Genomic DNA, 72,089 nt, shown 5'->3' with positions numbered 1-72,089 from the left:
GCTTTCGGTAATACTAAGAAAACACACGAGTACTTTCAAATTTCTTCAGTACTGTACAGACTGAAAGGTTATGACTGAGACTCTTCTGAAACCTACCTGTCCCCCCACAAAAAAACTAAGCTGCAAGGATGCAATGTAGATGATGGAATGGGGACATCATATCTGTGTCAACTTACTGATTACATCATCATTGCTCAATGGCCTATGATGTCTACTACTTCTATATATCTTGTCTGCTTAGATGGGGTCTGAAGAAAACAACTTGGATATAGATAATGAAAGACAAAATAAAGAGGCAACCTTGAATATTGGAGGAAGGGGAGGTGGAAGAAGACTGCTTGAAGATGATCAAGACAAGTCTTTTCCAACTCTGTGCACTTTAAAATATGTGGAAATGCACATATCTTAAAAAACTTAAATCTATATCAGGTTGAGAAATACCAATACAGACAATACAACTGGCTCAGGATGCAGCAGTGTTGATGGTATTATTATAAAGTTAACATGGGTGTTCATAGTTGATTAAAAAGTTAAGATGGTGGCCATAATCATGTGATAAAACTCCACATACAGTATATATAAAAAAGGAAGTAGGGTTTTAATTGCTTGCTTGTGGCCACCTTCTTTATTTTTTTATCCCTTCCAGGTAGATACCCTGAAAATCCCACAGATCTGTTTATTGAAAAAATCACACACACAAACTGTTGCTATTTAGACACAATCCAATGTGTTCATTATAGTGTATAAAACATATGTACCATATAGCTTTCAGCTCATATGACTATCTATTCTGAAAGCTTCCATGCTATGCAAAGATCTTCAAGTGGGCAATTTTTGCCATTCGTAACATAAATATATCTAAGATTGATGGGTCTCTTTTTTCATGACACAACCTATGCTATATAAACAGTACTGGCACTGATTGTTGTAAATAGTAATAGAAATAAAAATTCCTATTTTGGAATAGATGATTCTATCCAGGTAACTACTGTGACTATGCAATATTGAAAATTGTAGTATCTAAAAATGTTGTAATGGGATGTACACACTTATTCATATTACACTATTCCATTCTTCCTTCCATCTGATTTTTTTGGCCCCTTCTATAATCAGCAACCAATTATAACTAAGTTGTCTTCTAAAAATATTGTATTTATTTTATTTTTTTGCAAAACTTGGAACTTCCCTGAGTTTGCTAATAGCTTCCTCTTTCATGCATATTCAGATTTTTGAGGAACTGCAGGTAGAAAATTGATTAATAGAAAATATCCCCATGAATGTTCCTAATCTTATTATAAAACATCTAGAGCCATCAGTATACATTTCATTAGGTGCCATTGAATTCTGCAAACTAGTTATCATAATTGGAATAATAATTTCATTTTGTTCTTCATCAGTCACTAACTTTGAGTTCTAATAAGTATAAGAATTAAAATAACTAAAGTCTGAACTAATGATTCCCCGGCAGAAATAGCTATTATATAAACATAAAACCACCACTCAGATTCAAGATTGTCTCATCTAGTATCTGTTAATTCTGAAGATGGGAAAAATAACTCTTAGGTTAAAACTCTTGGGAATGTTTACATTAAAGTAGACAATTAATGGCTTCTTGGAGAGATTTGGCATACTGAAAATGGTTCTGTGAAACTGAAGGCAATTGCCATGGCAAAGATCAAGAAACTGGTGAACAGATCTATTCCTTGAAATCCGAGAGAAGATCACCCACATGTGCTCCTGACAACTGCTTCTTGCAAGCAGACTGCAGGGTAGTGGTTTTCCATGTATTTAAGTGCTGAAAAATGATTGTTCATAACTGTGTTGGAGATGTTTAAAGGACACTAAGTTCTCAAACTTTACTTTCTAATCCCTTGCTGCAATTGCTCATTAATTAGTTCCAAGCCATGGATGTCAAACTCGCGGCCTGCGGAGCAGATGCATCACATGCTGGCCCTGGCTCTGCCTGGTTTAGCAAAAGGGGAAAAAGTCTGATATGTCACGTGATGCCGCCATGACGACACGAGTTTGACATCCCTGTTGTAAGCTATTCAATATCTTTGGAATGACAAGTTTGAAAATGCTGGGTGAGTATACCTTTAATCCTGAATGAAAAAAAAAAATCATAAAGAATTTAAAGAATCTGAAATAAAGAGCAAAAAACCTTATTTATTTTTGCTCTTAGAAACCTATAAATGGACTAAGGGCACAGATAAAAGTGCAATATTGAAACTTCTACAATAAGATTTTGGAATCAATTATAAAGAACAAATAGCTTCTCATGGGAAATACATCCTGTTTTGTTTTTTCCAAGACATAACAAAAATAAGATGATTTCAAAAACTAGACACTAGACTAAAGATTTTAGACAGAAGAAAGATATACAGGCCTGTAAAATGATGCAAACCATTTTGACAACAAAAATACTGAAGGAGATTTTGAAGAATGGAATCAGAAAACAGTAGCTACAATATCAAGAATTTCAGTAAAGATGACTGCTTTTATGAATAGATTATATCCAAAAGATAACATTGAAGAAATGACAGATATAGAATGTATTTTATCTGACAGTATGTTACTACTTCTGACAACTTTTTATGTACTTTTAGCTGACACTAGGTCTAAAAAGAAGACATTGTATGGATTAGTTTATAGATAAGAAATGGGATACGGAATGAAGAGATAATTGTTTGTAATTTTAAAAATGATGAATCACTAAATTTTATTTATATTTTATTTATATCTGACAAAGGTTGAAAGTCAGTTCTTCCTCTCCCCCCCCCTTTATTATTCTTGCTTTTCTTGATTTCTCTTTTTCCTTCTGTCTCTTTTCTTTTCTTCTGTTTGGTTTGTATTCAATTTTGGAATTAAAATATTTTGTAAATACAAATATTAAATAATGAATAAGTCTAATGCAGTATCTAACTGCATTAACTAACTGCAGGTCTAATGTGGTGGCTCAGTGACTAAGATGCTGAGCTTGTTGATCAGAAAGAATGGCAGTTCAGCGGTTCGAATCCCTAGAAATGCATAACGGAGTGAGCTCCCATTATTTTATCAAGCTTCTGCCAACCTAGCAGTTTGAAAGCAGGTAAAAATGCAAGTAGAAAAATAGAGACCACTTTGGTGGGAAGGTAACAGCATTCCGTGCATCTTTAGTCATGCCGGCCACATGACTATGGAGACGTCTTCGGACAGTGCTGGGTCTTGTAATGGAGATGAGCACTGTGCCCTAGAGCCGGAAACAACTAGCACATATGTGCGAGGGGAACCTTTACCTTTACCTAAGTCTCATATAAATTGAATTAGGAAACCTAATGCAAATCGAGACATCATTATTGGATGCAAATTATTTTACAAGCATCCCAGCTACCTTTTTTCTCCACACTAAAGGCTAACTGGAAGAAGTTTCTTGGATGAGAAGCAAAACGTCTTCAAGGAAAAACAAAGACAGTCCAATTGCCTTTTGAGAAAACACCTTTGGGACCCCTTGCATAAGTTTCTTCACACAAAATATACAGTACACAAGCACATAGTCCAGTTTGCTGTGTGAATCTAAAGGGGGCTTATATGTCAAAATTAAAGAAAGGTATTTTGATTTTTTTCAGCATTTTCAGTGCTATCTCTAGTTTCTGACTTTTCAAAGAAAGTCTCATTATACTGTGTCATTCCTGCCTAAGAGCATTTAAGTGAGCTCCATTGCTCCATTGTTCATAGTACCCAATTATTATTTTATTTTTAAACAACTCTATCCATATCTTCTGTGCTGTTTTCTATCCATTTGACTTGGGTTGCTTGAAACTCCTATGCAAATGTGACTGAAAACGGGGAAGGTACGTGTGTACATATAGTGGGGACTGAGATAAACATTTAGATGTTTATTATTCAAGCTAAGAAAAAAAAGGACCCTTATAACAGAGAGGATTTCCCACTCCTATTAAAATACATATTACATGAACAACAATTTCTGTTTCTGAATTGTAAATAGCTTTTCAGATTCTTAATTTGGACTCAGAGTAATCCAGGCAGCTAAGCCTGTACAGGATATACTAGTAAGAATGGGATGTTAAAAAACAACAAGAAGCTAAGTATTTCATTTTAAAAGTTACCACAAATCACATTTAAGATGCCCTGATGCCTTTAAAAAAACATGGGCATTAAGTTATGGCATGTCAAGAAAAGAAGCTCTTTTTAACATTTGAATTTCTATATAAATTATTCTGCTCTTGCATACTATTTTTCTAAATGATTTCGCTTCCCAAATTTGCATATGCTGCTTTAAGCAAACATCTTCCTTTTCCTCCCCCAAACAGATGCAGTTTAATGAAATCTGTGGGTGCCTGTTAGTTTATTTTTCATTTTGGAACCTACTGGCAAAAGCATTTCAATTATCCCCCTGTTTAAGTTTGGGAAAAGAAATCAAAGAGAACAATCCTTACACAATCCCAACCAATTGTCTTGTCTTGTCTTGTCTTGTCTTGTCTTGTCTTGTCATGTCTTGTCATGTCTTGTCATGTCTTGTCATGTCTTGTCGTGTCATGTCTTGTCTTGTCTTGTCTTGTGTCGTGTCGTGTCTTGTCTTGTCATGTCTTGTCTTATCATGTCTTGTCTTGTCTTGTCATGTTGTGTCATGTCTTGTTGTGTCTTGTCTTGTCTTGTCGTGTCTTGTCTTGTCATGTCTTGTCTTATCATGTCTTGCCTTGTCATGTCGTGTCTTGTCTTGTCTTGTCTTGTCGTGTCTTGTCTTGTCATGTCATGTCTTGTTGTGTCTTGTCGTGTCTTGTCATGTCTTGTCATGTCTTGTCTTGTCTTGTCTTGTTGTGTCGTGTCTTGTCATGTTGTGTCTTGTTTTGTCATGTTTTGTGTTGTTGTGTCTTGTCTTGTTGTGTCTTTTCTTTTCTTGTCTTGTCTTGTTCTTCTCAGGTTTAACCAATGTTGTAGATCTGGATTAGATGTTGGTAAGTCACACAGTGACAGCAAAAAAAAGTGTACACTAGGGAAAGATTCATTTTTATTAAAAAGCAATGGGAAGAACCACAAGACAATATAAAGTGAATATTGCAGAAAATAACTGGACATATTTGGCCACATAGTTTATCCTGAAATAAACTTGTAATGAACACCATTGTACCCTTTTGTTCTGAGCTTCTTGTTTAAATTCTTTAAAAAGGGCTATTAGTTTTTAAATTCTTATCTGTGCCCTCAGAAGGAGGTTCCAGTAGTGGAAGCCAGAGAGATGATAGATCCACCCCAACAGACCGTGAACCCAGAGACGACTGAGCTGTGCAGATCACTAGGCAGTCCCAGATTGGTGGGTTCTGAACCAGTGGATTTGTATACTAACCTATGATTGGCTCAACCGCAGAAGCGGGAAAATGGCTGTTAATGGCTGAAGCTGCAGACAGCTCCCTTTAAAAGGAGCTGCTGCGGCTAGAGTTCTTCAGGTCTATATGGAAGCAAAATAAACAGTATTACTGATCCAAGCATGTTGCGTCTTCACTCTGCCTATGATCTAACAACAGTTACAAAGGTAGAGATACTTCGGTAGAGGAAGAAACCTTGGGAAGCAAGATGGTGGCACAAAACTGGAGAGACTATTTGAACAGTGGCAGATGACAAACAGGCACATGAGAAATAGGAACTCACACTCACACACCTTTAACACTCAATGGTAAGAGAATAGCACCTCCAAACCATTCAAATTTATTCCAGATTCTGTTTCCCTCTGAAAAAAAATTCCAGAAGCAAATTGTCTTTCATCAACCTCAATAAGCACTAAGTAGCCTTTCTCTGCTTGGAATAAAAGAATTAACAAAATGCAATTCTAAGTGAGAACAAGAGCTGAAGTAGAGAATATGCAAATTGCTGGCATCCTGCTCCAGTTTCTAATTTTACTTATTTACTTATTTAACTTTCAGAACATAATGGCCTGATGTGTATTAATACTATGATGCAAAACTAGTGTAAAACTCCCACCGTTGCCTTCCTTTCAACCTATGTTAGTGTTATTTTTTTTATATACTCAATTTGTGCCAGTAGTTCAAACACATATAGACACACAATTTTGGGAAAGATGATTTTAAAACAACGATTAAAGAAAATGGTTAGTTGTGTTCATTGTGACCCTAATTTTGTTCCCGAAAGCAACTTTGTGGGTCTCAGCATTTTGTAGACAACAAATAATAGGCTAAACAACTAGTTAACATACCACAGGAAACTTAAATTCTCTCAAGGGGAAATCCATAAAAGCAAGAGAACAGTAGATGGCAGAGGGACATAATTGTCAATGGGCTTTCTATTTACAGTTATGGTATCAAATGTAGACTAATTCTAAAGTGGAACTGTGTACAAGAGATGAACATATGACAGCTGAAATGTATAAATGTTTATTGAAATTTGAAACAGAAGAAGAAAAAGTGAAAGTACCTACAATAAAGTGGGCTAAAATTTTGGTTATAATATACAGATGGAACAATGGGAAAATATGTGATTGAAACAATTAAAGTTTACCCTACATTATAATTTCAAAAAGAATTTTTATAAAAGTATACATTTTTGATATATGACAGCAGAAATATATCAAGGTACTTCACATCTATTTTGGAAATGTGAACAACAAGAAGAGATTATTTCACCAAACTTAATGGATTTGCAAAAAAAATTTAGATTTAAAAAGCTAATATATAACTGAAATCAGAACTTTTCCTCTTGGCACTGATGGATAAACTGATGGAAAACAGCCAGGTAACTGTTTTTATACGTAGTGAGATTATTGAATGCACAAAGATGGAAAAATTTGCAAAACTATAATAGGGGAATGGTTGGTGAACTTGTTGAGATGGCCTATTTGATGACAGCAAATATAATATCTACTTTTATGCTGATTTAGAATCCTCTATGGACATTTTGGTAAAAATGGGAAAAATAATTTAGATCTATGGTTTTGACAATTAGGATCGATTATAGAAAAAAGAGATTCCAATGTCACTTTAGAAAGGTAATTCTATCATTGTGCCTATAACTGCTGTAAAGATGACAAGCCGCTTTATTTTATTTTCTATTTTTCTTCTACCTTTATTTGTTTTTCACTTTAGCTTTCTCTTTTACTTCTTCATTTCTCTTTTTATCTTAGTTTGCATGAATTTTAATTTTTGTTTTTTAAATGTTTAGCAAAAGTGTATTTTAAAAAAATGTGTGTACCATATATAATAACCAGGTAAAACCTCAAATGGGTAAGGTAAAGGTAAAGGTTCCCCTTGCACATATGTGCTAGTCGTTTCTGGCTCTGGGGGCAGTGCTCATCTCTGTTACAAAGCCAAAGAGCCAGTGCTGTCTGAAGATGACTCCATGGTCATGTGGCCAGCATGACTAAACGCCAAAGGTGCAAGGAACGCTGTTATCTTCTCATCAAAGTGGTTCCTATTTTTCTACTTACATTTTTTTACATGCTTTTGAACTGCTAGGTTGGCAGAAACTGGATTTAATTGGGGTAACTGCCGGAATCCTGACACTGGGACAAGTAACGGGAGCTCACTCCATTACATGATGCTAGGGATTCGAACCACCGAACTGCCGACCTTTCTGATCGACAAGCTCAGCATCTTAGCCACTGAGCCACTGCATCCCATATAATAACTGGTAAAACCTCAAAAGGGTAGAGAATAGCAAAAATGCAGTGAAAAATCCAAAAATCCACATCCCTACTGATGCACGAGTTCAGTGTTTCTCAACCCCTGGCAACTTTTAAGATGTGCGGACTTCAGTTCTCAGAATTCTCTAACCAGAATGCAAGCTGGCTGGGGAATTCTGGAAATTCTGGGAATCTTAAAGTTGCAACATTGAGAAACACTGAATTAGTGGAATGACTACAGTACTAAAAGCCTAACAGCTGCTTTTTCTAACCGGACGGATGGAGAAAGCACTGTGGTCATATGTCTGTGCCTAAAATTTATTGTAACCTTAATTGAGAGAAAATGTTTGTGATTGTAAGAATCTCCACTACTGAGTTTGAAGGTTTGGCCTTGAACAACAGATACCAAATATTTTTTTCTTTTGAAACAAGTAATCAGGATTGTTTGTTATAGCAAAGAATGAGAGTTCTTTAATATTGGGAGCCCTTTTAAATTAGCTTTTTTAAAAACAATTGGCTTTAAATTAATACAATAAACTCTGTTTATTTTGAAAACAGTTGAAATATTTGCCATCTGTTCAGCAGGGTGTCAGGTAACAGGTTTTTTTTAAAAAAATGTTAATATATAAGACCCAGAATTAAAAATAGAAGGAAATTATCAAACAAATTATTATTTGTATGTGCCTGTGTTTAGAAGTTGAAATGGAAGCAGATGTTTCTTGGAACCACATACTTAAATTTACATGGGTGTTTATTTGCTGTTATTGTTCTGACCAAGGCTTATTGAAACACTAACAAACACGCTAGTCCCAAAATCCTTTTTTCTTTATCTCAACGGCTGTGAATTTTAGTCATTCACAGCCCGTAATGAGGGTGTGTCCCATGGAAGTCTGCCAAAGTCCTTCAGGATAAATCTGATAAGCATGCACCTTTATCTTCCTTAAAATGCTGCCAATTACTAAATTTCCAATTAGTTATACAAGGCTGACAGAGCACAAATTCAACCCAGAGCTTCAGGTTTCAAACCGACCACTACGAACAAAGTTGCTTCCTGCAAAGGTTCGTGTCCCTTTGCTCCTCCTTTATGTCTTATGGGAGGGCCAATCACCTCCAAGCCTTACTCACAAGTCACCCCTTTTGGCTTAACTGTTCTTGCCTACTGGCAGCTCTGCGTATGTGTGCACTGGGAACAGGCTCCCCTTGTTCCTCTGCCTCGCTGCTGTCAGATTCTGGAGGCTCCGGAGTCAGCACATAACTCCCAGATGGCCCTGGCCCCATCTCTGTATTGGACGCAGGTCCATCATCCAAGTTCTCCCCAGACTCCCAGACTGTCCCATGTTCCTCCCCACTGTCCGACTCTGCTGCCAGCTCCGCAGGCTGCCGGCAGACTACAACAGTTATGTGGTATGTTGGTTGATGAACCATACTTAAATATGTAAATTAAACAAAAATGTCAACATTCTGAATTATTGTAGCTGAATCAGTTTATTTGTTTATTTTAAGGAAAAAATGTTATTGGAGACCTGCTACAACTCGTAAGTCACTTCATTGCCATTAGGATAGTCTACCATATAGAAGTATTGTATGTTGTTATATGCTTTTCACTCTGTACATTTCCTGAGTTTGCAGTTAGATAATGGTAGACTATAGATTGAGTGGAAGCCATGCCTGCAATTAGGAATAGCAATAGCACTTAGACTTATATACCCCTCTCTAAATGGTTTACAGAGTCAGCCTCTTACCCACAACAGTCTGGGCCCTCATTTTACCCACCTTGAAAGGATGGAAGGCTGAGTCAACCTTGAGCTGGTCAGAATTGAACTCCTGGCCTGGGAATGCAGAGTTAGCCTGAAATACTGCATTCTAATCACTGCACCACCACAGCTGTTATTCAAGGGAAGGGGCCTTATAGAAACTGACTATAACTGCAACATTTATGTGGACTTAATTTTCCCTTGGACTTTGAGAGAGGGTTATTTTAAGATTATCCCATATCTCAATCTCCTGCCTTAAAATGTAAAATTCTTTCCTTACTTCCTCCCTCCTTCTCTCCTTATTTTCTTTCTTTCTTTCTTTCTTTCTTTCTTTCTTTCTTTCTTTCTTTCTTTCTTTCTTTCTTTCTTTCTTTCTTTCTTTCTTTCTTTCTTTCTTTCTTTCTTTCTTTCTTTCTTCTCTCAGACCCTTGTTTAGATGCAAATATGCTACCCAGTTGGACTTCTTATATAGCTTATGGTACCTCTCCCCTTCAAATTGTCTTTATTGTCAAAATCAAAAGTTCCTGCCTGTGTTTATATTTCACATTATCTTCTTTCTGAATTCCCCCATGGTCCTGTCTATTTTGATTTTGGGCCTCCTAAATGTATGGTCATGGTCCTATTATTATTTTTAAAAAAATTATAGCCACCCAGCCAAAAAGACTCCCTGAAGGAAATGGGAACTTAGGAAATATGAAATATAAATAAATAAATAAACAAACAAACATCAAACATACAATTAAAAACAATTAAAAACTAACAAGGCATAGCAGCCTGGCTCCACTGAAGCTTTAATCCTAGGTTGGGAAGAGAGCCAAATCTTAAGTGCTTTCCGGAATCCTAGAAGAATGGGTGCCATATGTATTGCAAGGGGCACACCTTCCAAAGAGACACATTTCCCACATCCCATAACAATGCCTGAGAAGACTTGGAATATACCCACTAATTGTGGACCTCTATTAGGGCTCTAACTTAGCTGTCAGAGGAATTTAGCATATTAAGCAACGTTGTTCTAGGACAGTAGTTCTTTCTTTAAATATTTGGTTCAATTATTCCTTTTCCTGGTTTTGAATAAGCTCATTTACTCCTCTGCCCCAATACAAAATAGACCATGTTGTTTTACACATTTTTTCACAAGCTTTTCAGTACTGGATGTTCAGTTCAAAAGTAAGTAATTACAGATTGTTCTGGGGATAGTCCATTTAGGGGTAATAAACATTAGTTTAAGAACTTCTGCTCTAGTATGGCTGTTCACTGGATATTATGCTTACAGTATGAAGAAAATACCTATATTTAGTTGTTGTGGTTCCAGGCTTGGATTCTGCTTCTGTGGAAGATCGGAGTTCTAGTGAGGAGGACATGGCAGAACTATATGAGCCGGCATTGCTCAGTGAAGGGAATAGTAACCAGGATGAGGAGATGGATGTGACAAAGGATGACAGACCTGACGTATTGGAATTGTCAGGACCTTTGACCTCCTCTGGTTCCTTATCTGATCATCAGCCGGGAATGGCTGACAGGGAAGTTTTGAGGGAGTCTTCCAGTGGAGATTAGAACTTGGAAGACTTATGGTTAAACGTCAGGAACAGACGACGTATGAGGAGGCAAATCCAGCTGGAACGAAGGAGGAGGGCGAGCCAGTAATTAAGGAAATTAGCTCGTTACCTCAATGACTATAAAAGGACACAGCTGAACTGGTACAATTTGCCAGGAACAAAGTGACTGATTGCGTGGAGAAGTTACAGCCGACGCTCTGAGGCTTGAGAATTTTTGCCAGGACTGGTTTGCCGAACAGAGCAAAGCTTGTTGCTGTGGACTGTGATTTATGGCAGCCGTTATCTTGTGAGACTCCTTTTTGTTTGATTTACTTTTGAAACGGCTGCTTTCTGTGTTGCTCGCTTGAATTTTGAAGGGGAGTCATAACATTTAGTTACTGATGATTATATCAAAACTTGCAGATGAACCAAAGGCCTTAACTGTTCTGTGGTTAAAACTTACTGTGTGATCCTTGACTCTTGCCATCTGTCTATTAATTTATAGGTGGGATTATGACACAGAAAATCAATAAAGTTTATCTGAGTACTTGCAGTTTTACTGACATTTCTGAAGAGCCATCCTAGCATGCAGTGGTGGGATTCAAAATTTTTATTACTGGTTCTGTGGGCATGGCTTGGTGGGCGTGACATGGCTGTGGGCATGGCAAGGAAGAATACTGTAAAATCTCCATTCCCTCCCCACTCCAGGGGAAGGATGATGCAAAATTCCCATTCCGTCCTCATCCCACTAACTGCTTTCCAGCTCTGTCCTCCTGGGCAGTGCAACAAAAGAAGACCGAGCCAATCAGCTGGGACTCAGGAGGCAGAGAATAGATGGGGGTGGGGCCAGTCAGAGGTGGTATTTGCTGGTTCTCTGAACTACTCAAAATTTCCACTACCAGTTCTTCAGAACTGGTCAGAACCTGCTGAATACCACCTCTGCTAGCATGTCATTTGCTATGTATTATACAAACAATTGATAGGAGTACCATTCATGTTTAGCGTTCATTTGTGGGGAGGAGTTAAACCAATATCCAATAGTAGTCATAGAAAAAAGACCATGCAAATCATGATGGAAGCATATTGAAAGTGAAGTAATCTAAGAAAGTAATAATAAGGCCTGCAGATGAATAAAAAGAATATGGTGGGTGTTTTGCCAGTACAGACATACATATTTCCAGAAATGTGAGGAAAAATAGGCAGTCTTCATTCTCTCTTACAGAGACACCCATCCCTAATTTTGATTCAGATCTAGCCAGCTTGATCTATTCAGGATTCACCATTGGTTTGGAAGAGGGGTAAACAAGGTCATTTATGTTAATATTGAGCAGCCCTCTCTCAACTGGAGGGAGGGATAATACACTACCTATCTCCTGTCTACAACAGAATCCTTTCAGTAGTTCGACGAAGATTCCATCCCCATTTGCACTCTGATACAGGTGATCCTGAGGGCACAGATAAACCCCCAAATAACCTCAGGAGTTCTCAGGAAGAGTGCTAATGATCAGATGGCTGCAAAGAAATATGATCCTTCCACCCACCCATCCCCATCCTGTCAGAACTAATTCTTCCATTGCTGCTCCCATCCTGCCAGAAGCGATGAAGCTTCTTGGATGAGAAGCGAAATATCTTCCTCAAGGAAAAAACAGTTCAGTTGCCTTTTGAAAAAACATCTTTGAGATAATGATGACCTAGATGACTGAGAATCTCAACATTTAGCCAACTTGAGGTAGCTGTCATGCCCCAGCATATAACTTTTATATACTGTTGTTGCGCTCTAGCCCTATCTAGTGGCTGGAGAGACAAAATACCAAATATATTGTTTGCAGCTGACCCATTGTTCGTATTTATTGTTATGTTCAGCAGTAACTTAATGCTGTCTATCTTTGATTTGGTTCTCATTGTATATATCCCTATTTTCCCCAGTTTCACCATATCCTGTTCTTTCAATAAATCATTCCAATCTACTCACATGGTCTATTTTATTGGAGGTGAGTTTAGGCTGCATGTCGAGTTGCACACAGACTAACGTGTAGTGGGGACAGAACAGTAGCATTTCCAGCAGAGGATAGGGATTCAGTCTGAGAAATAAGATTTGTCATGTGGGTTCTGGGTTACTTATAAATGAAGTTCTATGAATAAGAATGCTGAAAGAATTCCAGCTGTGGGGTCCAGAAGAAGAGCTTTCTCGGTCATTGTGCTTGCCTTCTGGAACATCCCCCGATTGAGATTGGCTCAACCCTACTTACTTTCCATAAGAACTTAAAGACCTGGCTTTGCCAGGGGCTTGGGCTACAACAGAAGGGTTTCACATTGGAGGTAGTAGATAGATGAACAACAGATCCCACCCTCTCCTTTTCTCATCATACTCCCTATCCCCATCTTTTTAGCTAGGCAGGTTGATTTTCCAGTAGTGATTTTATAGTGTATTTATATTAGTATAAAGAGTATTATCTGAATCTCTTTGATCCCATCTAGTAGATTTTTGCAATCCCGATATGGTGTGTCTATTACACATTAAAGAAAATATGTTAATTACTGCTGCATCTATATCCTCATTTTATTTCTTCTGAAACAGAAACATTGGAATGATTACATTCTTCAATCAAATATTTTTCCAAGTATAATAGATTTTAAATGTAAGCATTGAATTGAAGCACTGTGATCTCATATAACAGAAGAAGCACATTTTAATAGGGTAAACAAGAATGAGACAGTAATTGAAAAAACTTATTAACTTAGGGTTTTAGCTTAATATTCTTTGGAAATTGCCTTGTTTATATAATCAGATTATTACACAGGGCTTCTAGAATTTGCACACATTACCAATTTTAATTGTAGTTAGAGGCTCACAGTCAAGGAATTTAACTCTTTAGGAATCATAGATTGCACTACATCAGATACCTCTATCTGAATCAGAATATATAGAGGCCAATCATGTGGAGGGTTTTTTTTTAGTTTTTTTTTTAGTTTTGGTGCTTTTGAGTCAATGTTGACCTCCTGGCTACTGCCTGGAGAAGTCCCTGTAGTTGCCTTGGCAAGAATTCAGAAGTGGTTTGCCATTATTTCCTTTCTAGGGCTGATATAGTGTGACTGGCTCATATAGTGTCATCCAATTGACTTTATATCTAAAGGCAGGACTGGATCTCACAGTATCCTTTTTTGCCTTAAACCACTATACCAAAGGGCTCTCAACTATCTGTAACACAAAGTTTTAATTTTATCACTTTATCTGCATAAAGAAATTAATATTCCAAGGGACCGTGCATCTGGGATGCAATATCTGTTGGGGATTGTGAATATTTTATTTTATTTATTTATCTGATTTGTCAGTCACTTACAAGATAATAGGTATAAGAATAAACATGAGTAGGAATACAGGAAATAGGTACGAATAAATGGGGACAATAGGACAGGGACGGTAGGCACGACTGTGCACTTATACATATATATGATTTGGATACTTAAATTATTTATTTCCTCACACCTGGCCACACTTAATGCTTCCACAGAAATATCTTCATCCTCTACCTTTACCTGATATCATAGAATCACACGGCTGGAAGGAACCTTGGATATCTTCTAGTTCAATCCCCTGACCAAGGACAATTCCTTATTCCATCCCAGACAAATGGTTATCCAAATCTTATCTTGAAAACCTTCAGAAATGGAGCTTTCACAACTCTGGGAGGCAAACTGTTCCATTAGCTAATTGTTCTCTCACTGTCAGGAAGTTTCTCCTTAGTTCCAGATTGAATCTCCCTATGACAAGTTTTCACCCATTGTTTTTTGTTCTGCCTTCAGCCACTTCGGAGAATAAATCAACCCCCTGTTCCCTGAGAAAAGCCTTCTATAGATTGGAAGATGGCTATCATGTTCACCCCTATACCTTCTCTTCATTAAAAAAGACGTTGTAAAAAAAGACGTTGTAAAAAAAGATGTTGAGACTCTAGAAAGAGTGTAGAGAAGAGCAACAAAGATGATTAGTGGACTGGAGGCTAAAACATATGAAGAACGATTGCAAGAACTGGATATGTTTAGTCTAATGAAAAGAGGGACCAGGGGAGACATGATAGCAGTGTTCCAATATCTCAGGGGCTGCCACAAAGAAGAGGGAGTCAAGCTATTCTCCAAAGCACCTGAGGGCAGGACAAGAAGCAACGGGTGGAAACTAAACAAGGAGAGAAGCAACCTAGAACTAAGGAGAAAATCCCCAACAGTTAGAACAATTAATCAGTGGAACAAGTTGCCTCCAGAAGTTGTAAATGCTCCAACTCTGGAAGCTTTTAAGAAGAGATTGGATAATCATTTGTCTGAAGTGGTGTAGGATTTCCTACCTAATAGGGGGCTGGACTAGAAGACCTCCAAGGTCCCTTCCAATTCCTATTCTATTAAGCATACCTAGTTCCCTTAGCTATTCATCATACAGTTTAGCCTTATTGTCTTTGTTGCTCTTCTCTGCATTTTTTCTAGGACAGGGGTGTCAAACTCGATTTCATTGAGGGCTGCATCAGGGGGCTGAGGTGGGAGTGGCCAGGGTAGGCATGACCAGCTCAATGTCACTCATGTCGGGGGCACCTGTGGTGGCCCCCAAGCTCTGTTTTCGCTGGCAGAGGCACCATGGGCCAGTCCTTTGCTATTTCCAGAGCGGTCCTGTGGGCCAGATTCAGCCTGTGGGCCTTGAGTTTTACACCCCTGTTCTAGTGTCTCAGCATCTTTTTCGTATCTAGATATACCCAGTAGATATTCAGATATATGTTAGGTTGCAAAGCAAGTTTCTTCATTTGTTTCCCCCCCAAAAAATACAATTCATGACTCTCTTATTGCCACCCCATAATCCCTAATATGGATTCTTATTAGTGCTTGGTTGGATTCACTCTTGGTCTTCCTTCAGCAGCACTTTAGGTATCTCTTTCAAGGCCATCTGGAACTGACACACAGTGAGAAGCTATATAGGAACAATCAGTACCAAAGACCTTGTTGCATTCCATTCCAGGCAGCAACCAAGGCCTCAGTTGAATCACAATTCTGCAGATGTTTTGCCCTGCATTCTAGGAAGGCTTCATCCCAGAATGCTCTTGAATGGAGGATTACACTGCAGTATAGTATTTACATTCTGTATGGAGTTTGAATTCTGTGAGGTTGTTTGGTGATCAGATGCTTCATGTTAATTGGTTTCCAAGAAGCATCCAGTCACTAACCACCCTGACATTCAAATTCTAGAGGGTCTAGAGGTGGTGAAAAATTGCTTGGTTTGCATTTAAATAAGCATCAATCCAATTTGCATGTTTCAAATGCCTGTTAAAAGAAATACAATTATCCTTGAATTTCCATGCTTTTCTGAAATAGGCCATGAAGGTCCTGATCAAAAATGGCTGTGAAAATTAATATATGCATGGAAATTGTGCACAATAATATGTATATTAGGAAAAAACAATGTCAGAGTGGCATATATTAAAGAGCAAGTTTGTGTGTATTGGACTAAAGTATGCATACATTTGTGCATGCAGACTTTCAATATAGGTGACTGAAAGATTTTGTGCAGTAGTTTATGAGCAGGAAAACACTTGGAAAACACTAGGAAAACACAAGGCATGCACGCCCCTAACTACCTCAATTCCAACTACAACTGGCCTTAAAGGCAAGCTACTTAATGCAAGAAGCGTTGTAAATAAAATAGCTGAATTTCTCCTCTTACTAATTACGGCTAAATTTGACATCATCCCTCCCTGACTCCATTACCACAGTAAGAGACTATCATATTTACTGATCAGATCGTGAAATCCATAGAGAAGGTGGTGTTGCTATCTTCTATAAAAAGTCCCTACATCTAAAAAACATCCAAGGAGCTTGCTCTTCCTGAGACCATCGTCTGTGAACTGTCCTTAAATATTACATTTCGATTCTTACTATGTTATAGAGCCCCTGATTATGACATCGAACATGTAAACAAGTTAAATTCACTACTAACATGGGCAACATCGTGCCCATATGCTTTTATCTTTCTTGGTGACTTCAATCTATCTCGTATGAACTGGACCCTAAACGAATGTACAACTGAACCCATACATGCAACCTACTACAACGCTGAAACAAATCTGGGACTGGAACAACTAGTAACCAACAACACTAGACTTAACAACTGCCTCAATCTCATCTTCTGCAACAGTTTGAATTCAATTTACAAATTAATGAACCCTTTTTCAACAGTGACCACAGTATGATTGACTTTTGTCTCAACATACAGCCTCACAAAAATCACCATAACAACAGGATCCCCAATTATAACTTCAAAAAAGGCAACTACAGACATCTACAATGATATAATACATCTTATAGACAGTGATCTCTCATCTCTTGATTGGCAAATTCTATTCACTGGATGCAATATTGTTGAAGACCATTACAACATATTTTTACTTGAAGTCAAAAGAGTCATCAAACTATATGTACCAATAACAACTCCCAAAACTAGGAAAAACAAATTTCCCATAATAATAAGGAAGCTCCAATCCAAAAAGAAATCCCTTTGCCGGAAAAACAAATCTGGTCATGTTGCCAACTTTAAAAGCCGATACAAAAAAATTATGCCACCAGATAAAGACTGAATGCACCAATTATCACATTAAACAATAAGATAACCTTCTATGCACCAATTCCACCCACGCTTTCTACAATTTTGTAAACAACAAACTAAAAGACTTAAGGTCCATCCCACCCCTGAAAGGACCTAATGGTACCATTAAAGCCAACCTCTTTAACACATTCTTTGGCTCAGTATTTGTAAACAGCTATGCATCATGCCCAATATTTCCTAGTTGAACCACAGACATCTACAATGATATAATACATATCGATTTTACAGAAGACAATGTTGAAAAAGCACTACGCAATCTAAAACCATCTCTATCTATTGGACCGGACGGAATATGTGCCTACTTCTTAAAAAAGCTATCCACTGCCATAGCCGAACCTCTAAGCATGATCTTTGAAAAATCTTTCAGGACCAGCTCCTTGCCAAAACTATGGTCACAAGCCATGGTCATCCCCATCTTCAAAAAGGAAGAGCCCAGCCTACTTGAAAATTACAGACCAATCTCTTTATGCTGCGTCACCTGTAAAGTCATGGAAACAATTATTAACCAATCCATCATCCTCCACTTAGAAGCAAACAACCTACTCTCTTATAAACAATTTGGTTTTAGGAAAAAACTATCATGTAATCTGCAACTCTTACACTGCAAAAACATATGGACTACACAACTTGATCAGGGCAAAGCAACTGACACAATTTACATAGACTTCTGTAAAGCCTTTGATTCAGTGATACACGACAAACTACTCCTAAAATTAAAATCTTATGGTATCTCTGGACACCTGCATAACTGGATAGAAGCATTCCTGTCAAACAGGCAACAAATGGTCAAAATTGGGAGCGTCCTATCAAATCCTGTACCTGTTAACAATGGTGTCCCCCAAGGCAGCGTTCTCAGACCAACTCTCTCCAAACTTTACATAAATGACCTCTGTGATCATATTAAGAGCAACTGCATTCTTTTTGCTGATGATGTAAAGCTATTCAACACCACTGACAATGCTGCTACCCTTCAAAAAGACCTCGACTATGTGTCAGAATGGTCAAACAAATGGCAACTTCAAATCTCAACAAATAAATGCTCTGTCTTACATATTGGCAAAAAGAAAAAACAGCAAATAAAATACAAGGTGAATAGTCAAGACCTTGTTGATGACCCAAACTTTGTCAAGGACCTTGGAGTACTCATCTCAAAGTGCTAGAGCCCACTGTAACTACATAGCCAAGAGTTGTAAACCTAATTCTGCATAGCTTTTTCTCCAGTAATATCACTCCACTAACTAGAGCATACAAAACATTTGCTAGACCAATACTTGAATACAGCTCATCAGTCTGGAACCCACATTACATATCTGATATTAATACAATTGAGAAAGTCCAGAAATATTTCACAAGAAGAGTTCTTCACTCCTCTACTCGTAGCAGAATACCTTATGCCACCAGACTTGAAATTTTAGACCTAGACAACCTAGAACTACGCCGCCTTGAGTTCGATCTAAGTATAGTACATAAAATCAAAAGACAACTGGGTGTGATCAATATGCATAGATGCTGATCTGGGCATTTAGTAATAGTTTCTATTAGGTTATTCCTCAGTTAGACATCTATAGGTCCTACAATGCCAACAAACACCTGCCTAGTGCTCCTTTGCTCCCAGTTCCACCTAGGTTCTACCTAGCCCTTTTAGTTTAGAACATTAGATTAGAATAAGGATCTCCAAACTTTGCAACTCTAAGACTTGTAGACTTCAACTCCCAGAATTCCCCAGCCATTCCCTGTAGCTAGCTGAAGAATTCTGGGAGATGAAGTCCACAAATCTAAAGCTGCCAAATTTGAAGACTCCAAGATTAGAAGATAGCATACTTTGACTTACAAGAATGCTTCTACACCTGTCTATGTCCCATTGTCCCAAGGTATAAAATGATAGGTGGCTTTCATGCAGTCCTTTGTTTGGAAGTAAGTCCATTTGTCCAAAAATAATAATAATGCTAAGGGAAACTGGCATAATGCTGGAGAGCAACATCCCCAGTTCCATCAAGACCTTGGATGATTTTGATGTCTACATTTTTCATCAATGCCAAAGTTTAGGGATTCATGTTCTATCACAAGATATATTCCATCTGGAAAATAGATGGCTTGACTAATTTATGTTGACCATATATCTATGTAGTTGTTTTTCTGGTTTTAATTGAGTCTTCATTGTAGATAGTCATTTTTAAAAATCTATATTTAATTTTAACTTAGTTTAAAGTGTTTAGCTCCAAGGAATGCTATCATTTGCTAACAAATGTTTGGGTTTTCTAGCCCACCTTAGAGCTGAATAGGAGGTAAGAATATATTGAATAATAAAACATGCACATACATAGACACAAATTTGTGACTAACTAAAGAAATAAGAATTTTTTTTCTTCTTCTTTCCTAAAGAGAAGTCATACTGAGAAATACTGTGTTGGTTTCATATTGTGTCTGTGATTCCTGTCTTATATAGATGCAATGAACCCATTTTATTTCATTCTGACCTAATCAAATTCCAGCTGAAATCTCCAGGTATTCAAAGCTAATTCTTCCTTTACAGCCTTATAAATTCTTGGTAATAAAAAAACACCCCGCACATAATTTAAGAAAAGGGCATTTTCTTTTACCTGGGTTATTAGGGAAAACAGATTTCAAACAAAGCTCGCTGTGTGATCATAGTTATTCATGTTGCCAAAAGGCAAGTTATAAGAATAAGATATGATTTCCTTCTCCTCGTTCCACACACACACACACACACACAATAAAACAACAGCATCAAACACATCAGGAACAGCAGGAGGATTGAGAAATTTTGAAAGTGCTGGTGTGCGATCATTTATTTTTTTAATTGTTTGATCTTCTAAAGAGGCTGGCTTGTCAATTCAACTGCCTGAGGAAAGCAGCGATGATATTCCATGTATTTTGAGCTCAAAGATATAATATTCTAAGTCTCCACAAAAATTTTTTTGAGATTCTTTAATGTTGCTGTTTTTATTCAATGAAGAGTGATAGATGTTTGTACAGGTAGTCCTCAACTTACGACCACAATTGAACCAACATTTCTATGGCTAAGTGATGGTTTTCCCAATTGCAATGTATGGCTGTGAAAGTTGGACCATAAGGAAGTTTGAGTGTCAAAGAATTGAACTATGGTACTGGAAAAGACTCCTGCGAGTATCTTAGACTGCAAGGAGATCAAACCGAGATCAGCCCTGATTTCTCTTTAGAAGGCGAGATCCTAAAGATGAAATTCAAATACTTCGACTACCTAATGAGAAAGAAGGACTCACTGGAGAAGAGCCGAATGGTGGGAAAGATTGAGGGCAATAGAAGGAGGGGATGACAGGGGTGGCTGGATGGATCCACTGAAGGAGTAGGTGTGAGCTTAAATGGACTCCAGAAGATGGTAGAGAACAGGAAGGTCTAGAGGAACATTATCCATGGGGTCGCGATGGGTTGGACACGACTTTGCAACTAACAACAACTGACAAAATGAGACATTTGTTAAGTGAGTTTTGCTCCATTTTATGACCTTCCTTGCCACAGTTGTTAAGTGAATCATTGTGGTTGTTAAGTTAGTAGCATGGTTGTCAGGTGAATCTGACTTCCCCATTAACATTGCTTGTCAGAAGGTCACAAAAGATGTTTGCATGACCCTGGGACACTGCAACCATCATAAATATGAGTCTCTTACCAAGCACCTGGATTTTGATTCCATGACCATGGGGATGCTTACAGTTATTGTAAGTGTGAAAAACAGTCCTCAGTTACTTTCTTCAGTGGTGTTGTAGCTTTGAACGGTCACTAAATGAATTGTTGTAGGCTGAGAACTACCCAGGGGTGGGATTCAACCAGTGTTACTACCGGTTCGGTGACTACGTTTTGTGTGTGCATGAACACCTGACATGTAAAAAAACCTTAAGCTGTGCCACCCAAACAGCTGAAAAGTGCTGTGCACGGATGCACAACATTTGAAAAATTACTTTTTTCCTGCTTTTTCAACCTCAGTTGTGCCGCGCAAAGCAGCTGAGGTTGAAAAAGCAGGAAATAAAGGACAGGTAAAGAGCCTGGGCAGGTGGGTGGGCCAAACAGCAGCAAACACAGAACTGTTTTGGTGTTTGCTGCTCTTCAGAGCTACCAGTTCTTTAGAACCAGGCAGAATCGGTAGCATTCCACCCCTGGAACTATCTGTATGGAAAAGTACATATGGAAAAATGTCTGGAAAAGGTGAGCATTTCTGAAAAGCTTTGTTTCAAATTGCAATAATGAGTTAGTTGTGCAAAAGTTTCAATGTAATTGTTTTAGTATTATTCAAAGAGATATTATTTAAATAGTCAGATAGTTTCCTCATTATATCTGCTCTAGCAAGTCTGGTGATCCAGAGAAGGACGCTTCTGTCTTTCAATTCTGGAAGGAAGTAATAGAGAAATGCTCAGTAACTTAAGAAATAATAAAACTTTGCCACTGTATTATGCTTTTCTTCTTCTTGTGACCCTCTGCAGTCATTTCTGTTCAGCAGCTGTGTGATATTTACTTCTGACTCAACATTGGCACATGAAGAACCACTCTGATTGAAGATGTTTGTAGCTAGAAGCCCTGCAGCTTTGTAGAGTTTCGAAATAAGGCACAAGCCCCAATGAAAGATAAATGTTGCCTTGTCTCTCCTTGGACTCAGGTTTTATCCCTTACAAAGTCAGATTTTGTAAGGAAAACGTTGGATTAACAACATTGAATTTGCCTCTTAATAATCGAGGCAGGACAATGAGTGAAATTATTTAAGGAAAGTTCACCCTTCTCCATGGGAATATCTGTAAAGATCCTTGGGTTTTATTCTTTTCTTCTCTTTTTCTATGAAGTGAGGGTGAGATTTAGTGGCTTTAAGATAGGGTTCTCCAAACTTGACCCCTTTAAGACTTGTGGACTTCAACTCCCAGAATTCTCCAGCCAGCACATGTAGCTGGGGAATTCTGAGAGTTGAAGTCCACAAATCTTAATGCAGCAAGTTTTGAGACTCTTGCTTTAAGACATGTAAAACTGAATGAGGAGCAGGGAACTTTATACTTTGTTTGCAGCATTTCTGCAAACATTTGGCAGAAGTGAAAATTCATGAACTGGAATAGAGCTTGGTAACAAGGTCAGCCAATGAATAGGCATAGCAACTAAGTCAGCCAATGAGGATTGTTTTGGAAACTGAAACTAGAATTAGCCTAGGCTGGAAACTGAAATTAAAAGTAGGCTAGGTGTGGCTCTATATTAAGCTCTGCAACTCTGCCTCTATGTTAAGCTTTGAGTTTGTGTATTGAAATGAAACTGCTCCTCTCCTCTGCTTTCCTGCTAAACTAAAGTGAAACTGGAAGTTCTCTCTGTTCTGCTCTGCTGAGAATTACTTGCAAAATGTTTCTGTCTTGAGTTGGATCCATGTTGGAGAAATCTACAACTGGTTTGTAAAATCTGTTTATAAAGGTATTAAATGAAGCATCAGCCTTCTGTGTTTATTTTTCTGGTGCTGAATTAATGCTGAAAAACTCTGAATAAAAATGATAGTGAGCAGCTTACCAGCTGGTTTTGAGGGATTGGAAAACGGAAATGGAAACAGGGTGGAAATGTCCTTAACAGGAAAGAGGCTTAAAAGATTCAAAACAAAAGAATAGTTTTATACAATGTTTTCTTGTTAAAAGCTCTCGAAGTAGACCAGATCCTCTATAAGCAAGAAACCTAGTTTCTTTAGTTCTGTCAGATTGCTAAAATACAAAGCTCTGAATCTGATTTGCAACCTGAATAACCCTGTTTATATTTATATAAAAACTTTCATCGAGTTTTGATATCAAACTTCATACTTGCTAACTTGGCTGATTTTTTTTTTTAAAGTACGTGCCACATAGCTCCTCCTCCCCCCCCCCATCTACCATCCTTTGATTTAAGAAACTCAGAGCAGCCTCACAGTACTTCAGCAAACATGTACCAGGATGAGTCATCATTCAGCTGCAATAAATACTGCAGTGTTACACCTTTAGGCTTTCAGTACATTTCCCAGGTGACCAAAAGTCTAAGCCTTCAGATCTTTACAAACATATATTGCGTATATAATAACAGTCCATCAACAATCAGCCCTGTTCGTTGAAGACAATGACTTTGCAGGTCAGTAGGTGTATGAGTGATCTCTCAGCTCATGAACATCATCTCCAAAAATGTAGAGGTATTTATAACAGTTGGGATGAAAATTTAACCAAGCTACAGAATAAAGAATAACAGAGTTGAAAGGGATCTTGGAGGTATTCTGGTCCAGCATCCATAACCTTTTGGCTACCAGGGACCGATTCTGTGGAGGGAAGTTTCCTGTGGACTGGAGGGAGCGTGGTTTTGTGTGCTGCCTGCATCCCGGACATGGGGCTTCGCTTGTTTGTGCAGTCTCGTTTCTGGCATGCTGTGGCCCTGTGCCAGTCCATGGACTGGGGGTTGGAGATCCCTGTTCTAGTTCAATCTCCTACTAAAGCAGAAGACCCAATACTCAAGTAATGCTTAGTAGAAGGAACATTCCGGCACAGTAAGTAATTAGAAATAATTTATTGTATTCTCTGAACTAGAATAAGCTAAACCAGGTAACAGTTTCCATTTTTCATTAACTGAGTTGGAAAATATGAAGAAACCTCTGATTGCAGACTGTTGAAATACATATATGAGCCTTCCTTAACTTGGCCAAGAAGTATTGGGAATTCAGCTCCCCAAATCCCCAACTAAGTATGGTCTTTTATTGAAGAATGCTGGCTGAAAATACAGAGGTCAGGGTAAGTTAACATATAGGAATTTATTTTCTATTACTGTACAAGGAATCAATTTTTATAAATAAGCCTTTAAAAAGCCCTACTGGAGTTTTGCTAATATTTTAAATTGCAACCTTGTCATATATTTGGGTCATAGATGACTACTTTGTAGAACAGGGGGGGAAATGTGTTGTATTAGCCTGTATGAGCAGTGCAGTGCTGTAGCCATGCTCTACAAAAACAGGAAGTAACAAGAACATCCATTATTTTCCTAAATGAAATTATTTTAGATTGCATGCTTTTCCTGTTTGTCCTTTCCATGTCATTTGTTTTACCTTGAAAACGATATCGAACTTGGAAGGGGGATAAATCGGTATATACAGGTGAATTGTAACTGGAGTTATTCAGAGCAGAGAGAGGCATGTGAAGATTTATTGGTTTCTTTTTCTCCATTCCTGTCTAAAGTATGGGCCCCCTTACCAGTATCATGTGGATTTGACATCAGTGCAGCATTGAGGTTTGTAAACACGTTGTTTCTTCATCTCTACTACCTCATCCTTTTTAAAGCTCTGTAGTTGTTTTCACAAACAACCTTTCTTAATCCTACAAGTCACTTTGGCACGCCAGATTAAAATCTGGCTTGATTTTCTCCACTTATGCAAGCAAAGTATTTATGAAACTCTTGTTATACTAGCATCTCGGCTTTGGGCCTCAAATAAGCCATTATGCCCCCATGTATAAATAGAGATTTAATTCTGCAGCCTACAAGCATGATTGCAACTACTGAAAAAAGTGCTGGCTGAAAAAAGTTGGCTGAAAAACTTCAGGGTTATGCCATCATCTCTCATTTCAATAGGGGTTTCTATGCAAATAGCAAGAGATTTTTTTTACCAAACAATTAAAACACAAGTCTGAAAACATAGAAAGTAGCCATTTATCTTTCTCAAAGTATCAGGATGTTCTTAGAACTGCTATAGCTCTGAAGATGTGGAGCAGCTTTGTGATGTTAATGTGTAGTCCTGGCACTGCTGAAAGTATTCTAGCTATGACCAAATCAAAGGTTTCACCAACTTTTGGGTTACTTGCTAATGCTCATGTGGCAATTCTGGGACAAGAACATGACTCAAAATGAAGATGATGCTCAAAAATCAAATTTTGCAGTGGGTGATTAAGGCAATATTTAGTATAAGAAATAAAAGTAAGAGGTCTGGTTGGCATGAAGGAAGCTCTACACAGGTATATTGGTGTCGCAATCCAAGGATCAGTCAATAGATTTGAAGAAATACATTACAGTGTTGGCAGTTTTATTTTCAAACGCTTTCCTAATAATCCCCAGCATTTTTTCTCCCCTTTTCTCAGTAGCCACATGTCATATTAATGTTTTCATTAAATGATGGTTCCACTCACCAAAGATCTGTTTCTTATATAAACATAGTTATCTGTATTATTGAGAGGTGTTAAAAACATTAAATCTAATCTCCTTTTTGGATTTGAGGTCTGCCTTAAATGATCATTCTGCATTTTGTACTCTGATGGCTCTTTTTGTGTGGGAGAAAAAAGAGATATAATTGATCTGCCTGCCAAAATGATGCAGGAGGTTGAATATGGCCCAAGAGTTGATAAGAATGAATATCAGTCCTAAGATGTAGATGTAGCATCAGAAGAATTTATCTTAAACTAACACCTACTTTAACATAATGCAGACTTTTGAAGTGTTCTATTGCAGCTTTTGTTCTTTTTAGATTTTATCCTACATAGATACAGTCTTTGCTTGTTTTCGCACTGCACTCATCTAGTTCTTAAGTGAAGCTCTCAATGCATACTGCAATGAAGTTTCCCCCCCCAGCCAACTTGTTGCAGATCCTCAACTTGATTTGGACTGAGAGAGAGACCCAAGACCAAGATCCGTGGTGGTGCAATGGTTAGAATACAGTATTACAGGCTATCTTTAACTCTGTTATGTGACAGACAAATGTCAATCTGTCTTAAATTTAAGATTTACAACACAACCATCTGTCCTGTTGCACTGTATGGTACTGAATGTTGGGCAGCAACAACAGGGACCTAAAGCTATCTCCCTGCCATGGAAATGCAAATGCTCCATTGGATATTGGGCATCTTCCTTCTTGACCACATCACAAATAACATGGAGCATTTACAGCATTTTGGTGTGGCACCAATTATAGGGAAGATGAGAGAAGGCCGACTCTGCTGGCATGGACATGTCCAGAGAGCAGGACTTTCTACCATGGTCAAGACTGTCTACCAAGTAGAAGTCAATGGCCAGCGATCTTGCGGGCATCCAAAACAGAGATGGCAAGACACCATCAACAAAGATTTGCAAACCATGGGCCTGCACCCTGGAGACGCGGCTGACCGTGCAAAGTGGTGATCAATGATCCAAAAATTGGGTCCTGCGCCTGCATGAATATGCTAGGAAGAAGAAGAAGGCTAACTCTGCTCACATTGCCAGGAGTTCAATTCCTTCGATCCTGATTGGCTCAAGGTTGACTCAGCCTTCCATCCTTTCAAGGTTGGTAAAATAAGGACCCAGATTATTGGGGGCAATATGCTTACTCTGTAAACCACTTAGAGAGGCCTGTAAAACACCCTGAAGTGGTATATACATCTAAGTGCTATTGCTATCACCTAGTCACATTTTACACATAAGGGCATGTTAGCCCTTCAAGACAAGAAGCCCAACAATGAAGTCTCATTCCATATTTATTGTAAGGTTACATTAACAGAATCTTGTAAGAAAGCAAGTATTTCTCCCCTCTTCTCTTTTTAGTTTTGGGAAAACTAGAGTTCTTTCTTAAATGCTTCCCAACACACCTCTCCTCTGAGAATCTTTTACATGCTAGTTGCCCAATATCCTGCTTTTTCCCCCAACTCAAAAGTCATTCCCACATACATTACAGAAAGTACTAAATCTTGTACCTTGTTGCTTCTAGTTCAGCATCTTAACTGCTATACCTTTTTGAAACCTTTCCCAATCCTTGTAATCTAAGTTCAGCAAAATAAAACTTTTTAAAAACCCCATCAAAGTAAAAGATTCTCCCAAGGTGGTATGCCACTAAATAATTTTCTCAGGCTAAATCTAGTGAAGTAGGGTTGTTTTAATGGCTTTATGAAGGAGAGAAATTTGAGTTTTGGGATAAGGCATTTTAAATTGTACTGTGGAGACCACACTAAAAAGACCTACCACCTAGCTATGTTGCTCCAAACCTCCTGTAGAGTGCGGATTCCCAGAAAATCTTCCTACAATGTTCTCACTGGAAAGGTGTAGCTTGACCTGTACTAAGGTGGTTGCCTGTTGAGTCCTAATACTATGACATATAAGGCTTCATAGGTGATGACCAGTATTATAATTGGATGCCAAAGCCTACTTAATAACCAATGTAGGACATTGAAAGTGGTGTTGCCTTGAAGTAATGGGGATGGTAAATCAGCAGTCAGTCTCCTGTAATGTGGAGCTGCAGGTTGTTGTGGTCTCCAAAGGTGGCCCAAAATAAGGACCCTTACAAGAGTGGTGATGAGGGATACTGTTGCCAAGTTACCCTAGTTCAGGAAGAGTAATAAATGATAAACCATCTAAGGTTGGATGAAGTTACCCCAGCCACAGTCTTCATCTCTTGTTTAAGCAGTGGTTATGAACCAGGGAGGACCTCCAGATCACAAACAAATGCATATAAGAAGTTTAAAATACGGTATAGTCAATAATAAATGTAAATATACACATAAACATGGATAGTATACTGCTAAAAAGTAATGTCAAGGAATTGATGTTCTGTAGCAAATTCAGTTTTTGCAAGCTTGGAGTCGTAATGCATAGGTTATGTTGCACTGAAGATATTTGATTGCCAATATCATATGGTATGGCATTTTGTGGAGCTTTTCAAAACGTTCTCATATCATTGCAACAAAGAACATTATGTCTTGTTCGGTGTAAAAGAAAATCTATTGAGAAATGTGCAGTCTACTGCACCTCCTTTCTTTCGTTGATCCCAACAATATTAGACATGCTTGGAACTGTGAACCAATAGGAAAAAAAACATGACATTTCCGGATATTCATTTTGAAATATCAGTAATACCTCCTTGCCTGCTTACATTTTTAACACCAAAGCAGTTAATTGTATAAATTAATGCCTACCTGTGTATTAAAGAGAGCATCTCTGAATCCCATTTCTTTCTTTTTAATGTTTAAATTAAAGGTGGTAGAATGGTTCTTCTCATAAAAATGTATTTCTTTAAAAAGTGTGTAATGTTTTATAAGCACTCCATAAGCTTTAAGAAAAACAGTACAGTGTGGATCAGTTTTCCAGTCTAACGGGCACAACTCAAAAGTAAAAGGGAATAATAAAAAAACAAGGAAATTTGGGCATTGAGAGTAAAGCTACTGGTTTATTTAATCCATTTTCTTTTGACTACTTAAAACTGTTGGGAAGGCTAATATTTATAGGAAACGCAACAGATAAAGAGAGCAGGATTGTTAAAAAACAATTTCAATGTTTATAGACAGAGCAACTGCATCATCCTAGAATTTAGTCTAAGCTTAATTCTAAGCCAGATTGTGAAAGCCTCTTGAAACAGGTTCAGGTTAGACTTAGAAGATTTAGAATAACTTTATTGTGACTTTGAATGTACATTAATCAGCATGCAAAAGGAAATTCTGTTGCATATAGCTTTCAAAGGGTCAACACCTCCAATATATACTACATAAACATGACAAAATAAATACAAAATTATGCATACACCTGTTATGTCTCACTTTGAGCAATCAAAATACTAAAGTTCCAAAAATATAAGCAACCAAAAACAAACCCCAACAAAGATAACGGCTGAGGTTCTTCCAGTCCTCAGCAGTAGTTCTGAAATCTGTTTGGCAATCCTGAAGTGCCTAAAAATCACAATGCCTCAGATAATCTTCACAGTACTTTCGTTCTAACAAGACACTTTGCTTCTGGCAAATTTCTCAAGCCAATCCGTTTCCTTTTATCCCCTAAGGGGGCGTGTTAGTCTCATTAATTAATCATTGGCTTGACGCCTCTTTCCCAATTGAGATTGACGTCTCAATCTCCGTCTATTTCTCACATCAAGCCAGGATCCCTCAAAGTCCTCCTCCTCGCCTGCAACCTCTCGCACGTTTTCCTGATTATCTGCCACCGGCTGCTGCGTAATCAGAGAGGGAGACTTGGGGGAGGTAGAAGATTCCGACACCTCCAATAAATTAGGTTCGTCTCTTATAGCTAAGTCCACTTCCTCATCCTGGCTACCCTCAAAATCACTCAACAATGCAGGCTCAAATCTCACTGCCAGATCCTCTTCACTCGAGCTCACATCTGCCAACGGACCAGATTCAAATCCCGGAGTCACAACATACACCCACCTATATTATATGACACAGAGAAACAACACAGTCTTGTTTGGATGTATACATGTATATGGCGAGAAAAATGTGTTAGGATATGTGCAGAGTAATCCTTGTATAAAAAGGATATGCACAAAAATATACAGCCACACAGAGTTGAACAAGTTGTATTAATGTTTACTTGAAGAAATAGCACAGTCCAATAAACAGTCCATGTCATACACGTTTTTAACAGTCCAGAAATATCCAGTTATAAAGTCTTCTTACATCTAGTTATAAAGTCTTCTTACTGGTTCCATGTCTTTTACAGCAGACAAATATCAAACCATAATACAACAAATAACTTTCAATATCAACAGAATATCAAAATAAACAGGGTTAGTCAGTATCAGTCCGTAGTCAGTCAGTATCAGTATCAAGAGAGATCATCAGTGAAAAAGATAAAAATTAAACCATGATCTATAGCTCCCTCTTATGGCAACTTGCAGCATAATTAACCAACCATAACACAGCATAATACATTACAGTATTTTTCCTTAAAGCTACAAACATATATATGTGTAGTTTATATATTGTCAACCCAACTACGTTAATTACATATACATAACAAAATGAATATTGCAAGTTTACCAAATGGATGGCATAGGGAACAAAGCTGTTAGAGAATCTGGTAGTCCTGGTTGCTATACCATCTCCAGTTCAGCTCCGGCGATCAGGATACAACAAAGCAGCATCAACCTAATGATGATATCTCACTCCAAAGTGACATATGACTTCTCCTATTGGCTTAAACATCAGTGTTTGATAATATAGGACATAGAATCATAGCACTGGAAGCCTCAGAAGTTAGTCTTTTAGTCCAACCTTCTGCTCAAGTTATATCATTCCACTCAAATGGTTGTCCAACCTATTCTTAAAAGCCTCAAGTGAAGGAGCACTCACAGTTCTAGATCCCTCACTTCAGGGGTGAAATTCAAAATTTTTCCCTACTGGCTCTGTGGGTGTGGCTGTGGGCATGGCTTGGTATAATGGCAGATTAGCAACCAGGGCTACAGATTCAAATCGTCCCTACCATCTCTCCTGAGCCGGGCCGAGGTAGTTGAATTTCAGCCCTGCCTCACTTGTCATACTTGTCAAATGCCTTATTGAAGTCAAAGTAAACTATGTCCCAGCATTTCCCTGTTCCACTAATTTATTCACTTTATCAAAGAACGTAATTAGATTTGTCTGGCATGATCTGTTTCTTTTTACAAACAGTGCTGGCTTCTAATAATTGCCTTATTTCTTTCTACATGATCACAAATTCTTCCCCTGATTACCTTTCCCAGAATTTTCCCAGGTATTGATATCAAGCTGTTTGGTCTATAATTTCCTGGATTCATTTCCCCACCTTTTTGGTAGATTGGAACCACATCAATTATCCAGTCTTCTGATAAAATAATAACAGGGAAAAGGCTGTGGTACCTCAACCGAGGATTAAATGTTCATTCTGCATAGTAACTGATTGGAATCACTTATTCATACTTACTGTATAGGACATTTTGCCTGATAAATTTGCATATCCTTCAGACATATGTCCATGGCTTAGCCTGGCTATTCCTGTGCATTCTGAAAGTTGAGCTGGAAGGTACTTATATTAGGAAGATTGAAGTAGAATCACAAATCAATTGGAATATTCAATGGTCTTTAGTAGAATTTGTGTAGTAGCCTTCTTGCCATTCAGTAGGAAAAGTCAAGACTGAGAAGAGATTGAGAATCAACCATGGTAACATATTATTTATATGACTGCTTAAAAACCCAAACTAAGCTTTAATAAGTTGTGCTATAAGCACATGACGGCAAAATCAGCTGGAAAGTCCTGTTCATATTTCATTAGGTTAATAATAACATGGCAGTACAGCCAAGGGTACCTCAATTATTTTCATGAGTTGTACATGGAAATTCTACTGCAGTTAGTCCTTGACTTAAGACCACAGTTGAACCCTAAATTCATGTTGCTAAGTGAAACAAGTGAGTTCTGTCCTGTTTTACAACCTTTCTTGCTACAATTGTTAAGTGAATCATTGCGGATGTTAAGTTAGTAACACTGTTGTTAAGTGAATCTGGCCTCTCCATTGACTTTGCTTGTCAAAAGGTCATAAAAGCTGGTCACATGACCTTAGGACACTTCAAAGGTCATAAGTATGAACCAGTTGCCAAACATCCACATTTTGTTTGCATGACCAAAACAGGAATGCTGCAATAGTCGTAATTTTGAAAAATAGTCATGTCACTTTTTTTCAGTGCTATTGTAACTTTGAACGGCCACTAAATAAACTGTTGTAAGTTGAGGATACTTGCATTTTTGCCATTCTTTCTTCCTCTGATTCTAGAGTTTCAATTGCATTAACTCTTGTGATTTTCTAATGAAGATGGGAGAATTAGCTACTACCATTTCCATTCTTCCTTGCACCTGCTGAAACTTTCTTTCCTTATTTCCTTATTCACACATAATTTGTTCTCAAGCCAAAGATTTCCCAAAAGTCTATGTATAAAAACACACTGAATTCCCAATTCCCAATACTGACAAATTCAACCAATCACATAAAAGTGCATATAATTCTAATTTGTACATCTGCCCCCTTGTAAGGGAGGCACTATTATTAAAAATATTTATTTCAAAGTGGTGAGTTTTTCCCCCTGTGTTTTATATCTTTTAGGTAAAGTTATTCTCCACTGAAGCATTAAACAGAACATAAACTATGGTCCAATGTGCAAATATGTTCTCACTTTGTCTTCAAAGAAAAAAATATAAACTATTAATATAAAAGGATATTCTCTGGAGATTGCTGTCTTAAAATAAAAAGAGTTTAGTCATATGCTGCAGTCAGCGAGGTAATCAGGTAGGTGAAATGCAAAGCAAAATAAATCTAACCATAAACATCATAAATGCTTCTGCTTCATTCTTCTGATAAAATGATGGATGTACTAGATATTCTTAATGCCTAGTAATAAATAATTTTATCCAGGGATAAAACTCATAACATAACTATCATCCACAAGAAACCAATTTATAGTTTCTAATAACTAAATAAATGCAGCTTTATTATTTTTAAAGCTATTTTATATTTTGTACATTTCAGAGTTAATACCGCCTCAGAAAATTCAGAAGCATAGCAAATGTTTTCTATCTTTTTTGGAGGAGAATAATGGATTCAATTTGTCTGCCTGTGCACATATCATAAATATATTTTAGGCTCTTGTAAAGAGTTCTGGATTTGAGAATAGTCTTACTGTCATTTTCTATAAATCCTTTTTTTAAAACCTGTACTGTGATTGGAAAGATTCTCTGAGGTTGTCTATTATAAAATTATTCCAGTCCTGATTTCCCACCTATTCACCACCTTGGAGTTTATAGAATTTTGGAGATCTCTGTTTGTGTATGTCTTTTTTTCCTGCAAAGAAATAATCTCTGAATCTACCAGCAGGAGCAAACTTTAGGAAGGTATTGATAGGACAAAATCTACTTTGGATAAATTCTGCTTCGGTGCATATGTATAATGACTAGCTTTCAGATCCAGGCTATCAGAAATGTATCTCTTTATTTAATCTTTAACTTCTTCTGAAGAAAGTCTGCAATGAGAGCACATAAAAAGTTTGAAACTTATTGTATTGCAGTTTTCTAATTACTCCAAAGATTCAGGAGATAAAAATGATTACGATATGCAAAATAATGTATATTTTTCCATGGTACTTCAGATGTTATGTGGGAGTCTGATAATAATATTGTGGTATGTGACATATTTATAAAATATTGTACTTCAGGCAACATTAAAAAGAACAAAGGAGGTTTTTTTTAAAAAAAATATCATGATTTAAAAACGGTATTACCATTTTGTGTCCATATATATTCTCACAGTACTGTTGAGAAAAAATCGGTATGTTAAAGCCAAAGATTAAATATAAAATCCCCCCAAATTCAAAGGAATGAGAATGATTGGGATCGCCTGATTTAAAACTGTAGTTTTTAACCTGTTGTTTAGTTTAGTTTCTCTGCTTAGAAATAAAATAATTTTCGAATTTGAAGAGCACAAGCTGAGGTTTGGGTGGCATGGTTTTCTATGGTACAATGATGATAATGGTGATGATGATGATTGGTGTATGGTATTGTTGTATTAGTCAGAAGACTACAATGCTCATACAGAATTTGTATAATTTGGGTAGCCAATTTACTAGTCCTGTAAATACACACTTGGGTGTGTCCTAAGGTGCACCACATGGAGGCGAGCAAGCTTCCCACCAGGAAGAGAGATGAGTGACTGTTCCTGTAGGTCACCCAAGAAACTTCTCCCTCCACTGGAGATGTCTCACAAATGGGTATTGCAATCAGGAAGGTTCAGAGCCAGCAGGAATCCAACTGCCTGTATGAAGCACCAACCCACCTCCACACAAAAATGGTACTTATTTATCTACTTGCATAGAACATGCTTTCGAACTGCTAGGTTAACAGAAGCCGAGGCAAGTGATGGAAGCTCACCCTATCAGTGCTAGAGCTTGAACCATTGGAGCGGAGACCATCTCCAGCATCATTAAGCCACTTAGGATATGATAAAGTTAAGGTTAATATAGAGTTCAAAAATCATTATGTTAGAAATGCCAGATGGTGAATGTGGAATAGGTATAAACCCAGACTAGGCCTGAAAATGCTTTTATAGGCCTCTGAGCATGAAGCCCTTATAGGGAAAAAACAGCAGGTAAAGATAAATGATTAAGCTATTGAGAGTTGTTAGAACAAGCAAATAGAGAATATAAGATGAAATAGAGCAACTGGCCTCAGAGAGAGGTGGTTTTCAATAGTTTTGTATGCATAGTTAATGATTTAAGACAGAAAATGGGATATTTGGAAATGAATTACAGAATACAGAATTTGTAGCTCAATTTTGTACAAATGATGAACATCTAATTGCCCAAATGTGTAACCTCTTGCTAAAATTTGAAATGGAGGATGGACAGTAAAAATGTACATGGTAAAATGGGCTAAGAATTTTGGACATAATGTATTGTTGGATCAATGGGAAAACATAGTTGAAAGGATAAAAAGTTGTGTTATGTTACAATCTAAAAGAGAATATTTAATAAAATGATGAATTATAGTACATGATTCCATAAAAATGGAAGAATGAAAGGTACTTCTAATTTATGTGGGAAATGTGGGTCCCTTTGTGTTATTTTATCATGCTTAATGGACTGGTAAAAAAAAGGCTGTACATTTTGAAATAAAATACTGATATAAAGAATTTTAAAGTCTAAGATTGAACTGAAACTAGGACATTTTTTAAATGGAGAGCCAACTAGGAAAAAATATATATGGCAGATTACTGCTGCAAGGCAATGAAGAAAAATGAGAAAAATAGAAAGGTTCTGAAACACCCACAACAGAGGAAAGGTTGATGAAGATGATGGATCTAGTAGTGCTGGCAAATTTGATTTGTTTGCTTAGAGAAAGATCAATAAATTATATTTATTAGCACTTGGAAACCCCTTATGGACTTTTGATGAAAAAAGAAAAAAAAGTGAACTGATGATTTATGGACTTGATGATTAGAAAGAAGGAAAGTTTGATGTAATTTTGGAGAGAGAGGGCAAAATAAAAATGTACTTATAGCTGCTGTTAAGAACACTGGAAGCTAAGATTCTGACTTCCAGAGAAGAAATAGCAAAGCAAAGGTGGCTCCATTAAAACCCAGCCGATGACTGAAGTGAATGAAGAGCTGGCAAGTAGACTGATTCTTTGTAATTCCTTTCTGGACAAGAAGATGATTTGAGATGACCCTCAAGTGTTCCATCTATTTGCTCCTGATGAAGAAACTGCAAAAGAACAGTCTTTGATGGGTTCTAAAATTCTGAGAGATGAGGGAATAGTCATCTTGCTAAAACCACAGTCAGCAAAGGAAATAAAGGTTATAATTAAAAGAGAAAAACATGAAACGAAATATTTTAACACAGTACATATTGAATGATATTTCTGAACAATGGACCAAAAAGTTAATTTTAAGAGTGTCAAAGTGTATCAACTTTGTTTAAAATATTATGGAAAATATGGAAAATATTATGGAATTTTTTTCCAGACAAGATTAAGACTGATCTGAAAGTGGATTTAAAAGTGAAAGGCTACAATAATGATATAGAAAAGGATCCTATATAGGAGTATAAAAGAAACCAGCTAATGCCTTAACAATTAAAAAAGGGATGTACAAATAACAAGCCAAAAAAGTGAGATGGATAATTTTCCTATATAGAATTTACAAAAGAGACTTGTTAAACTTTTGAAGAACTTTGACAGGGGAAAAAGGAAGATGTAAAGAAATCAAGTTCTAGGACATTTATTTGAAGGGATTAACAATCAAGATTGTTAAAAATAAAAGATGGGAATATAAAGTTGATTTATTTAATCAACATTAAAATAGATATGTTGTTATCTCTGTTAATCCTTAATGGAATTTTGCTGATCACTACTGAAACAATGAGCTTTAAGGATTTGATTATAGATAAGAGATGGGATATCAGAAAAAGAGATCATTGATTGTATTTTAAGAGAAGTTCCTAAGTTACTAAAATGTACTTGTGATCAAAATTGAAGTAATTTCTTTGCATACATACATACATACATACATACATACATACATACATACATATTTCTTTACTCTAACATTTAATTTTTTATTATTTTCTGCACTGTCTGTGTTTTTCTGGCAGGCCACTTCTTTATTATTCTTACTTTTTTTCTTTTCGCTTGTTTTTTCTTTATCCTGCATCTATTTTATTTATATATTAGTTCTCTCCATTTCGCTTATCTTTAACTCAAAATGTGTATTGTTTTTACTCTGTGACAAAACTTCTTAATCAAAATTATACAAACACACACACACAAATAAAAAAAATTGGTATGTTGAGTTGAAATAAATAAACATCAATGTATAGTTGTGAAATGAGAATCTGACCATCATGATAAATGTGAAAGAAAAGCAATTTGGATTTCCTCTGTCTCTTTTTTGCTTATGAAAAAATAGAATAAAAAAGCAATAACTCTTTTTGTTTTAGTCAGCTATTAAGTATGGCACTTTGATATTTGAAGCATCTCAGAAACTAATCTGTTTGGAATTTATTTAACTTTTTTAAATTTAAAAACTTAACCATTCTATGTCCAAAGAATGGTTTTACAAGTAGTCCTTGACTTTCAACCACTATTGGGATGGGATTTTTGGTTAGGGTTAGGGTTACCCCACTAAATTCCTTAGACCCTTATCTAATTATCCCCAGGAAAAGGCTGCCAGAATGGGGAGATTAATATCAGGTGTAAACAACCAGATTCAACCACTTTATTATGTTCTGCCTATAATGCAGGAATCTCACCAGTCTGGCAGCCTACAAGGAACTTAGGAGGAGTGGGGCCTAGCCCTTTTGTAATTGCACAGTTACTCCAGGCTAGCTGCATGCTTGATCTCTCCTCCCTGCCAGGCTGAGTGCTTCCCAACAGACACCGGATTCAGACATTTAGGATAGAATAGAGAGAATCACTTTTGATGGTACTATCAGAATAGGATTTTGGAATAGGACTCCAAGAGAGCCCTCGGATAGGCATCCCAGAAGAATGAGCTGTTGGCCCAAATGTTATGTACGGTTGGTGGGTCCCAAGGAGAGACGAGACTCGAGTAGTGAACAACAGCTCTTTATTTACAGATAGATTCTGAGACATTTCCCTAGCGTGCGGCAGCTCTTTTTATAGAGCTGGCCGCGGCTAGGCAGCCAATGACAACTCTTTGAGTTTGCCGCGCTTGGTTTCACCCAATCGCGGCAAACCCTGTAGGAGCCAATCAGGAACGTTTAAGCTGTCCACAATCCAGCTTCTCTGGACCAATAGGAAATGCAGGATTACGAGCCTGCTAATATGGAACACCCCTCCCCTCTTGGTTTCGTCCAAGAGGTGGGGTAACGTAGTCACGTAAGTAGGCGGGTCTTCGCACCTGCCTACTTGACTTGCGTGGTTCACAATGTCTCTGGTCGTCGTCAGGTTCGGACGGGCTCCGCGTCGCTCTCCAGCTACTCGATGGAACCGCCTGGAAGGGTGAGCCGGGTCTATAGCTGCGACTCCCACCTGGTGTATCCGGGTTGGTTGAGTCGTTCGCTCTGTCGCTCCTGCCTGGATTCTCTGGACTGGTTGAGCTTGTCCGGCTGCTACTTCCAGGTGAAGCACCCGTCTGCCTCGGTTCCCTTTTTGTAGGTAAGTATTGCTGGTTTAATGTTTGATTTTTATTTAATGTGTGTGGGGGGTGTTCTGCCTGCGCAGATACCTGTTCTTTTTCTAAGTTTGAGGTTTCCCCCGCCCCTCTGATTTCTTGGTTAGAGTCTGTGAGGGGAAAAGTGGCCAGTCTAGATCGTAGCTGGTCAATGTGCCGTTTCTAACTCCTACCGTCGGTGGTCTGGAGTCAGTAGGAGCGGGGGCCAGTGACCTGGGTGATCTTTGCTGGTAGCCATAGTGGGTCCCCAGTGAAGTTTTTAGCGAATACCGTGTCTCCCACGTTGAAGGCTCGGTGTCGGCTTGTAGATCCAGGTGGTTTCTCTGGCGTGTAAGTAGGGTGCAGACGGTCTAGAGGTGACCGGAGTCTTCTGCCCATGAGTAATTCCGCTGGGCATTTGTTCATGGTGGTGTTGGGTGTGATGTGTTGTATTAGGAGCATTTTGTTGATTTTTTCGTGGATGTCACCATGTTCAATTTTTTGGATAGTTTTTTTTTGTGAACTGAACCATGCGTTCAGCTCGCCCATTTGCCGCCGGGTGAGCGGGCGATGTCAATGCGTGGCGGATGCCACGGTCTGCCAAGTATTGTTCAAACGCCAATGCGGTAAATTGAGGTCCATTGTCAGAGACTATCACATCTGGCAGACCATGCGTGGTGAAAAGCTTGTTTAATTTTTTGATAACGGCTTCTGTGGTGGTTGTCTTCATTTTGCTTACTTCGAGCCAATTTGAATATGCATCAACAGTGATTAAGAAGGTATGTCCTTTGGTTGGCCCCACGAAGTCAATATGGATTCGCGACCAGGGGCCTCTGGGGGTTTCCCATTCTAGTGGTGGAGCTGCAGGGGAGCCAAGCGGGTTTCTTGGTATCTGCTGCAACTGGCGACCCAAGTCTCTATTTGCTTGACAATGCCTGGCCACCAAGCGTAGCTTCTGGCCAGGGCTTTCATTCGTACAATGCCCAAGTGCCCGTCGTGCAACATGTCTAGAACTTTTTTTTGTAATGTTTCTGGTATAACCACCCGGTCTCCCCAAAGAATGCACCCCTTTTGTGAAAATAGTTCGGTTTGCCGGTTTTTGAATGGTTTAAAGAGTTCATTTTTTCCGCTTTCCGGCCAACCCCTCTCCACCCAGCTGAGGACCCGTGCCAAACGTTTGTCTCTTTTTGTTTCGCGGGCAATGTCTAGCGCGGTCAACGGTGGCGTGGTTATTGTTTCTATTTGTAAAATAGATAAGGTGGGTGTTGGGTCATCTTGCACATCTGGTAGGGGGATCGGCTTAAAGCATCTGCGTGCGAGATGGTTTTGCCGGGCCGGTGTGTTAAATGGTAATTGTAAGCGGCAAGAAATTCAGACCATCTTGTCATCCTAGGTGACAGGATGTTGGGAGTGGGTTTGTTCCCGGCCAAAATACCTAGTAGGGGTTTGTGGTCCGTAATAATTGAAAAAGTCCTACCATAAATGTATTCGTGGAATCTTTTCACTGCGGAGACGATGGCTAGGGCTTCTTTGTCCAGCTGGCTGTCGTTCCTCTCCAGCGTGGACAGGGTTCTGGAGAAGAATGCGATGGGGGCCTCTTTCCCATTCGGCAAGGTGTGGCTTAGTATTGCCCCGATGCCAAAAGGTGATGCGTCGCATGTGACAGTCAGTGGCAGGGTTTTGTTATATTGAATAAGGACTGCGTCGGAAGTTAAAAGATTTTTTATTTGTTGGAAAGCACGTTCCTCTCACCTTCTCCAGATCCAGGATGCCGTTTTATCCAGGAGTCTATGCAAAGGTTCCGCGACAGTCGCCTTCTGGGGTAGGAAAACATTATAGAAATTTATGAGTCCGAGGAATGCTTGGAGCTCCGTTTTATTTTTTGGTCTGGGGGCTTCTTTGATGGCCTTTAATTTTTTGTCAGTAGGGTGAATTCCATGCTTGTCTAGGAGGTATCCTAGGAATTCAACCCTTTTAGTACATAGCTGGCACTTCTCTTTTGAGGCTGGAGTCTTTAAATTTCTGTAAAACCGCTCTAAGCCGTTTCTCCAATTGTTTCTTATTGGGGGCTGCTATTAGAACGTCATCGAAATAGGGTACGACTCCTTTAATTCCCTGCAGTAGTCTTTCCATTAGGCTTTGGAAAATCCCAGGTGCGACGCTGACTCCAAATTGGAGTCGGTTGCATTTAAATGCCCCTCGATGTGTCACGATCGTTTGTGCCTCGGCAGTTTCAGCATCGACCGGCAGTTGCTGATAGGCTTGTGCCAGGTTGAGCTTCGCAAAGATTCTGCCATCCCCAAGTGAGTGCAGGAGATGTTGGACTACTGGCACAGGGTAGGCACTCTGCTGCAGTGCATGGTTGAGGGTGGCCTTGTAGTCTCCACAAATTCTCAGGGAGCCATCTGGTTTGATGGGGGTGACAATGGGTGTCTCCCAACGGGCATGGTCGATGGGCTCTAATGCGCCTTGCGCTATGAGCTTATTTAATTGCTCGTCTATCTTAGGCTTGAGCGCAAATGGCACTCGGCGCGGCTTGAGGTGGATGGGAGAGATGTCTGGGCTAAGACTGAAGGAGATTGGGGACCCCTTGTACTTGCCTAAAGTGTCATCAAAGACCTCTTGGAAGTCTCGTACGAGCGTCGCCTCCCAATCTTCTTCATCTGTGTGATTTATGCCTGCCATCTCGATCCCCAACGGCGAGAACCACTGTAATCCGAGTAAGCTGGGGCGGTCCTTTTCCACAATTGTGAGTGGTAGGACGTTGGTGTGGTTTTTGAAGGTGATCTTGAAATGCCCAATGCCAGCTACCGGAATGCGGTTCCCTTGGTAGTCCTTCAAGATCAATTTCTGGTCACTTAGTTCCTGGCGGCGTATGCTAGGTATTAGACGCTTTATGGTGCGCCAGGAGACCATGGAGAGATATGAGCTAGAGTCTACCTCCATGGTGCATGGTTGGTCTTCAATAGCAACCTCGATGCGTACCTTCCTTGCATCTATTGGTGAAGAATGGGCGATGATAACTGTTTGGTGTGTTTCTTCTCTGCGTGGCGCCTCATTGAATTTTTTATTTCGGTCCCGGTTTTTGGTGGGGGTGCCATCTTGTCTTCTCGGGCTGTTGCCTCGACGCCGGGGGCTGAAGTTTCTTCTATTTCAGCATACTTTAGCAATATGCCCCCGCTTCTCACAGTGTCGGCAAACGGCGTCCAGGAACTTGCATTCGGAATGCGGGTGATTTCCTCCACAGCCGGCACATTGGTACCCCGACTTACGACCCCGCCAGTCTCGCCGATCGTGTTCTGACTGAAGTCGGTGAATTTCTTCTTCTTCGCTGTAGACGGGGATTCGATGTCGCCATGGTGGGCGGCGGTTGCGAGTTTTTCTGGTGTGGTAGTTGCCTCGCTGGTCAAATGGTGATCGGTTCCATTTGAACACCGCATTCAGGCCGCTGATTTGCTGGTAGCTTCGGCCGCGGTCGCTTTGGCTATGGTGTCGGCGAGGGAGATGTCACCCTTGGCCATTAGTCTGCTTTGGAGTGCTGGGTCTTTCAGGCCGAGAACGACCCAGTCTCGCATGGCCTCATCCAGGTTGACAAATCCGCACAAGCCTCCAAGGTCCCTCAGGTCGGCCACGAATTCACCGATGCTTTCGCCCTCGTGCTGGTCTCTTTGGTAAAAATCATGCCTTCGGATAAGAGTTGGCACGGCCGGAGCGTAGTGGTTTCGGAGGATAGAAGCTAGGTTGTCCCAATCCATTGTTTTGACGTGTGCGGGCTTTGCTAGTGCCTTGGCCATTTTAAAAACAGCGGGCCCGCAGTGTGTCAGAAATACCGCCTGTTTCTTGCTGCCGGTGGCGTCTTTCAAATTGTTGGATTCCAAGAACATTTGGAAACGATCAATGTAGGACTCCCAGTCCTCGCTGGCTGGGCTGAATGGTGTGGGCGGCGTGGTGCTGCTGGCCATTTCGCTGGTTGTCTTAGCGCCGTTTGCCACATGCTGGAAAGTCTTGCTGTCTCAGAATCCCACCTTCGTCGCCAGTGTTATGTACGGTCGGTGGGTCCCAAGGAGAGATGAGACTTGAGTAGTGAACAACAGCTCTTTATTTACAGATAGATTCTGAGACATTTCCCTAGCGCGCGGCAGCCAATGACAACTCTTTGAGTTTGCCGCGCTTGGTTTCAGCCAATCGCGGCAAACCCTGTAGGAGCCAATCAGGAACGTTTAAGCTGTCCAATCACGATCCAGCTTCTCTGGACCAATAGGAAATGCAGGATTACGAGCCTGCTAATATGGAACACCAAATATAGGAGGCTGGCTAAGGATATCAAAGCCATACACGTTACCTTGTAAAGAAAGGGCTACCATAACAGCATCAAATCCAGAACCAAAAGTGACTTAATAATCTCTTTACAGTAGGCTAGACCAGGTGTCCCCTGTGGACTGGGCCACGGCCTATTCGCAACTGTGTCATGTGAATGGTGAGTGGTGGGCATGAGTGGTGAGTGTCAGACTCACAGCCCCAGTCACATGAGTGGCGGAGGTCAGCGCTTGCATCCCCAGTGACACAAGCAGTGGACACCACCATCGACAGCCCCCCTCAGCTTACACCAGTTCATTTAGTTACCATGTGAAGTTACAATGGCACTGAAAAAAGTGACTCATGACCATTTTTCACACTTACGACCATTGCAGCATCCCCAGGGTCATGTGATTTACATTCAGATGCTGCTCATATTTATGATAATTACAGTGTCCTGGGGTCCCTTTTTGTGACCTCCTGATGTCAAAGTCAGTGGGGAAGCCAGTCACTTAACAACCAGGTGACTAATTTAACAACTGCAGTAATTCACTTAACAGATGTAGAAAGAAAAGGCATAAAATGGGGCAAAATTCACTTAACAAATTTCTCACTTAGCGACATAAATTCTGGGCTCAACTGTGGTCATAAGTCGAGGACTACCTATTTAAGTTCAATAATTTCCGCTTTTTTGTAAAGGCAGGCAAGAATTATATGTCCATCTTTTTTATTAGCTTCAAGCTAAGAAAAATATTTCTTAAGGTTAAAGTGAGAAGAAGAGACAATATTATATCCTGCATGACAAATCACAGCTACGACACTTTTCTTTTTACAGTAGTGTGGCATAAACAGAAAATGATTTATTGACTATCACTCAATATATTTTAATAACTGATCTTTAATGGGTCTGTTTAATGGGCATGATTCAATTCATCTTTGTACCATATTAATGGTAACTGGCAATAGCAATAGCACTTAGACTTATATACTGCTTTATAGTGCTTTACAGCCCTCTCTAAGCAGTTTACAGAGTCAGGATATTGCCCCCAACACTCTGGGTCCACATTTTACCCACCTCGGAAGGATGGAAGGCTGAGTCAACCTTGACCCTGGTGTGATTCGATCTGCCAAATTGCAGTAGGAGTAGCTTTCAGTACTGCACTCTAACCACTGCACCACCGAGACTCATTGATGAATGAGAGATGAAAAATTATGGATAGGTGCCTTTCATATCGGTTCTATACCAGGCAATGCTTTCAAGTGGAATTCTCCAGAACTAAATAAAGATGGCATAATTTCTAAGGGCAGGTTCCAGAAAGATATAGTACAGCAATGCAGAAACCCAATTTTGGTCAGCCAAAATCTAGTAAAGCAGATTTTAGCAAGGCAAAATCCAAAATTGGTCTCAAATCACTAATAAGGAATTCCGTATTAATGCTTGATAGGATTGCAGCTTCAAACAGCATCACCTTAGTGACCAAATCCTGTTTAGTTCAAGAGAGGGTTTATAACGAAGGAAGATCCAAGTTCTACTGTGGCTTTTTGATTTAGAATTTGAGAATTGCAATCTCTTCTGTTCTGGCTGGAGAGGTAACAGCAAAATCCCCCTTGATACAGCTTCAGGGATAATAGGAACCATGGTGGCAAAATATTAGAATGAGTATTTCAGGTTAACTCTGCCCATAGCCAGGAGTTCGATTCTAACCAACTCAAGGTTGACTTCTGATGATGACCAAGATTTACATGTTGACATTGTAAACCTTCCAGAGAGTGCTGTAAAGCAGTATAAGCGCTATTGCTATCACGAATCCATGGTCTTATTCTTCCAAAGCTGAGACATTTGATCCAGGATCATTGCAGTTTGCCTTTGCTCATATGAAAATAAAGGAAGCTGACAATGGTTCTTCTAATGCAAGGGTCTTCAAACTTGGCAAGTTTAAGACCTGTGAACTTAAACTCCCAGAATTCCTGAGCTAACATGACTGGAGGAGGAATTCTGGGAGTTGAAGTCCACAAGTCTGTCAAGTTTGAAGACCCCTGTTCTAATGGTAGACTATTTTTTTTTTCTTCCACTATTTTAGCCAGAGCTACATACATTCTATCCAGGCTACAACAAAACGAGAATAGATGTGGATAGCACAGCATTACTAATTATGTATTTGTACATGATGTATAATGTTCGTTCCATGCCAGTGGTGGGATTCAAATTTTCTACTACCAGTTCTATGGGTGTGGCTGGGTGGGCATGGCATGGCATGGCTTGGTGGGTGTGGCTTGGTGGGCGTGGCAGGGGAAGAAAACTGCAAAATCTCCATTCCCAGCCACTCCAGGGGGAAGGTTACTGCAAAATTCCCATTCCCTCCCCACCCCACTAACCTGCTATTGAGCTCTGTTCTCCTGTGCAGGACAACAAAAGAAGATCCAGCCAATCAGCTGGGACTCAGGAGGCAGGGAATATATGGGGGTGGGGCCAGTCAAAGGTGGTATTTGCCAGTTCTCCGAACTAGTCAACATTTCCGCTACTGGTTCTCCAGAACTGGTCAGAACCTGCTGAATACCACCTCTGCTTCCATCTCTGGTTTACTGTCTCTGCCTTAAAGGATGAAGCATGGTTCTTACCAGGCAGAGATCTGATACTTTGAGAGAAAGCATGTAATTGTGAATCATCACATACAACCACTATGCGGAATTTGCTTTGTTGCAAGCACCTTTTAACTCCGTTGTCAGTCCCACCTAAACCTTCTCATGTTATAGAAGGACATATTCCAAAAGGAACATCTATAATAACGCTCTAATTACAGCCAAGCCTTGAGAAGCATTGTCTCCACTCCTGTCCTGAGAGATCATAAAAAGAGCTTCATACTCAACCCATAGTCAGGAAAAAGAAAGTTATAGTATTACATCTGTGTAATGTATTTTAGTGTCTTAGCAACAGAGATCCCATGTGATTCTTATCTTTGGTTTCCGTTTTCGATAGATGTCCTCAGCAGATTACTGGCACGAGTAATTCTTTGCCAAATGATTTAACTCTTCATTTTAATCTTGTTTTTCTGCAGGACATGTTAACTGCTGTCTTATGCGTGGCAATATAACACTCTTTGGGGGCCACAGGAATTCTAAGGCAGGCTAGCACACAGGTAGAGGAAGCCTGCAATCTACAGTTCAAGCTACTGAATGCATTTTTTTTTATTCACCACTTCTAGGATTTTGTGAATGGGTAACATGGTGACCGGAGGTCAACTGTCCCTCTGAAGGTAAAAGGAGAAGAGAATGTGAGAAGAAATGAAAGGTTGGGAAGAAAAAACATTCAAGGGCAAAGTCAGAATGACACAGGATGAAGAAAAAAGAAACATCAAATTATAGAAATACAAGAAAAGGAATAAACTATCTAAAAACCATATGATCTACTGTAGCCCTTTATCCAAGGAAAATAAATTTCTCTGTGTGTCAATGGGTATATGCTTTTACTTTTTATTCATCATTTATTTATCAAATTTAAATAGCTACCCGTTGCACTGGCTCTGGGTGTCTCAAAAGGTGCTATTTCAAAAGACAACTGGGCTTCCTTTGTTTTTTCTTGAAGACATTTCACTTCTCATCTGACGTGTTTCATCGGTTCTGGCAGGATGGTTTACATAATTAAAACACAAGCTAAACAATCAACATAATTCAAACATTAAAATCAATAAGAAATATTAATAATAAAATGACAGGGAAAGGTGTAGTCTAAACTTATATACAATGAAGCCATCTAATGGACTTTTATGGGATTCCCAGGCCTGATGGCATAATCAAATTTTGAGGACCTCTCAGAAACCCAGTAGGTTTGGAATAATTTCATTCAGGGATGAATGAACCCCAGAGAGAGCAGGGGCCACATCAAACAAAGCTCCTTGACTTTTAGGATAGATAGATTTAACTGGGAGGGAGAGGCGATTCCCTCAACATTATGTTTAAACAATTTGTGTATTCCATATTGAACTTTGAATGAATAGATGTCTGTATTTTAGAGAATGTTTAGGCTTCTTCTCATAAAGAGGCAAAAGCAACCAAAAACTCTATTGAAATTACCATACACACTAAAGGAGTGTACCAAATTGTTAGAAAAGTATAGCCTTGTCCGTCACTCAGGTATGAACACCAGATTGTTGGGTTGTAAGCCTAGATGGTTGAGTTATATGCCTAGATTATTGGGTTATAAACCTAGATTATAAACCTAGATTGTTGGGTTATAAACCTGGCTTCTAGGTACCTTTAGGATCACCTACTTTTATGTTTATAAAATTATATTTTATTTTAAATGGTATAAAAATAGCCAATATTGTTACTTAAATATATGTTTACGTTTTTGGTTCAGTATTTATGTTTTCGGCTCAGTATTTGTAAACAGCAATGGATCATGCCCAGTATTTCCTAGCCGAACCACAGACAACCACAATGATCTAATACATATTGATTTTACAGAAGACAATGTTGAAAAAGCACTACGCAATCTAAAATCATCTTTATCTATTGGACCGGATGGAATATGTGCCTACTTCTTAAAAAAGCTATCCACTGCCATAGCCGAACCTCTAAGCATAATCTTTGAAAAATCTTTCAGGACCAGCTCCTTGCTTAACCTATAGTCACAAGCCACGGTCATCCCCATCTTCAAAAAGGGAGACCCCAGCCTAGTTGAAAATTACAGACCAATCTCCTTATGCTGCATCACCTGTAAAGTCATGGAATCAATTATTAACCAATCCATTATCCTCCACTTAGAGACAAACAACCTACTCTCCAATAAACAGTTTGGTTTCAGGAAAAAACTATCCTGTAATCTGCAACTCTTAGACTGCAAAAACATATAGACTACACAACTCGATCAGGGCAAAGCAATAGACGCAATCTACAGAGACTTCTGTCAAGCCTTTGATTCAGTGGTACACAACAAACTACTCCTAAAACTAAAATCTTATGGTATCTCTGGACAACTGTATAACTGGATAGAAGCATTCCTGTCAAACAGACAACAAATGGTCAAAATTGGGAGTGTCCTATCAAATTCTGTGCTTGTCAATAGTGGTGTCCCCCAAGGCAGTGTTCTAGGACCAACTCTCTTCATACTCTACATAAATGACCTCTGTGATCATATTAAGAGCAACTGCGTTCTTTTCGCTGATGATGTAAAGCTGTTCAATACCACAGACAATACTGCTACCCTTCAAAAAGATCTTGACTATGTATCAGAATGGTCAAACAAATGGCAACTTCAAATCTCAACAAATAAATGCTCTGTCTTACATATTGGCAAAAAAAATCAGAAAATAAAATACAAGCTGAATAGTCAAGATCTTGTTGATGATCCAAGCTCTGTAAAGGACCTTGGAATGCTCATCTCTAATGATCTACATGCTAAAAGCCCACTGTAACTACAAAGCCAAAAAGGCATTAAGAGTTGTTAACCTAATCCTACGTAGCTTTTTTTCTGGTAATATCACACTACTAACTAGAGCATACAAAACATTTGCTAGACCAATACTCGAATACAGCTCATCAGTCTGGAACCCACATTACGTATCTGATATTAGCACAGTTGAGAAAGTCCAGAAATATTTCACAAGAAGAGTTCTCCACTCCTCTACTCATTGTAGAATACGTTATGCCACCAGACTTGAAATTCTAGACCTAGAAAACCTTGAATTATGCCGTCTTCGGTCTGATATAAGTATGGTATATAAAATCATACATTGCAATGACCTACCTGTCAATGAATACTTCAGCTTCAACCATAACAACACAAGAGCACACAATAGATACAAACTCAAGGTTAACCGCACCAAACTTGATTGCAGGAAATACAACTTCAGCAACAGAGGGTCAATGTCTGGAATACTCTACCTGACTCTGTAGTTTCTTCCCCAAACCCCAAAAATTTTAACCTTAGACCTTCTACTATTGACCTCGCCCCTTTCCTAAGAGGTCTGTAGGGGGCGTGCATAAGTGCACCAACGTGCCTACTTTCCCTGTCCTATTGTTTCTTTTATTTTTCTTATATGTACCCATTTCATGTATTCATATGTATATACTTATACCTATTATCTTGTAAGCAATTGACAAATCAAATAAATAAAAATAAATAAATAAATGTTGCAATGGATAAATGTTTCAAATAAATACATGCATAATATTGCATAATCCTGTAACCCAATTTAGTCTTCAGAAATGTTTTTCTCTAACCTTGTCATCGTTGAATTTATAAGACTTTTCTGAAGTTGCAATTTAGTCTTGCCATTTATTTAGTTTTCATATCATTTTAATCTCATTCCCCATGTTACCTGCAATCTTCCCTATCCCGCTTTCAAATCAGTTTAGCATAATCACTATTCCATCCTAAAGTAATTAAAAATTTTCATTTATAAAATTCCATCAGGGGGGTTGGTCCCTACTGACACTGAACCATTGATAATTGCTGTCTGCATTATTTATACTTTTTAGGATTATTATTAGATGATAAATGAGCAGAAAAAAATTAATGGGGAGGGGTAAAAAGAAAAAGGTTCTCATACACAGGAGATGTTATTACGAAAGGTTTCAGAGTTAATTTGCAAATATTCTTATATGCCCACATCAATGCAGCTTGTAATTCATAGCACTTATTTAGAGATTGGATATTTAATTCTTTTTTTAATATAAATTTTATTTGAGTTTTCACAAAAACATAATACAAATAAAACATCTTTTTTTTGAAAATAGCAAGATCCCAGGTTATCATTTCTCCATACAGACACAAACTCAATTTCATATTCATCTTTGTGTTCTATTCCATATCTTATTACTATTTTAACATTTTTTCCATAATTTTTCCCCTTCCTTGGTTTTCTCAACTTTATTTTTAATTATCTCATATCTAAATTCAATTATATATCTTTTTTCTAAGTTTCAGTGTCTTTCTAATCATTATATTTATACTTTTGTCTATCCGGTTTCAATTTCATATTATCTTTTCTCAAGATATTTATTAATTCTATGCCGTCTCTCTTCCCCTGAATTTGATTCTCTCTCTCTCTCTCTCTCTCTCTCTCTCTCACTCTCACTCTCACTCTCACTCTCACTCACACACACACACACACACACACACACTTTTTTTCATAAATAAAACCAAATACAGTATATGTTTTAGAACTACTGCTAGATAATAAAAATGTAAAGGTAAATCCCTGTGGATTTTACCCTACTAGTCATTGCCAACTATAACGGGGTGTGTGTGTCAAGGTCATTGAGTCAATGCTGCCTAAAAACATTTCCACCGTTATGTGGCCAGCATGATGTCACAGAGCTAGAAGTGGTACCTGGTTATCTACTCGCATTTGCATGCTTTTGAACTCCTAGGTTGGCAGGAGCTGGAGTGAGAATGGGACCTCACCCCATCTTGTGGTGCTCATGTCTCGAACCAAGGTTGGCAGTTTTTAGCATTTTAACTGCTCACCCACTATGCTGTCCCTACATATAATACAGGCATGTATGATTACAAAGACAAGCTCATAATGACATATTCAGTAGTTTTTATTGAAATCAGATCTCTCCAACAGGAAACTGGACAACCTTTTCTTTAGAGAAAACATTCTTCTTCAACTTCCTATCTTGTCCACACTCATACTCCTCTTCCTCTTTCTTGTATAAAAATTAAGCTTTCCCAACACTCATCTATCATGAAGTATTTTATAGATGATGACTAGTACTTTGAACTGCAGCCAGAAGCTTATTGGAAACCAGTGCAATTCACAAATTAGTGATGTAAGGTAAGAACTGTGCTACATTTCTGCTTTGATCTGGAATTATGACATTAATGCATTCTGAGTTTATATAAAATGACATCAAGTTACCTAGATTCTATGGAAATAATACAACTATGCTTGTATGTAGGAAACAAAATCTTCCATTATCTTAATTTCTTCTATATTATATTTTTTTACAAATTTTGTACTTGTCAATTAATATGAAGTGGGAAGCATGTTCATATACAGTCACAACAAGTAACCTAATACCAGACTACTTCTTCAGTAAAAGAAAAAAGAGTCAAGTGGAACCCATTTGCTGCAGTGTAATGTCACCATCACTGTGACATTACACTGTGCAGTTGAGGTGAAGAGACACAAGAATATGAATTCAGTAAAGATAGGGCTGTGGTTAACAACTCCAGGACCAGAGGTGGTATTCAGCAGGTTCTGACCAGTTCTGGAGAACCGGTAGCAGAAATTTTTAGTTCAGAGAACCGGCAAATATGACTGGAGATTTTACAGTATCTTTCCCCTGCCACGCCCACCAAGCCACATCTACGGAATTGGTAGGAAAAAAAATTTGAATCCCACCACTGTCCTGGGCACATTTCTGTCTGGAATCGACCTCTAATTTGGATTTATAGAATTTTAAGGTAGATATGAATTTGAATATAAGTTTTTAGATGTGTTGTTGAAATGAGCTTGACAACAACATAATGGAATTTACATCTTGATTTAGGCATCTGAATTGTTCTGGATGCTCAGCCTAAAATTAGGGAGGGAGGGAGAGATCAGACATGTATACTGGTGATGTACATGTTATTTTGGTAATATGATTTGCTGCCCAAACTTCAGGATGGAAGTCCGAGGGCCTTTAATTGATGTTTCTGAGGCTATAGCTGTAACAATCTACTTCCAGGCTTGATGCCCTGCTGTTTGCTAAGATTAGTCGGTTAGGCCAAATTATCTATGGTCATGCTTCTTAGACTCTCATACTGATAATATAGCTAGAAGAGGGGAACATTTTGTGACAAACCAAATGCATACTTAGAGCACATAATTATTTAACTCTTCTTATGGCTCTGGCTCTCTTAAATGCAGTTTTATCATAGATTACACATCTTGCTTCTGTCACTCCTACCAAAGTATGATTTCATGACAAAAGCCCCCCTGGGAAAAATCCTATATCTGGCATAGCTGAAATCAATAAATTTTGAACACTTTGAACAGCTTCATACTATCCTCCCCACATTTAATTCCCACCCCCTTTCCAGGGGACTTCAACCAGATACTTTCATTTGTTGCTATTTAGCAGTGGGAATCTGTCTTCCTTACATTATTGAAAGCATGTTTTTTTACAGTCAACCAAAGCCAAGGGCAAGCTAAAACTAAGATAAGCTAACAATCTTAGCTAATTGTTTCCCATATATTCTGTAATTTAGGACAGGCTGGTGTCTTTATTTATACCGAGGACCTGAGTAGTTCATTATTTACTTAAACAAATAAGATGTATTTACAAGTAGAGCAGTGGCATTTGTGAAATATATACATATACATATACAGTACACACACACATGCTATGTGTGTGTGTGTGTGTGTGTGTGTGTGTGTATAGAGCAGTGGCATTTGTGAAATATATACATATACAGTACACACACACGTTATATATATGTGTGTGTGTATATGTGTGTGTATGTACACACACACACACACACACACACACACATATCCTCATTTCTCTCCCCCTCCCCCATTAACCAAAGAGAAAGAAAAGGCACAAGCTCCAATAACTTGTTTTCCTTTGCCTACATAGGTTAATCAAAACAGAAACTGACAAAGGTGTCAATTTCATCAAGGTTATGATACATGGGCTGCAGAAAACCAGAGGATGACTTGATGTAATGGTTTATAAGAATGTCCCTGAGAGACAGGAGGAGGAGCTGCAGACTAGCCAATGGTCACATAAGTGCAGTTGAGGCTAGAGAAGTAATGGGGAATTAGTAAAGGTCTTAGAAAGGACTCTCCAACAGTTTCTCCAACTGTAAAGGTAACAGCCTTTCAAGATTCTATTACTGTAACCTTACAATAAAGGTAGTTGATGCAATAAACACACGATTGGTGCTTCTTGTCTAGATTACCTCAAAAAGCTGACACTAGGTGCAGGGGTGGGATTCAATTTTTTTTACTACCGGTTCTGTGGGGGTGGCTTGAAGGGCATGGCAGAGGAAGGATACAGTAAAATCTCCAGTCACAGGTTGTATTTTATTTTATTTATTTATTTATTTTTGTCAATTGCTTACAAAATAATAGGTATAAGTAAAAACATAGTTATAAATATATGGATACATACAAGAAAAATAAAAACTAAAAATAAAAGAAACAATAGGACAGGGATGGTAGGCACATTGGTGCGCTTATGCACGCCCCTACAGACCTCTTAGGGAAGGGGTGAATTCAATAGTAGACAGTCTAAGGTTAAAGTTTTTGGGGTTTGGGGAAGAAACCACAGAGTCAGGCAGAGTATTCCAGACATTGACCACTCTGTTGCTGAAGTCATATTTCCTGCAATCAAGTTTGGTGCGATTAACCTTGAGTTTGTATCTATTGTTTGCTCTTGTGTTGCTATGGTTGAAGCTGAAGTATACATTGACAGGTAAGTCATTGCAATGTATGATTATATATACCATACTTAGATCGGACCGAAGGCGGCATAGTTCTAGGTTTTCTAGGTCTAGAATTTTGAGTCTGGTGGCATAAGGTATTCTGCAATGAGCAGAGGAGTGGAGAACTCTTCTTGTGAAATATTTCTGGACTTAATCAACTTTGTTAATATCCGATACATAATGTGGGTTCCAGACTGATGAGCTGTATTTGAGTATTGGTCTAGCAAATGTTTTGTATGCTCTAGTTAGTAGTGTAATATTACCAGAGAAAAAGCTACGTAAGATTAGGTTAACAACTCTTAATGCCTTTTTGGCTATGTAGTTACAGTGGGCTCTAGCACTTAGGTCATTAGAGATGAGTGTTCCAAAATCCTTGACAGAGTTTGGATCATCAACAAGGTCTTGACTATTCAGCCTGTATTTTATTTTCTGATTTTTTTTTTTTTGCCAATATGTAGGACAGAGCATTTATTTGTTGAGATTTGAAGTTGCCATTTGTTTGACCATTCTGATACATAGTCAAGATCTTTTTGAAGGGTAGCAGTATTGTCTGTGGTATTGAACAGCTTTACATCACCAGCAAAAAGAATGCAGTTGCTCTTGATATGATCACAGAGGTCATTTATGTAGAGTATTAAAAGAGTTGGTCCTACAACACTGCCTTGGGGGACACCACTGTTGACAGGTACAGAATTTGATAGGACGCTCCCAATTTTGACCATTTGTTGTCTGTTTGACAGGAATGCTTCTATCCAGTTATGCAGGTGTCCAGAGATACCGTAAGATTTTAGTTTTAGGAGTAGTTTGTTGTATAGCACTGAATCAAAGGCTTTACAGAAGTCTATGTAGATTGCGTCTATTGCTTTGCCCTGGTTGAGTTGTGTAGCCCATATGTCTTTGACGGTTCTCTAAAGTACTCAACATTTCTGCTACTGGTTCTCCAGAACTGGTCAGAACCTGCTGAATACCACCTCTGACAAGGTGACAGGAAAGCTTGTAAGTTTCGATGTGACCTAGGGCAGTGGTTTTCGATCTCAGAAACTTTAACATGTGTGGACAGGGGTGGGATTCAAAAATCCCAGCAACCAGTTCACTGTCCGGTTGCTGAGTGAACCTGGCCATGGTGGGCGTGGCCTACCAAAACTTCTGGGGGGACTGTTTTTTACCTTCCCCAGAGTCCGGAGGCTTTCCTCGTGGTCCAGAGGCCCCCCAGAAGCCGGAAACAGGCCCATTTCCAGATTTCTTTCCTGTTTTTTGGCCTTCCAGAGCCTCTGTGTGGACCCTGCACTTACCTGCACCCAAAACGGATCACGTGAAGACTCCTGGGAGGGGAGGGGCAGTATGGGCAGGGGCAGCCGGTCAGTTCAACTTTCGGTTCGGCGAACCAGTTGTAAATTTAACATCTGGTTTGCCCGAACCAGTCTAAACTGGTAGAGTCCCAACCCTGTGTGTGGACTCCCAGAATTCACAGCCAAAGAAATGTCCAATAACTGGAAGTGAATTGGGCGATGATAAACAGGACCAGCATCAACAGCTGGGTTACTCTTGAGTATTGAATCCCAAGAGAAATGATGTTATCATGATCCAGTCCTCACTATAGCATCTTGTAGTTCATTGTCTTTTTATATTATACTTCTCCCAGAGGCTGTTTACAAGACAACAGTATTCTAGATACCAAGCAGGTAGCTGGCATCTCTACCATAAGCAATAATCATTTCATTATTATTTTCCATTACAAAATGATAAATCCATCTTCTCCCTCACCGTCCCCAAAAATCTACTTGAGATTTTAATTGCTTGTTTACAATATTTTCTCCAGCAGTTCAAATCTGAGACTGAGTGGGCTGGACATAATTTTTGCATTCAGTGAAGTTTTTAAAGGGAGAGGGACATTATGCCAACACTCTGAGGTTGACGTTTTCATGTGAACCTGTGAAGCCTTTTACCCCAATTCTGTCCATCCATGCCAGGTTTCAATTGCATTATATAATGACAGGTGGTTAGGTGACATAATTGGGGGAACTACAGTATATTTCACGCTTCAATAAAATTTCCAGGGCAGTTTACAAAATTGAATACTCAGGAGTATGGGAGGCAAATTAAAAGAGAAGATGTGAAACTTCCAATAGAATGAGAGATGATGGATAGAAAAGATCTTTTTAAAAAACAAGATTGGCTGTACTAAGAATTAGAATAGATTAAGAAATTAGGAATAGGGGGAATATTGTTTTACATATTTTTGCATAACACATTTAAAGTGAACAGTAGAGGTTAAGATCAGATTTTGAAAAGAGTGATATCAAGTATGCTCAAGAATAATGTTATTACTGTTAGAAGGATGTAGCAAATATTGAATAACTGAAGAATGAAGGACTAAGTGCTGACATAAATATGTATAATAACATTAGAATCATGTAAGTTTGATTAATGTAGTCATTTTCGTTTGTATCAATATTATTTTGCATTAAAATGAATGACATTCAGACACCACACTGTCTATGCAATAATATTGATGTATATTTAAAAATAAAAAGAATTATGTAAAAAAAAAACAAAATTGAATACGCAATAGAACCAATATAAAACACACACCTTAGAAAATGGTTCAAAACACCAACAAGAAAACTTTTAACTGTGTTTTGAAATGGGAAGAGTTCATGGACAAGAAACTGTTAAGCAGGAAACGGGTGAAATGAGGACTTTATTTCTCGAGCCAACTTCATATCTCTGTGACACTTCAACAGCATAGTATACTATTTTGAACTACAGTGACCTGCTCAGCAGGACAACAGTTCCTGTCCATCTCTAATTACTCAGAGACCTTGCTAAACATCAAGTCACTGTGTTGCTACTTTAGTTTCTCTCTTATCAAACATATTGTGCCAAAAGAAAGGTTGGAAGCCAGAGACACCTGCAGGCTCAACTCAAACTGATCATTGTCTTTTTAAATCCATTTGCCATTTACATCATAATCCAAGGAGCTGATTTTTAGCTTGTGATTTCCATCAGGTCAGCTCATACACTTTGGGAAAGGGCAGATTCCTTTGGAGCCAAATAGCATTCCTAAGGAATGAGGCACATTACTTCTTCAGCTTCTCCTAACCCTATCAATGCCCCTGGCTGTCTCTTTCTTGCTCAATATCTTATGCTTGTGCATTTTAAAGAGAAAAAGTGTCTGTCAGTATTCAACTAATGTATCTTGCAATCAACATTAAATAGCTACTGAAAAGATCAGTTGCAACACAATTGATTGCTGTTTCAGTGTGTGTATGGTTTATTTCTCACCCTGTCTTCTAAATTCCTTGATACCCCTTTCCTTTATCAGCCTCACTCTCTGTTATTTATTACAACTGAGATTTGATAATCTGTAAACTGTCCTTTAAATATTTTAAAATCACAAATAGGTGAGATCTAGGAGATGGTCATTGTTTAAAGTGGGTTTTATTGTAAATTGAAAAAGAAGTCTGTGATTTTGATCAACTTGAATAATCCTTTGCTGGTTTGGTTAGATACAGTCCAAAACTGCTTTCTGAATATTAAGGAACCCTTTGTATGAGGATGGTTATCAGATTTAATTATTTTAGCACTTACTGCCACATGAAAGCAGTTCACTTACAAATGTGGTTTAAGGTAAGTTATGGGAGGCAGGGAAGTTTTGGAGAAATTCCTTCCCTGGGAATTTTTAGGATCAGGAAGCAAAACTGTTTAGGATCAGGAAGCAAAATAGTGGCAACTTCAGCTTGATGGGGAGATGGATAAAAATATACTACAAAAACAGTAATAACCAAGTATGGTGTGTGTGTGTGTGTGTGTGTGTGTGTGTGTGTGTGTGTAGCCTGCCTTTATTATTTTTACAAATAATGCAAGGCAGCGAATATATCCAACACACATTCCTCCTCCTATTTTCCCCATAACAACAACCCTGTGAGGTGCCCAAACTCATTCAGTCAGCTTTCATACCTAAGTTGAGACTAGAACTCACAGTCTTCTGTTTTCTAGCCTGTGCCTTAACCACTAGATCAGGGCTGTCAAACTTTTGGGCTACGGACCAGATGCATCATGCGCTGGCCACGCCCGTGCCCAGTTTAGCGAAGGGGGGGAAGTCAGGATACATCACATGACACCACTGTGATGCAGTGAGTTTGAGACCCCTGCACTAGATCAAACTGGGTATGTTATATCTATACTAAAAGTAGCCTGTATTCTTTTTGAAGCAATTAACAGTAAGTTGAAAATGTGAGAATAAATTGTAAGGAAATGTGTAAATGCTCTAAGGTAGCAAAATAGAAGTCAGAATTTTTGGAGGTAACTAGAATAGATTTTAGCAGTGTATTATAATTTTTCACCTTTAGTATTTAACTCATAACAAGAGAGTTTTAAACTCCTTGAAGAGCAACTTTCATATATCACATGTACTTCTAGCATTGTACTGTATTTATCTCAACAGACCCTTGAGATTCTTTATCCTTGCCAAATATGAAAATGAGAGAAAGGATTACCAATTAAATGGGGATGAATAATATCCAATGTCTCTGTAACATATTTTTATTGATTTGCAAGTATGATAGAATGGAAAAACTTGAAGAAAATGGCTTAATTAGTATTAAAGAAAAAAAAACCTGCAGTTCATAGTGATTTACATTTATTTCACTGCTGCTAAAATAATATTCTACCCTTCCTTTTTTTTCAGAAGGCACATGGCCGAGTAATAAGGAAACGTTGGCTTCCCAAACTAGCTCTCTAGTCATAAAATATTTTAAAGAAAGGGAGCCAAGTGTTTAATTAAAAAAAGTTTTATTGCAGGAAAATCAGATCATGGAATTTCTTAATGGTATTAATGCTCACACACCTGACTGAATATAAATACTGGGATATGTACTTCTGAAGATATGTTTAGCTCACATTCCAAGTTTTAACAATTTTCCTATGGTAGTAAAACAAGATATTTATTGTTACTCTTAAAACTGAAGCATGCACTAAATTTGGAAAATCAAGTTCAGACCTCTAAAGTAAGGAATAATAAGAAACCAAATTTACTTCAAACCCTTAAGAAGTTGTAAAAGGGGAGAAATAATGAACTAGAAACTATATCAAATTGTTAGTCCAATCAAAACTACTGACATATGCAATGAACCAAGAATTCAAGGCCTCAGCATTTTAAAATCTGAGTGAAAAATCTAAGGCATAATACAAAACTGAGCATTGATGCATCAGTTTTGTTCAGATACTCATTTTAGGCAACATTATATTTATTACATCTTGTTGCCTTATTAGATTGAACTAGGAAAGGTGCAGTTTTACATACAGTGGAACCTCAGGTCGTGACCATAATCTGTTCTAGAACTATGGTCGCAACCCGATTTGGTCATGACCGAAAGCACGACCAATGTACATGCACGGACAAAAAATTGTGCAAATTGCGCATGCGTGGAAGGGGAAATCAGTGCAGAAAGGGAATCTGCCTCAACTGGGTTTGTTCGCCACCTGATTTTTGAATTGTGATCTGATTCAAAAATTGGGTAGATTTTTTGGTCAGAACCTGATTTGGTCACGAACAGAAGCGTTCGTGACCCGAGGTTCCACTGTAGATGTATTCAGGGGTGGGCGTCCAAAATTTCAGCAACTGGTTCTCTGCCTGGTTGCTGGGTGGGCGTGGCCATGGTGGGAGTGGCCTATTCGGTCTCCTGCACCACGGTGGGGAAGGGTGTTTCGCCCTCCCTGGGCTCCAGAGGCTTTCTTTGAGCCTCTGGGAGGGTGAAAATGACCTCCTCCAGGCTCCAGAGGCCCTCCAGACACTGGAAACAGGCCCATTTCTGGCCTTCCAGAGCCTCTGGGAGGCCCATTTCCCCCTCCCCAAGCCTCTGCGCAGGCCCTGCACTTACATCACACCCAAAACAGGTGACATGGAGAGTCCTGGGAGGGCAGTGTGGGGTGGGAGGGGTGGGCGGGTCAGCCAGTGGTGGGATTTGGTGGCTTTCCGAACCAGCCATAATATTAGCTACAGGTTCTCTCCAGCCCACCCCTGGATGTATTCTAATGATATACATTTTACATTCTGCAGAAGAAATAATTTTATTTTGCAAATAGCCAGAACAATCAACTAACTATCCCTCCCTTCGAGAATCAAGGTGTTTTTAAATGGCCTGACTTACTCATTGCTGTAAGCTATGATTTATTAAATAAGGTACAATTGGCTGAATTCCCAAAAGAATAAACCTTAGTTTAGTAATAGTAATAGCTAGGTTCATGCAACATATTAAGCCAATTCCTGCAAAACACATCAACATCATATCTATTGCTCATTTGTATAATTAAGTACATCACCGAGCAAGATTTTAATGAAACAGAGCTGCTCAACTTTTATCTGATGACAACAATATGGAATCAAGGATTCCATTCCTGTAATTCAAATTGTTTTAGCATATGGCTCTTTTTTTTTTAGCTATTTGTCCCCTTTCAAAAATGAAGTATGTCTTACATAAAATCTTCTTAAAATAGTCTAGTTTTCTGGGGAGTTAATAATCATCATGGTAAGGAATGAATGCAAGAAAATAAATGTAAAAGAAAAATGGTAATGGCAAACAATCCAGCAATGTCTTTCTAATTGCTGCCTGCAGGGGGCCAAATATCTAACCTCTGTCACATGACATATTAGTAATAGTATCAGCTATAAATTTCTTCAGTTTTTGTTTGGGAACTAGAAATATAGTGTAGAACACAGTACTTCATTATAAAGTCATCTAGGGGCTGCTATATTATAAATAATTCTGATTTAAGTGGTCTCTGACTAATTTTAAAAGTCAGACACTGTGTTTGGTAAACATACTGTTCTCTTTATACTTCTCGCCAACATTCATAGTTGCTATCCATATATTTCAGTTATGGGTAATCAGCTCCCTAAAACAGGATTCTCATATTTAATGAAATGCATTTATTTGAAAGAATGAACTTGTGTTGTTTATCTTATGAATAAAGCTAAATAATGAGAACTAAACAATAAATAATTGTGGTCAGCTAACTGACGGATGGTTTATACATGTTAGCTATCTCTATAAAAACTCTCTTCTCTTCCATTTGCAAGGTAAGCTGTTATAACAATGCTGAAGGATATTTTGATAGAACTCATATTTTGGTTGTCCTAGATCAGGAAATCAGTGCAGAAAGGGAATCTGCCTCAACTGGGTTTGTTCGCCACCTGATTTTTGAATTGTGATCTGATTCAAAAATTGGGTAGATTTTTTGGTCAGAACCTGATTTGGTCACGAACAGAAGCGTTCGTGACCCGAGGTTCCACTGTAGATGTATTCAGGGGTGGGCGTCCAAAATTTCAGCAACTGGTTCTCTGCCTGGTTGCTGGGTGGGCGTGGCCATGGTGGGAGTGGCCTATTCGGTCTCCTGCACCACGGTGGGGAAGGGTGTTTTCGCCCTCCCTGGGCTCCAGAGGCTTTCTTTGAGCCTCTGGGAGGGTGAAAATGACCTCCCCCAGGCTCCAGAGGCCCTCCAAACACTGGAAACAGGCCCATTTCTGGCCTTCCAGAGCCTCTGGGAGGCCCATTTCCCCCCTCCCCAAGCCTCTGCGCAGGCCCTGCACTTACATCACACCCAAAACAGGTGACATGGAGAGTCCTGGGAGGGCAGTGTGGGGTGGGAGGGGTGGGCGGGTCAGCCAGTGGTGGGATTTGGTGGCTCTCCGAACCAGCCATAATATAACTACAGGTTCTCTCCAGTTCACCCCTGGATGTATTCTAATGATATACATTTTACATTCTGCAGAAGAAATAATTTTATTTTGCAAATAGCCAGAACAATCAACTAACTATCCCTCCCCTCGAGAATCAAGGTGTTTTTAAAATGGCCTGACTTACTCATTGCTGTAAGCTATGATTTATTAAATAAGGTACAATTGGCTGAATTCCCAAAAGAATAAACCTTAGTTTAGTAATAGTAATAGCTAGGTTCATGCAACATATTAAGCAAATTCCTGCAAAACACATCAACATCATATCTATTGCTCATTTGTATAATTAAGTACATCACCGAGCAAGATTTTAATGAAACAGAGCTGCTCAACTTTTATCTGATGACAACAATATGGAATCAAGGATTCCATTCCTGTAATTCAAATTGTTTTAGCATATGGCTCTTTTTTTTTTAGCTATTTGTCCCCTTTCAAAAATGAAGCATGTCTTACATAAAATCTTCTTAAAATAGTCTAGTTTTCTGGGGAGTTAATAATCATCATGGTAAGGAATGAATGCAAGAAAAATAAATGTAAAAGAAAAATGGTAATGGCAAACAATCCAGCAATGTCTTTCTAATTGCTGCCTGCAGGGGGCCAAATATCTAACCTCTGTCACATGACATATTAGTAATAGTATCAGCTATAAATTTCTTCAGTTTTTGTTTGGGAACTAGAAATATAGTGTAGAACACAGTACTTCATTATAAAGTCATCTAGGGGCTGCTATATTATAAATAATTCTGATTTAAGTGGTCTCTGACTAATTTTAAAAGTCAGACACTGTGTTTGGTAAACATACTGTTCTCTTTATACTTCTCGCCAACATTCATAGTTGCTATCCATATATTTCAGTTATGGGTAATCAGCTCCCTAAAACAGGATTCTCATATTTAATGAAATGCATTTATTTGAAAGAATGAACTTGTGTTGTTTATCTTATGAATAAAACTAAATAATGAGAACTAAACAATAAATAATTGTGGTCAGCTAACTGACGGATGGTTTATACATGTTAGCTATCTCTATAAAAACTCTCTTCTCTTCCATTTGCAAGGTAAGCTGTTATAACAATGCTGAAGGATATTTTGATAGAACTCATATTTTGGTTGTCCTAGATCCATCAGGATTCTTTTTCTTTTTAACTTGTAATCCCTCTCTTGCTGCAGGTTGCTCCAAGGGATCATAGTTTGAAAACCCTTACTTGAAAAGATCTTGGAATGCATTGTTGATTGTTACTTTGAATCATTGAAAAGATCCATTGGGATAAAATATTGTTTAGCAATTCTTAAATAATTGTTGGAAGAAATGTCCATCTGGGTTCAGTTCCAAGTGAGAAAAAAGGCACTGGAAACATGGAGGCTGATTGCAGAGATGGTTTAATTGTGAAGCAGAACCACCAAGTATGTGTGATTCTGGGTAGCTGACTACATGGAGTGGAGAGTGAGAGGTATTTATACCCTCTCTTGGGCTTTGAACTTGAGCTTCCTGTTCTTGTGCCAAGAGCATGTATTCTATTGGTTGCTGTCAGACTCCCATGGGACCGTGTGTGGTCATGTTTGTTTTGAAGTCAAGTTTGGTTGAAATTTGGTGCTTGGTTGTGCCATGTAGTGAGCTCTGCTGATAGATAATCATGTCTTAATCCCATCACCCTGGAGCTGGAGGCCTTTTGTCTTGTAGATAGACTGGCCCAGTCTTTCTAAATGGGCACCAAACATCTGCTGGGGCAGGGAGCTGCAGGGAGCTGCTCTTTGTCTTTAAAAACATGTTTATTCTTTTATCGTCCAGGGAAATATAATATTCTACCTTTTTAAATATTCCTCAAAATATTTTATTTTTCTGGGGTTTTTTTTTGCTAACTTTCTACATAGTATTGTAAATTATTAGTGAAATGGTGTTACAGCATTATCATACGGCCCTTAAAGACAGCCAGTTATATGGCATAGCACTTAACAATAGCACTTAGACTTATAGACTGCTTCACGGTGCTTTTCAGCCCTCTCTAAGCAGTTTACAGAATCAGCATATTGACCCCAACAATCTGGATCTTAATTTTACTGACTTCAGAAGGATGGAAGGCTGAGTCAACCCTAAACCAGTGAGACTTGAACTCCCGAACTGCTGTCACTAGTCAGCAGAATTAGCTGAATTAGCCCGCAATACTGCATTTTAACCATTGCACCACCATGGCTCTTCTATCATAAGGCTAGAAACTAGGAGACCGTGAGTTCTAGTCCTACTTGATGCACAAAGCCAGTTGGATGTCCTTGAGCCATCATTGTCTCTCAGCTCTAGAATGAAGGCAATGGAAAATATTTTCTGAAACCTTTTGGGAATGCTGTATATTGTAATAATGCACCTTGATTATTGATTTTTTTTTCACTTTTAGCTTTAAAGTAATATCAAATCTGGAGTCAAGTCTTGAATTTTGCTGTACCATTATTTCATCTTGATGCTAACAGATAGCTTATTCCCAAGTAACCATTTCCACCCCACTTGACTTCTCTCCTGCAACCATTCACACCAAACCAATCTGTATCTGCAAGAGGCTAATGACATATGAAAGAATTTTATTTCAGCTGGGTCAAACACCTAAATAAGTCTGATGATTCAAATGCATGAAATCAATCTTGCCCAACAGACAACTGAAGCCTGAAAATATTCACATTCCATCATTTAGAGGGTAAAGGCTTTAAATCAATCAATCAATCTGCTGCCCATCATTTTCTCTATGGAAGTCTGCTGTAGCATTGCAGGTTTCCTGTTAGACTCACTGAATGGGAGTCTAGAAGGCTGTTTAGACTTTTGGATCTCAGGGACTTTTAAATCTTGAGGACCACTAATACGAATGTTTTTAAAAGCTAATATATTTAATATAATTTTTTATGTTTACATATATATATATATATATATATATATATATATATATATATGTTTACATATATATATATATATATATTCAGAGGTTCTCGCGGGTATTTGTATGTGGATCTTTGGTTATTCGGGTTTTCTCCCGCGTAAGATTGGAAGTATCTGGGCAACGTTTCGATGAAGTCTCATTCATCATCTTCAGGCTTGTGTCTTCGGCTCTGTGCTTCTCAGAGTGATGTGAGCTTTCAACATGACCACGGACCAGAAGCCGCACTGCAGCTGCATCACTACCCACTTCAAACCCCTCCGAGCCATACATGAAGCAAACTGACACCCACCATGAAGATGCAGCACTACCATGAACTCGAAGCCAAACAGCAGGATCACAGCTCACCAGCTCAAATCTCCCAGCAACTAAGACTAACCTGAGCACAACCAAGCCCCCACCTGAACAGAACACGCCTCCAGCCAATCAGAACACGACCAACCCCCAACCAATCAGAACACAGCCAAACCCCAACCAATGAAAACACCCCCTCACCCAATCAGAACACAGCCAAGCCCCCACCCAATCAAGTCACACCCCCTCTAGCAGTTAAAAGGAAGAAGCAGCTGCAAGCTCACATCACTCTGAGAAGCACAGAGCCGAAGACACAAGCCTGAAGATGATGAATGAGACTTCATCGAAACGTTGCCCAGATACTTCCAATCTTACGCGGGAGAAAACCCGAATAACCAAAGATCCACATACAAATACCCGCGAAAACCTCAGAAAACATATATATATATATATATATATATATATATATATATATATATATATATATATATATATATATATATATATATTATATATATATATATATAATATATATACATACATACATACATACATACATATACATACACTGCTCAAAAAAATAAAGGGAACACTTAAACAACACAACGTAACTCCAAGTCAATCACAGTTCTGTGAAATCAAACTGTCCACTTAGGTAGCAACACTGATAGACAATCAGTTTCACATGCTGTTGTGCAAATAGAATAGACAACAGGTGGAAAGCATAGGAAGTTAGCAAGACATTCCCAATAAAGGAGTGGTTCTGTAGGTGGTGACCACAGAGCACTTCTCAGTTCCTGTGCTTTCTGGCTGAAGGTTTGGTCACTCTTGAATGCTGGCAGTGCTTTCACTCTAGTGGTAGCATGAGATGGAGTCTACAACCCACACAAGTGGCTCAGGTAGTGCAGCTCATCCAGGATGGCACATCAATGTGAGCTGTGGCAAGAAGGTTTGCTGTGTCAGCATAGTGTCCAGAGCATGGAGACAGGCCAGTACATTACGAGTCGTGGAGGAGGCCGTAGGAGGGCAACAACCCAGCATCAGGACCGCTACCTCCACCTTTGTGCAAGGAGGGACAGGAGGAGCACTGCCAGAGCCCTGCAAAATGACCTCCAGCGGGCCACAAATGTGCATGTGGCTGCTCAAACGGTCAGAAATAGACTCCATGAGGGTGGTATGATGGCCCGACATCCACAGGTGGGGGTTGTGCTTACAGCCCAACACCATGCAGGACGTTTGGCATTTGCCAGAGAACACCAAGATTGGCAAATTCACCACTGGCACCCTGTGCTCTTCACAGATGAAAGCAGGTTCACACTGAGCACATCTGACAGACGTGAGAGGGTCTGGAGACGCTGTGGAGAATGTTCTGCTGCCTGCAACATCCTCCAGTATGACCGGTTTGGCAATGGGTCAGTAATGGTGTGGGATGGCATTTCTTTAGGGGGCCGTACAGCCCTCCAGGTGCTCACCAGAGGTAGCCTGACTGCCATTAGGTACCGAGATGAGATCTTCAGACCCCTTGTGAGAACATATGCTGGTGCGGTTGGCCCTGGGTTCCTCCTAATGCAAGACAATGCTAGACTTCATGTGGCTGGAGTGTGTCAGCAGTTCCTGCAAGATGAAGGCATTGATGCTATGGACTGGCCCGCCCATTCCCCAGACCTGAATCCAATTGAGCACATCTGGGACATCATGTCTCACTCCATCCACTAAACCCACGTTGCACCACAGACTGTCCAGGAGTTGGGGGATGCTTTAGTCCAGGTGTGGGAGGAGATCCCGCAGGAGACCATCTGCCACCTCATCAGGAGCATGCCCAGGCATTGTAGGGAGGTCATACAGACACGTGGAGGCCACACACACTACTGAGCCTCATTTTGACTTGTTTTAAGGACATTACATCAAAGTTGGATCAGCCTGTAGTGTTTTTTAACACTTTAATTTTGAGTGTAACTCCAAATCCAGACCTCCATGGGTTGCTAAATTTGATTTCCATTGATAATTTTTGTATGATTTTGTTGTCAGCACATTCAACTATGTAATGAACAAAGTATTTAATAAGAATATTTCATTCATTCAGATCTAGGATGTCTTATTTTTGTGTTCCCTTTATTTTTTTGAGCAGTGCATATGTATGTATGTATGTATGTATGTATGTATGTATGTATGTATGTATGTATGGTATTCAGCTTTTTTCGGGTATTTTCCCACGTCATTGTAGTTGTGCTTTTAAAGTTGTAGCAACATTTCGGCAGAATCTCATCTGCCATCATCAGGTTTCTGTATTATGTCTGTCTGTGAGGACGGACACAATACAGAAGCCTGATGATGGCAGATGAGATTCTGCCGAAACGTTGCTACAACTTTAAAAGCACAACTACAATGACGTGGGAAAATACCCGAACAAAGCTGAATACCATACATGTAAGTACCCGCGAAAACTTAAGAAAACATATGTATGTATGTATGTATGTATGTATGTATGTATGTATGTATGTATGTATGTAGGACTAGCTGTGTTCAGGTCTTTTCCCATGTAAGATTAAGAGTATCTTGGTGACATTTCGGCGAGGTCCCACTTGCTATCCTCAGGCTGATGCTTTTGGCTTTGTGCCAAAAGTTCTGCTTGATTGGTGTTTCTAATATCTTCTGTCTGTTTTGTAGTGTTTTTTTGTCTTGATTGACTGGCAACATTGTGTTTCCTGTATTGGAAGCTTTTAGTGTGGCTTAGCTTCGAGTAAACGGATGGCTATCATTTATTAGGAAGCTAGGTTTCATCTGGGTGCCTGGTTGGGGTGTGTTTGAGCTGGAGGTATCAGGGGGGATCTGTTTGTGCCCAGGTGTTTGCCTGGCTTGTGGTGTGGAGATTTTTTTGTTTGTGAGTGCAGGCTTCCAAATAATTGACAGTCTGGTGGAATCATCTCTTCTATTCATGCTTTCAGGTCTTTCTTCAATCTCTATGGCTTCTCTGATAATTCTGTAGCTGGGGTTTTCTATAGTGGCTAGGGTTTTGGTGCCATTGAAGTCAATGCTATGACCTGTGGCTTTCATGTGTTGGACTAGTGAGGAAGTATGTTCCAGCTTTTTTACTGCATTTTGTGTTCATCCAGGCAGGTACTTACTCTTCTATTGGTCTGTCCAATGTATGTGGCAGGTCATGATGCACAGGGGACTTCATATATGCCTTGGTTTTCCAGGTCAATTTTATCTTTGGGGTTTCTTAGGATGGCTGCTATTTTTCTGTCTGTTTTGAAGGCAGTCTTGATGTGATGCCTGTGTGGTATTTTACTGATTTTGTCTTATGTAGGGCAGGACAGCTGTTCCATAGGTCTGGTCATCTTCTAGGTCTCTATTATGTCTCAGTGTGTTTTTGTGGATCAGGCCTGTGATTTTGCTTTTGTGAAAGCCTTTGGCTGTCAGTACTTTAGTCAGGGTGCATAGTTCAGTCTTTATGTGTGTCTTGTCTGCCAGGCGTTTGGTTCTGGCAATTAGTGTTAAGTTTGGAGAATAAGGAGACCAGACATCTGACCAGTGACTTCAACTCTTTAATAATAACAGGAATCAGAATGGAACAGAGCAATGCTATGGGCAGCAGCAACCCTTTTATAGGGTTAGCTGCTGCCTTACTAACCAATGAAAATGTGCAACAGGTTCCAACTACTGACCAATAAGGACAGTCCCAAAAGTGGCCAATCAGGGACTGGTTCTGGCCCAATCCCAAGTTGTTGTACAAGGACCAATCAAGTGTGCAGGTTTTCAACCCCTAATTTGCATTTAGGTTATTCACTTTTATTGATTCACAACACCCCTCCCCCTTGGGTTCCGTTTGAGGGGAGCTGTGATAAAATCCTCAAGATAGGCAGGCCGTTTGGTCTGCCTGGATGATTTCGGAGGCTCCACCGGGTTTTGTCCAATGTCCGGTTCCAGTGGAGCGTTTGGATGACCATTGTTAAGTTCTATTTCACTGCACAGCGATTCCGTGCTGCATTCACTGTGGTTGTCTCTGCTACTGCGTGTTTCTTCGGGGTTTTGCAGTTCGTTTTCCCCCGTATTAAAGTTCCCTGAAAACATCAACTCCCTCCCCGCTTCACGTTCCGGTGCTTCGCTGGGCTGTAGGGCTCCCGTTGACCTGCTATTAGTTGTATCAAAGTCAATTCCCTCGATACTCCCTCCCCCTTGAGTTGTTGAACCGGGGAAGTCATGGCCGCTGGGTGGTAATCTCGATCGGAGTTGGTCTATGTGACGTTTCCACACCCTCCCATCGTCTGTTAGCAGGCGGTAAGATCTAGGCCCGGTGAGGTGGGTAACGGTTGCGGGTATCCATAACGGGTCGCCGGAAAAGTTTTTGGCAAAGATTAAATCGCCTACCTTAAATTCCCGGCATTTGCTGCTGGAGCCGAAAGGTTTTTCTGGTGCGAAAGCGGGGTGGAGCCGGTCAAGGTGCGATCGTATTTTCCGCCCCATAAGAAGTTCAGCGGGTGTTTTGTTGGTCACGCTGTGGGTCGTGATGTGCTGCAATAAGAGGATTCGATTGATTTTCTCGTCGATGTTGCCAAATTCCATTTTATGCAGGGTCTTTTTCACAAATTGTACCATGCGTTCTACACGTCCATTCGCCGCAGGGTGTGCGGGCAAGGTCAGCGCATGGCGGATGCCCCGATCAGCCAGATATTGTTCAAAGGGCAATGCAGTGAACTGTGGGCCGTTGTCCGAGACCAACACGTCCGGAAACCCGTGCGTGGCAAATAGTCTGTTTAATTTATTAATAACTGAGTCGGTTGTAGTCGTGTGCATTCGATGAATCTCGAGCCAGTTAGAATAGGCGTCGACAGTAATCAGGAAAGTGTGACCTTTGGTAGGCCCCGCAAAGTCAATATGAATACGGGACCACGGTCCCCTCGGTGTTTCCCATTCGATTGGGCTTGCTTTCGGTGGGGCGTTACTGACGTCCTGGCAACGTTGGCACGTAGCGACCCAGGCCTCGATTCTTTTGTCGATTCCCGGCCACCAAGCGTAGCTGCGTGCGAGTGATTTCATCCGCACAATGCCCGGATGTCCCTCATGCAATACCGCCAACACAGTCTGTTGCAATTTGTTAGGGATTACGACTCGGTCGCCCCACAAGATACAGCCTTTTTGGGAAAACAGCTCGGTTTGGCGGGCTTTGAAGGGCGCCCATTCAGGTGCAATTTGGTCCATCGGCCACCCCCGTTCAACCCAGCGTAGTATGTGTTGCAGAACTGGGTCACGTTTCGTTTCAAAAGCAATGTCTCTAGCCGTCAAGGGTGGTGCCTGTAGAGTTTCAATCTGTAATGTTGAGAGGGTTGGGGCTGGATCCACAACAGCGTCTGGGAGCAGTGTTCTGCTCAATGCATCGGCATGGAGAATCGATTTCCCCGGGCGGTGCTGCAAGGTGTAGTTGTAGGCCGCCAGGAATTCAGACCAACAGGTCATTCTGGCGGACAATATATACGGGGTTGGTTTATTACCCGCAATGATCCCCAGTAGCGGTTTATGATCAGTGATTATTGTAAATGCACGGCCATAAACATATTCGTGAAATCTTTTAACTGCAGCAACAATAGCTAAAGCTTCTTTGTCCAGCTGACTATAATTGCGTTCAGCTTTAGCTAAGGTTCGCGAAAAAAATGCGATGGGGGCTTCCGCTCCGTTTGGTAACACGTGGGCCAGAATTGCCCCAACCCCAAAAGGTGATGCATCACACGTGATAGTGAGCGGCAGAGTCTCGTTGTACTGCATAAGTACTGAATCAGAAGTTAGAAATTTCTTTACTTGTTGGAAAGCATGTTGTTCCCGTTGTCCCCAAACCCACGTTGGTTTTTTGTCTAATAGTCTATGCAATGGTTCAGCTACTGTTGCTTTGTGGGGTAAAAACACATTATAGAAATTGATAAGTCCAAGGAACGCCTGTAGGTCTGCCTTGTTCCTCGGAGTGGGTGCCTTTTTAATTGCTCGTAATTTATCTTCGGTGGGATGAATTCCTTGGCTGTCCAGGAGGTATCCCAAAAATTCTACTTTTTCGGTACATAAGTGGCATTTATCTTTTTTTTACTCTGAGGCCTGCATTTTGGAATCTTCGTAAAACCTCTCTGAGTCGTTTTTCTAGGGTGTCTTTGTTAGGTGCGGCGATGAGTACATCGTCGAAATATGGGACAACGCCTTTTATCCCTTGTAACAACCTTTCCATTAAACTCTGGAAGATTCCAGGGGCGACGCTTACTCCGAATTGGAGCCGGTTGCATTTAAATGCGCCCCTATGTGTTACGATCGTTTGCGCCTCGGCTGTGGTTGGGTCTACAGGCAATTGTTGATATGCCTGGGCTAAATCTAGTTTGGCAAAAACTTTCCCGCCGCCCAGAGAATGGAGTAAGTGTTGCACTACCGGTACTGGATAAGCACTTTGCTGCAGTGCGTGGTTTAATGTGGCCCGGTAGTCTCCGCAAATTCTTAGGGACCCATCAGGCTTGATAGGCGTCACTATCGGGGTTTCCCAACGGGCGTGGTCGGTGGGTTCCAGTACGCCCTACGCTATCAGCTTATCGAGTTGTTCGTCGATTTTAGGCTTTAAGGCGAACGGCACCCGACGCGGCTTAAGGCGGATGGGTGCTATTTCAGGGCTCAAGTTAAACGAGATTGGGGTCCCCTTATACTTGCCTAGTCCATTCGCGAAAACGTCTTGGAATTCTTGCACGAGTGCTTCCTCCCAATCGACGCTTTCGGCCTTGTGGACTCCGGCTACAGTGATTCCGAGCGGCCTGAACCATTGCAGACCTAGAAGACTAGGCCTGTCTCGATCCACAACAGTCAGTGGTAGTGCGATGGTGCGGTCCTTGAATGAGACCTGGAATCTGCGGGACCCGACGACGGGAATTCGGTTGCCCTGATAGTCTTTGAGTATAACCCTTTGAGGGTTAAGGTCTTGGCGGCGGATCGTTGGAAGGAGCTGTTGGAGCGTTTTCCACGACACCATCGAGAGGGAAGATCCCGAGTCTACCTCCATCACGCAAGGTTTGTTTTCGATGGCGACCTTTACTCGGATTTTCCCAGCATCAAGGGATGTAGCGTGGCCTATGGTGATTGTTTGGTGGGTCTCTTCCCGCCTGGTTTCCTCACGCCTGGTGGAAATGGTGGACGGCTTGTTTCTGTAGGAGTGGTTCACTTTTTCTCGGTGTGTGCCAAAGAATCCGGAAGACTGGAATTCGGCCTGTCGGGGTTTGGAGTTCTGTTTGCTCCTGCAAACCTTTGCGATGTGACCGCGTCTCCCGCAATGGCGGCAAAGTGCGTCAAGGAATTTGCAGCCGGATCGTGGGTGATTTGCTCCACAGCCGGCACACGGTCGGAATGAGTGTTGTGAGGACTGGTCTCTCTCCGTTCGAAGTCGGTTGACCTCTTCCTCATCGCTGTCGGATGGGGACTCTAGGTCTTCGTGGTGAGTTGATACCGGGTGTCTCTCTGTGCGACGCGAGGTATCAGTGGCGAGTTTACGTAGCGGTGCGTTGGTGCGGCGCATTCGGGCTGCCGACTTCTTGGTTGCCTCTGCTGCCGAGGCTTCTTTAAGGGCATCGGTGAGACTGATGTCCCCCTTAGCCATAATTTTACTCTGGATCGTGCCGTCTTCTAGGCCCAGAACCAAAGGATCCCGGAGAGCTTCTTCTAAGTCTGCGAATCCGCAGAGGCCTCCAAGGTTTCGGAGGTCCGCGATATAATCAGCAAGGCTTTCACCTTTCTGTTGGTCCCTCCGGTAATATTCGTGTCTTCGGACTAAGGTTGGCACGGCGGGTGCATAGTGAGCCCGTAGTAAAGGCTCAAGGACGTCCCAGTCCATCTCTTTTACCTCTGCTGGCTTGGCAAGTGACTTTGCCATTTTAAACACGGTTGGTCCACAATGCGTTAGAAATATAGCTCTTTTTTTTGCCGGTTGTCGCATCTTTCAAATTGTTGGTTTCTAGAAACATCTGGAAACGATCCATGTAGGCCTCCCAATCTTCGGTCTCTGGATTGAATGGAGCGGGTGGTACGGCACCGCTGGCCATGTTGCCGTTGATGGTGTGTGTTCGACCACGTGCTCTGCTAGTTGCTCTGTAGATTAGTCAGCTCTTCGGTCTCCGCATCCCACCTTCGTCGCCAGTGTTAAGTTTGGAGAACAAGGAGACCAGACATCTGACCAGTGACTTCAACTCTTTAATAATAACAGGAATCAGAATGGAACAGAGCAATGCTATGGGCAGCAGCAACCCTTTTATAGGGTTAGCTGCTGCCTTACTAACCAATGAAAATGTGCAACAGGTTCCAACTACTGACCAATAAGGACAGTCCCAAAAGTGGCCAATCAGGGACTGGTTCTGGCCCAATCCCAAGTTGTTGTACAAGGACCAATCAAGTGTGCAGGTTTTCAACCCCTAATTTGCATTTAGGTTATTCACTTTTATTGATTCACAACAATTAGTGTTTTGGCTACGGAGTTTATCTGTGCTGGGTG

General features: G+C 39.7%; 1 long non-coding RNA gene across 1 annotated transcript; it reads left to right on the top strand.

Annotated features, from left to right (window-relative positions):
* The first annotated feature begins 23,461 nt into the window (after positions 1–23,461).
* LOC148130668 (uncharacterized) lies at positions 23,462–45,610 on the top strand. Its single transcript, XR_015749171.1, has 3 exons — positions 23,462–23,664; positions 24,186–24,311; positions 45,415–45,610. It is a non-coding gene; the product is annotated as an uncharacterized LOC148130668 (long non-coding RNA).
* Positions 45,611–72,089: the final 26,479 nt, after the last annotated feature.

Source organism: Notechis scutatus, chromosome 4 (genome assembly GCF_049901735.1).
Source record: "Notechis scutatus isolate UNSWTSFEM ecotype Mainland chromosome 4, rNotScu1.2, whole genome shotgun sequence".
Lineage (NCBI taxonomy): Eukaryota > Metazoa > Chordata > Lepidosauria > Squamata > Elapidae > Notechis > Notechis scutatus.
The sequence above is the reverse complement of the archived record's forward strand: the minus strand, read 5'-3'. Positions and strand labels throughout refer to the sequence as shown.